The sequence below is a fragment of the Gobio gobio genome (genome assembly GCF_949357685.1).
Source record: "Gobio gobio genome assembly, chromosome: 3".
NCBI classification, from domain to species: Eukaryota; Metazoa; Chordata; class Actinopteri; order Cypriniformes; family Gobionidae; genus Gobio; species Gobio gobio.
The window spans coordinates 58,803,517-58,875,605 of NC_137099.1; the positions used below are offsets into that span (position 1 = coordinate 58,803,517).

Below are 72,089 nucleotides of genomic sequence, written 5' to 3' on the forward strand. Positions count from 1 at the left end.
TACTTTAACACTCTGTAGAGTGGGACCATCTGTGCTCTGAGCAGTGTTAATTTAACACTGGGGATTTTACTGTGTATCTATTAATATAGTTTAACACAGTGATTTCTTACTGATATTTTTATGAGTTCTGCTCCTAATGGATCAACATCATAACAGTGTTCAAAATTAATAAAACAGTATAAAAGTATATGAGGACTTTATGAGGTTATTTTCCAAAGTTTTGTCTGATCCTGATGAATTTTCATTCGCAGCTGTATTGTATTATTGACTTCATGTTGATTTCTGTCATTGCAGGTATAAATATAACACTGCTGGAAAGATGCACCGTGAGTTGAGTGTCTGAAACTGAAGTTTTAGAGTTTTAGGGTTGGACTCACAGCTCAATAGCCATGTTTCCATCCACATATTTTATGCACATTTTGAGATATTGCATTGTGAGATTGGATAACTGGACTAATCAATCTCATCATACCATCTAAAATTTTGTTTTAGTTATTCCGAAATCAAATCAAAATCAAAATGATTTGGTATAATAATCTCCCAGACTCACTGGAATGGAAATTGTGATATTTTATGCAATATTCCACCCCATTATTTTTGTCTTTTTTTGTTGCTCAAGTTAAATTCACAACTTTAGATTGTAAACAGCTAATTATTCCGGCTGGTCTGGTACAATTCCAAAGAGAAGTGCAATAAAAGTAGCAACTGTTATGTGAAATATGACTGTGCTTTCCTAGATTTTTGTTGTGTGTATAACATCACTGAACCTTCACAGTGGCCTTCAGTGCAGTATCAATACATGTTTGGTTCTCTGTTAATATTGAAAACATGATCAAAATCAACAAATACTGCTTTCACAATTGTGATTTCAGGATCATAGCTGCTTCCAAAATCTTCTTGAGCAGATAGAGAACATCACATCTCAAGTGCTCTCTGTGACTGTAAGTCTTCAAGAGAAAAATGATAATCAAATATTTGTCAGTTCCATAATGTAGATAATAGGTGATTGACATTATTACCAGTGCTGTCTTACTGGCTCTGTTGATATTTACTCTGACTCTGTTTATCTGATCATTAAACCAGAATGTGACCAACATTTTGACTATGGCCTTCAAAGCTTCAGAGAAGATTTTCGAGTCATCATCATCATTCAGCCCAGCTGAACTCGCCTCCTATGGAAACCTTGTGTTGAAAATCAGCGAGAAACTCATTTCTACATTGGTGAAGCCGACAGACACGAGAGACAATGTCAGTTTTAATCTTTCCGCTGTAGGTGAGTGGAGAAACTATTATTATTGATGATGAAGAATATATATGATATCAGGGAGTTTATATAGTCTAGAGAGCAGCGGTGGATCACAGGTGACAGACGGAAACAATAATTAATGCAGCTACAGCAAAATATTATTGTGGAGAGTTATAAATGTTTTAAAAGAGAGCACAAAACACTGTCATTAACCTTTTGTTGTTGATGTCAATAGTCAGTATTTTGGTGCAAATTAATTCATAATTTGGTAGAAGCTCGTCAAATTAGACAGAAGCCAGATGGGCAGGATGTGTCCTGAAAAACATAAAAAAAATTACATTTAAAGACATTTTGGACATTTGGATTTGGAAACAAAACCAGTTGGGAACTGAAGTACTTGAGTACTGTAAGATCTAACCTTTGACCTCCTGACCTAACAGTTAATAGTGTGTTCAGATGATGATTGAATGATTTTAAAGGGTAACTAAATCCTAAACCAACTTTTTTTTGTTAATAATCTGCAAGACTGGGGCTTTATTAATGCTGTTCATTGATTCAAGTAAATGTTTTGACATTTGGGTATAAAGTGTTGTAATTCTACAATATATGGTGTAAAAATATCTGAGTGCTGCCCTCTTAAGGTTGAACGGTGGCTACTGCAGTTGAATTTTCCTATTGGACGTTGTAGGTCATCGTGATGTATGATGGTTCTTCCAACAGCTCACTACCCACCCCCTGGCACAAGCTCACCATGCCCGCATTGGTCACATGAGAACGGCTTCACTCCAGTGTGAACTCTCATGTTACATGAAGTAGAAACATTATGAATGAAACTTATTTGACACTTTATCGACATTCTAAAGAAGAAAATGTGGTTAAATAATGCAGTTGTCAGTACACGTCAGGCTTTTCTTGCAATATTTTTGCTGCTCGTCATTTGTACAGATAATTTTCATAAATGAGACGCGCTTTCAAACCCTGACAGTACGCAAGTGCACAGTAAATTCCCTGGTGTTGAATTAACACCGCTCTGTGTTCATATGGGAACCACCAGCAGGTGTTAAAGTAACACTGAAGCAGTGTTAGAGTTAATAAGATACTTAAGTGATTAATTGAGTGATGATTGTTTGATTATTGAAGACACCTGATGATAATGAGCAGAATCACTGAAGGAAAGAGAAACACAAGGCATATATAGTCTAACTTTTATTTGAGGAAATCTGTTTATTATAAGCTATTAGGTTTAAACTTATTTTCCTGCACTGCCTATTGATTAAGTTAATTTGAATGAAAATACATTGCATGTATCTGATCTATTTTTAGTGGCATTCAGTATAAGGATTTTACCATTCTCTCTTGCGCTGCTGTTTTGCTAGCATCGTCAGAATCAGGAGTTAATGCAGTTTTCGTCAGTGGCTTGAATTGATAAGGCTTTGGCCCTGTGTGTTCAGGTGAAGGTTGGGGAGAAAAGTCTTCTACTTCAAATGACAGCTTTGTTGCAAAGCTTCAATCATTCACTCCAATCAATCTTCATCTTTGTGAGTCAGACAGATGTCAATCAATCCATCACTGTGGGTGTCAGAAGGTGTACGCCCCCCACTCAGCCCTTCTGTCGCCGCTGGGCTCTGCCCACTTTTCCAGCATTTATCAAATACTGCCAGTGGGTGGAGTTAGGCTCTGAGCTGGGGTTAAGTTATCTTTTAAATGCATGATGAGACCAAAACATTTTTATTTAGTGTGTTATTTAGACACAAATAGACATCAAGAATCAGTGTATGAATCTCAGCAATGGTGACAATCAAAAGCTTCATGCTGCAGTGCATGCTGGGTACCTAGTCTTTGTGCAGTGAATGCACCTTGACCTAACATTGTGGCCATAGTTTGAGCACACAGTGAGGGCACTGTGAGGTTACACTTTTAACTGTGACCTTGGCCCTCATTTATCAATCTTGCGTAGAAACGGGTGTATATGTTGGCGTAAGATTATGCTTACACTCCTCTCACCGCCTGATTTATGAAGCTGTGCGCACCTCTGAAATCCAGGTGTACGCAAAACCTGCCCTTGATAAATGCCGCGGCTGAAAACGATCGTCATTAGAATAACACGCCCCTATATATTCAAGTCTCTGCCTCCCCCACGCCCTCATTTTACGCCATGGACACACGGAAGACAGCAAAGAAGCGGAACTTCGAGAAGGGGCTCGCTGCAGCCTGCGGTGGATGTCCAACCCGGCCCACATCCAAGTGTGACGTCAGAGGCCAGGCCAATGCCGCCCTGCAGCCGATTTTTAAGATTTTATTGGTCATATCAATCACAGTAGAGACTGCCTCTACACCAAACACTGATCCCTAAACCTAACCGTCACTGTAACGAATTAAGTACTGATTGCCTACACCAAACTCTTTTCCCTAAACCTAACCGTCACTGTAACGAATTAAGTACTGATTGCCTACACCAAACTCTTTTCCCTAAACCTAACCGTCACTGTAACGAATTAAGTACTGATTGCCTACACCAAACTCTTTTCCCTAAACCTACCCGTCACTGTAACGAATTAAGTACTGATTGCCTACACCAAACACTGATCTCTAATGCTGCGTTCACACCAAACGCGAATTGAGCGTCAAAATCGCGTCTACCGCGTCTAGTTTCACGCGCGTACATTTTGAATGCATTCGCGCGTCAGCAGAGAATTGGACGCGCGTAGAAATCGAGCGCTGGAAGCGAAATTGACGCGCGTTCAAGGCACTCCAGGAGAAATATGTCATAAAACACCACTCTGCCTCTTTTCATTTTCATTAAACATATATATTAAGCATTAATAGCCACACAAATGTGGTCCAGGCAACTCCTACATCATCTTCAGTACATGTATATTTAAATATCCTTAAAATATAAAGTTATTAAACTTCTCTTTGCCCTCAGTCAAAACGATTTGGCAGACAACAAATTATAGATTCATGAGAGCAAAGCTCGGCCGTAAGATCTACACAAAACGAACCACTACAGGACATCAGAGCCAGCGGCAGACGCCAGAAGGACTGGCCGAGGAAAGGCTGCCTTCGCCGGGGTTATGAGCAGTGATTGCCCGGTGATCGCCTGGATCTCACAACTCCAAAAACACAAGATTATTTTTTTTAAATAGGCGCTCTCTTTATAAATAAACCACAGATTTGAGCTTTAAACAACTACATTCCCACCTGAAAACGTCTTAAAACTACATTTTGTGACACAATACTACTGTTTTTAATTTATGCAGGGTTTCTCATACACGTCACTTTACCACGTGACAGCAGCGAGCAGGCTCCTGATTGGTTAACGCGGCGCGAATTGACGCCAAAGTTCAAATTTTTCAACTCGGGCGTCAGACGCGAATTCGCTTCAAACGCGTGAATGCACAAAAGCACCATTCGCGTGTAACGCGCGTATCGCGCAAGACGCTCAATTCGCGTCCAATTCGCGCCATTCGCGCGAACTGGACGCGCGAATGAAGCGGATTCGCGTCCTTCGCGCCGCGCGTAACGCGCCTTCCGCGCCGCGGGACCTCCAGACGCGCGTCAACGCGCCTTTCCATTGACTTAACATTGAAATCACTCGCGCCTGACGCTCAATTCGCGTTTGGTGTGAACGCAGCATAAACCTACCCGTAACTGTAACCAATGAAATTAGCTGCAGGGCGGGAGTTCTGACGTCACACTTGGATGTGGGCAGAGTTGGATATCCACCGCAGGCTGCAGCGAGCCCTACTTGGAAACTTCAGCGACGTGGAGATTGAGACCATCACCAGGGAAGTGGAAAAAACCCCAAATTGTTTTATTTGGGAGTTTAAAGAGTGGGATTAAAGGCGCCCACAAAAAGGTGTACGGTGGAAATCCAGTTTAAATAGCTGTTTGGATGAGAAACCTATCACAATTCATTATTTTACAGCACGTTTTTTGAAATAATTTGCATTTAATTTCGTATCACGTCACATGTATTGGGGTGTACAATAGTGATGATGATGTGATGTGGAGTACCATACATTCACATTAATAATCGCATGACAATTTGTAAGATTCTTATTATTATTATTATGATTTGTATTATTAATGACGCTTATTGTTATTTAGAAGAAGAATGTCGTTATTATTATTATTTATTTTATTATTATTTAAAAGAAGAAGAATGTCATTTTTATTATTTTGTCAGTCTGAATTATTTTCAGTCCCAGTCCGTGCGCAGCTGCCAGGCCTGAAACGTCAGGTAAAGCGCACAGGCTCGCAACTGGAGGAATACATATGCCTACAAATCAAATGCTTTGGTAAAGTCACACAAATTAAACATTGAAGTCCATGTTGCACACAAATAAACACTGAAGTTTATAATTACTATATCCCTATTCGCACGGGATTAGTAGCCTATTATGTGGGGATCTCTGGTGATTTGTAATAATTGCAGAGAATGTCTGTGATCTTAATCCCGTGCGAATCGGCCATGTCTGTAATATGTAAAGTAAATATTCCCCCGCAAATTACCTACCATATTTCGCCAAACACCGCTCCCGTGATAACAGTCCCGTGCGCATCGGCATCTCTGGGATTTGGCCGGGATTAGGTGGATCGTATATAATTTTTACAAGGTTTTTGTGTCCTGTGCGCATTTCTATCTTTATCTTTCACGAAGAATGTAGCTAGGCTGCATATAATGCGTACCATTATGAATTCCGTGCGGCCGCGCGGATTACTTTCACTTTAGAATGAGCACCAATTTGGGAGTAAATTGCTTGAATGGTGTGTTTAATATTATTCTTAATGAAAAACACAAAAACAGAACAGTACAATGACAACTCGCTTAAATGGATACTTTTACATTTAGCTTTGAAACTGAATCTTCCGTCGTATATTGTTATTGTATTAATTGCTCAGTTACGTTTTTAATTGCGTCTGTTCTCTAACTGAACGAAATTGTATTACTATAAAACAATCAAAATGATATCAAAACGACTGTTTATAATTTCATACAGCTATATCTATAACGAAAAAACATTTTCAAGTCTTTACATCATATCCGGGAGATTAGTCAGTAAATTCGAGTAAAATCACAGCTTATCCCGTGCGAATGCGCCACGCAAAACTCAGATGTGGGGGAGTAATTTCTAAATCACACGAGGTCCCCAGATAATAGCGTACTTATCCCGTGTGAATAGGGCTTTAGTTGTTGTTGTTGTTTTTTTACAGTGGGTCATAATATAGCATTTCGTTTTCAGTGCGTTTTGTGGTGTAAGGAATTGTTTTTCTGCGCATTTTCGCACTAACTCAAAAGGTCGTGCGTACACCACCTCCTGAGCTGGCGTAGGATTTGAGCATGCCGTACGCCAACGTCCATGTTGATAAATCTCAAAGTCACCGTGGTTTTGGGTGTACGCCAGGTGTACGCTGGAAATTTTGTGTACGCACTTTTGATAAATGAGGGCCATTGTGACCACATCACGGGTATCCTGGGAGGATGTTGAGATCACTGGGAGATCAAATTGTTGACTGGGACATATACACATACATACATTATTCCGAGATACATAGATTAATCAGCTATTGGCCTCAGAATGATCAGTTATTTAGGTAATTAAATGATTGTCACTATTAAAACATAACCAACACCTGAGTTTATGCATTCGAAAGTCTACTAGATGATTTGTCCGGACTGTGAGACCACACACCTGTCGATTGTAGTAACATTTTCACAGTGAGATGAGATCCCACATCGACTTACAAGATCAAATGTGACGAGAAGAAAAACAAATGGAGGACGATTGATGTTGTCAGCTGGTTCTCCTGGCATGAGTTTTGTAAGCAAAAAGCAAAAAGAACATGGGTGATCTTGTTTGATATTTATGGTTTGGGATCATGTGTGGCTCTGACGTGATTGGGAGCAGTAAAATAACCCTAATGACACCTCAAAAATGAGGATAAATTTTTGGACAAAAAGTCATTTGTGACAAGCCTCAAATCGGGCCATACCCCCGATCACTTAGAGGTGCAAATCAGGCATAAAATCTTCAAGTGTGTGGTCAGCCTAAGATTGTAACTGAAGTCAGTTAGGAATGGTTAGGGGCAGAGGTGGAAAGTCCAGGGGTCAGAAAGGACAAGTCCTGCCATATTTGTATTCCACTCATGAACTCAGTCAGCTGATTTCACTAATTAATTCTACCTCCTGGCTGAAAAACTGTGCTATTAGCAAATCCAGGTGTTTGGAACAAAATAGAGAGCATGACTTTCTATTTTCTGAACCTGGACTTTCCACCTCTGGTCACAATTCAAAGTCTCTGCTGCCCTGTGGTGGACAACTTGAGACACTGACAATCAGGTCATGTTGTGACTCGGGACTGCCCAGCCAGCACAGTCATGTGTGGCCCAGATGGGTTGACCTTGGCTGTCTAATTGGGGCCCAGACAGTTTTGTCCTCAGTTTCCATGGAGGTCCCACATGGGTTAGCCCAGAGGAAATACAACCCCAAATCAGATAAAGTTGGGACAGTATGGAAAACGCAAAAAAAAAAAAAAGATAAGTGATTTCTAAATTTACTTTGACTTGTATTTCATTGCAGACAATGTGAACACAAAATATTTCATGTTTTGTCTGGTCAACTTCATGTAATTTGTAAATATGCATCCTTTCCTGTCAATCAGACCTGCAACACATTTCAAAAAAAGTTGGGACAGTAAAGCATTTACCACTTTGTAATGTTGCCATTCCTTTTCACAACACTTAAAAGACGTTTAGGGACTGAAGACACCAAGTGATGAAGTGTTTCAGGTGTAATTTTGTCCCATTCTTCCTGCAAACAAGTCTTAAGGTGGGCAACAGTACGGGGTCTTCGTTGTCACATTTTGCGCTTCAAAATGCGCCACACATTCTCTATTGGAGACAGGTCGGGACTGCAGGCAGGCCAGTCAAGTACCCGTACCCTTTTCCTCCGCAGCCAGGACTTTGTAATGTGTGCAGGATGTGGTTTTGCATTGTGTTGTTGAATTATGCATGGACGTCCCTGGAAAAGATGTCTTCTTGAAGGCAGCATATTATGCTCCAAAATCTCTATGTACTTTTCAGCATTAATGGTGCCTTCACAGAAGTGCAAGTTACCTTTGCCAAAGGCCCTGACACAACCCCATACCATGACAGACCCTGGCTTTTGGACTTGTTGCTGGTAACAGTCTGGATGATCCTTTTCTTCTTTGGTCCGGAGCACACAGCGTCCATTCCTCCCAAAAAATACCTCAAATACTGATTCATCTGACCACAGTACATGTTTCCACTGTGTGATGGTCCATCCCAGATGCCTCCGAGCCCATTTGTGGATGTAACTACGTATTGTGGTACTTGACAAAGGTTTGCCAAAGTAGTCCTGAGCCCATGTGGTGATATCGCTTATAGATGAATGACGATTCTGGATGCAGTGCCGCCTGAGGGATCGGAGATCACGGTTGTTCAGCTTAGGCTTGCGCCCTTGTCCTTTACACACTGAAAGTCCTCCAGATTCCTTGAATCTTTTAATTATGTTATGCACTGTTGAATGTGAAATGTCCAAATCTCTTCCTATCTTTCTTTGAGGAACATTGTTTTTAAACATTTCAATAATTTTCTCACGTATTTGTTGGCAAACTGGCGATCCTCGGCCCATCTTTGCTCCTAAAGGATTAGACCTTTCTTGGATGCTGCTTTTGTACCAAATCATAATTACAATCACCTGTTGACATCACCTGTTTCAAATCACATCATTATTTAACCATTTTACCTCATTACTAGCCCTAAATTGCTCCTGTCCCAACTTTTTTTAAAATGTGTTGCAGGTCTGATTGACAGGAAAGGATGCATATTTACAAATGACATGAAGTTGACCAGACAAAACATGAAATATTTTGTGTTCATATTGTCTGCAATGAAATACAAGTCAAAGTAAATGTAGAAATCACTTCTTTTTTTTATTTGCGTTTTCCATACTGTCCCAACTTTTTCTGATTACTGATACTTTTGATAACACTGAATCAGTGTTGGAGTTAATGAGACAATTAAGTGATTAATTGAGTGATGATTTAGCATTTGTGATGAACACCTGATGATAACAAGCAAAATCACTGGAGGACAGAGAAACAAGAACTACAACTGACTTCAGCCACAGCCTTAGATTAAATCAACTGAAGATAAAAGAAGACATTACATCTCTGAAGATCTCAGCGGAGGAGGATTAAACAACTCCACAAACAGCATTACCAGCTTCACACATTACACACCAGACTGACTTTATTTCTGTTAGACGTCTACAGACGCTCTTATTGAGAATCAACAAAAGTTTCGATTTTGATGATTTATTGAAAAAATAAGTTTAGTTTAGATCATTATGGTGATCAGTGTTTTCTTTAGTTGGGCTCTTGACCCTTGACTTTTTAAGATCATTTTTTGTCTGGATGTTTATGACGTGAACAGCAAGAGAAAATATGATCAGTTGAAGTTGGCTCATTGATAAGAATATAATCATGTTGTGGCTTAATTCACTGATCTTATGTCTGACTTTTATATGGGTGATGTTTGTTATTAATTTCTGTTTGATTATTGTTGTGATTCTACAGCAAGAGAAATGATCAGAATGCATTGTACACTAAACATTTTGAACGCTTGATGTCTGTGTGTTTAATCCCTTAACTGATGTACGTGAGGATTACATCTGAATCATCAACAAATAGCCAAAATCATCCGATCATCTCTTGCTGTTCTCGCCATAACAAACACACTTACAGCAACTAGAGGAAATCTGATCAAGTCAAGGGTCAAGAGCCCAACTAAATCAAACACAAAACTACTATTTTCAATAAAACATCAACATCTAAACATCTGTTCATTCTCAATAAGAGCTTCTGTAGACGTGTAAGAGAAATAAAGCCAATCTTGTTAGTAATGTGTGAAGCTGGTGATGCTGTTTGTGGAGTTGTTTAATCCTCTTCTGCTGAGATCTTCAGAGATTTAATAATACAAATATAAATATTGTCAATTATTTAATATGACACATAACTAAATGTTTGTTTTTAATCAGAGGGTCAAGTCTTCATGGTTGGACGAAAGATCACCTTAGATAAAATCCCTCGACTTGACACAACAAATTCTTCTGTGGACATTGATCTCATTGGGATCGCCAAGAACAACAATGAAACAAGTATGTGAAATATTTTAGTTTGATTTAATTAAAAAAGAAGTCAAAGAAAGAGACATCATACCACAAAACGTCTCGGTTACATATGTAACCCTCGTTCCCTGAAGGAGGGAACGGAGACGTACGTCGGAACTCACCGACGAATTGGGATCTGTTTTCAGAGACCAATCTACTTCGAGTGATTAACCCTTAATCGTCCCTTGGGGTCCAGCTGACCCCAATGGACTTTCCCTCCATTTCGTAAGTTTTCCCTTCATCTCAGGGCCATGAGACTCTGTGACTTTTCCTACATAATCTATCTAAACATGCACAAAATATGGGCTTGATTTGGTTGTTCTAAAGGTGTGTAAAAAAAATTGACTGTTTAAGTCCCTCGGGGTCAGATTGACCCCACATTGAAAATGAATGGGAAAGTGTAAAAAATACAAAAAAAATCACTTTTTTTGTCAAAAAAAATTAACTAAATCCAGTATAAATCTGAAAATTTCCACATTTATATCAAGGTCTGGTCCTAGAGCATAAACACAAAGTAGAACGAACTTTCTATCTCATACACACACACGTTCACACACACGTTCACACACACACAAACACACACGTGTGTGACTGCAACAGAGTATTTTTATTGAAATTGGCAAATAAAATCAACAAAACTGGCATAAATCTGAAAGATTTTCATACATAAATGAAGTACTAATACTAGAGCACAAATGCAACATGGAACAAGCATGTTCACTCACACACACACACACACACACACACACACACACAAACACAAACACAGGTGTCTGGAGCATTTTTTTGGATTTTGACAATGAATGGGAAAATGTAAAAAATGCTTTTTTTTCACTTTGTTTGTAAAAAAAAAAAAAACTAAATCCAGTATAAATCTGAAAATGTCTACATTTATATCAAGATCTGGTCCTAGAGCATAAACACAAAGTGGAACGAACTTTCTGTCTCATGCAAACATGCACAAACACACACACACACACACACAAACACACACACACACACACACATGTGTATGACTGCAACAGAGAGCATTTTTATAGAAACTGGCAAATAAAATCAACAAAACTGGCATAAATCTGAAAAAATTCCATACATAAATGAAGGACAAATACTAGAGCACAAATGCAACATGGAACAATCATGAGAAAGAGAGGGAAAAGGGCAAATAAAAGAAAGATGAAAGGAAGCTTAACTTTTGCATAACTTCCCTATGGACCTCTAGTGGATAATGTGGTCATTGCACTCTCTTTCTCTTTAACTATAATTCCTAAAGTTTTTCCACAAACCTACAGATGGCGGTATTCTATCCCTAACACATAGAGCAATGTCCAAAAACGATTTATATTTATTTAAGATCATCATTCAAGTGATTTTTTCATAAAAAAATTAATTTTAATGAGCCAATTTAAGACATAGTTAAGTATTTTTGCAGTATATAGGTAAAAAACTACCAAATACCCACAAAAACACAGCTTAAATGTATAGTTGAGAAGTAAATAAAAAAAATGATATATAGTTTTCCATGTAAAAAAATTATATTTCCTTATGCAATCGCTCTGTAAAGGTCTGGGGTCTATCTGACCCCAAGGGACTCAAACGTAAACCCTACTTGAGGGACGATTAAGGGTTAAAAACAAGCCAATGGACATTGGCATGCGGTTCACTCATTCCACATACCCGCCCGCTGCGCGGGTATAAATACGGAAGTGGAATACCGCATCATTACTTTTCAACTAAGGAGCCGAGATAAGTGACTCGGGCCTTCAGCTGAAACACAGCACCTGGCGACGGGACGTACGGCTCCGTTCCCTCCTTCAGGGAATGAGGGTTACATACGTAACCGAGACGTTCCCTTTCAGTCGGTCACGTTCGACGTACGTCGGAACTGACCAACGAATTGGGATCCCTACCAACACACCAGGGATACTGGCCCTTCCAGCGCCCTGCCTGAGCTCGCTGGACCACTCCTATGTTGGAGTGGGAGTCAAGGCTCCCGGCAGGGAAGGACAGTCCCTGCTGTTCCTGTAAGACCCACTCAGCGTGACTTCTGGATAATGCTGGGAAAGCATGCCCGTCTCGAGGAGATGGCACGCTGCGGAGCCACATCCTTCAATGGAAGGAGAGGTGGCGAAATACACATAAGGACTAACCTATCAAGGTAGTGCTACCTACGGCAGTCTCTGGGGTGGATCCAACCTGGTCTCAGGGGGGAAGAACACGCCCAGAGATGACAGAGCGAACTCTGTCAAGGGAAAGACACGGGGCTAGCCAAGTAGGGTAGCTGATACCGTGGAGAATACACATATGGGGTAGCCATTAGGGGACCGCTACATATGGAACCCAGCCTACACACACGTTCCACAAGCATACTGGTGCAGGCCTGGTGTCAGACGGCCGCAACGTCTGACACCGAAGGGGTGGCGGAGGAACTCACAGGGTTAGCCGTTTCCGGGGAACTCAACTGGAGCAAAATAGACGCACGTATCCGGCCCAGAGGGTGGGAGTGGGATTGCAAGCCGACACTAGAAAGGGTACTTAGCGCTACTGGCCACTGGGGGCGAGGATGCGGGAAGATACCGGCTCTACACAGAGGCTATAAAATCTAGCGAAAGTGTTAGGTGTCGCCCAGCCCGCAGCTCTACAATATCCTTCAGCGAGGCGCCTCAAGCCAATGCCCAGGAGGAAGCTACACTCCTTGTGGAGTGCGCTCGCAACCCGAACGGGCCAGGCATGACTTGGGACTGGTAAGCCAAGACAATAGCATCCACTATCCAGTGGGCTAACCTCTGCTTGGAGACAGCCTTTCCCTTCTGCTGGCCTCCGTAACAGATGAAGAGCTGCTGTGAGGTTCTGAAGCTTTGAGTCCGGTCAAGGTAAGCGCGAAGAGCGCGGACGGGACATAAAGCTAGGGCTGGGTCTGCCTCCTCCAAAGGCAGCGCTTGCAGGTTCGCCACCTGGTTCCGGAAGGGAGTGGTGGGAACCTTGGGCACGTATCCAGGCCGGGGTCTCAGGACAACATGAGAGTTGGCCGGCACGAATTCCAGGCACGATTCGTTGACCGAAAGTGCATGCAGGTCCCCTACCCTCTTGATTGAGGCCAATGCCGTCAGGAGAACTGTCTTCATGGACAGGATTTTTAGCTCAACAGACTGCAAAGGCTCAAATGAAGGACCCTGCAGTGCTCTGAGCACCAGGGCTAAGTCCCAAGAGGGTAACGAGGTTGAACTAGGAGGACTCAGTTTCCTCGCACCTCTGAGGAACCTGACGATTAAGTCGTGCTTTAGGTTTTTTGGTATATTTAAGGCTATTGCTTTGATGTACACTTTGAGGGTTGTGGGAAACAGCCTTTGCTCCAACCCATCCTGCAGAAAGGAAACCACAACATTAATCGAACACCTTCGGGGGTCTTCCCGGAGGGAAGAGCACCACTCGCCGAACAGGTTCCACTTCAGCGCGTAGAGGCGCCTCATAGAGGGGGCTCTAGCCGAAGTGACGGTGTCTACCACTGCTTGTGGCAGGCCACCTAGAACCTCCGCATCCCATCCAGGGACCAGAGATGGAGATTCCAGAGGTCTGGATGCGGGTGCCATAGAGTGCCCCGCCCCTGAGAAAGCAGGTCCTTCCTTAGGGGGATCGGCCATGGAGGGGCTGTCGCGAGGAGTGTGAGTTCAGGGAACCAGGTCCGGCTGGGCCAGTAGGGCGCAACTAACAAGACCTGCTCCTCGTCCTCCCTGAGAATGCTCACAGGGGGAAACGCACACTTGCGTAGATCCTGGGGCCAGCTGTGCGCCAGTGCATCTGTGCCTAAGGTACCCCCGGTCAGGGAATGGTACCACTGGCAATGGGTCGACTGGTCTGAAGAGGCGAACAGGTCTACCTGCGTGGCTCTGAAGTGGTCCCATATCAGCTGGACACTCCGGGGGTGGAGTCGCCACTCGCCCGGAGGTGTCGTCTGACGAGAGAGCTCGTTGGCTGTCTGGTTCAGCGCACCTGGGATGTGAATGGCACGAAGTGACCTCACAAACTTCCGACTCCACAGGAGGAGATGGGGACGAGCCGGAGCATGCAACGGAAGCGTAGACCAGCCTGTTGGTTGGTGTACGCAACGGCCACAGTGCTGTCCGAATGGACCAGTACGTGTTTGCCCCAAAGCTGCTTCTTGAACCGGGCCAGGGCAAGACATACCGCCAGAACTCCAGGCAATTGATATGCCAACGCAGTTGAGGCCCTGTCCACAGACCCAAAACTGCGTGCCCGTTGTACGTGGCCCCCCAGCCCATGGATGAGGCATCCATGAAGACCACAGCATGCCTGGACACCTGTTCTAAGGACACTCTGGCCCGGAGAAACGAGGGGTCCACCCACGGGTTGAAGGTTTGGCGACAGTAAGGAGTAATTGAGACCCGGTTCTTGACACTCTGCCAAGGCCATCTTGGGACTCGGTCGTGTAACCAGCGTTGAAGCAGTCTCATATGAAGCAATCTGAGCGGTGATACCACGGCTGCAGATGTCATACGCCCCAGGAGCCTCTGAAAGAATTTCAGTGGGACCGCTGTCCTGCCCTTGAACGTATTCAAGCAGTTCAACACTGACCGGACTCGCTCTGGTGTGAGGCAAGGAGTCCGGTAGACCGAATCCAGCTAAATACCGAGATAAGAGATCCTCTACGCGGGGCAGAGTTTGCTCTTCTCTCGGTTGACCCGAAGGCCCAACTGGCTGAGGTGACGGAGCACCATGTCCCTGTGTTCACACAACTTCATGGAGCCGTGAGGCGACAGGGACAGCCTGAAGGGCTTCAGGTTGATCGCTGCAAACCAATCTCGGGGACGGATGCATTCGAGAATGCGTTTCTGTGTTAACATTCTGAACGGGAGCTTGTGCAGGGCCTGATTCAGAATGCGCAGGTCCAAGAATGGCCTTAACCCACCACCTTTCTTGGGTACAATGAAGTGGGGCCTGTAGAACCCTGACTTGATATCGGCTGGAGGAACCGGCTCGACCGCGTCCTTCGCCAGCAGGACATCGATCTCTGACCGCAAGACATGGGCATCGCTGCTCCACACGGTGGTGAAGAGGATGCCCCTGTACTTGGGAGGCTGGCGAGCGAACTGAATCGTGTAGCCGAGTCTGATGGTACGGATTAGACAGCGAGGCCGTCCGGGGACACCTAGCCAGGATCCCAGGGACCGAACAAGCGGGACCAACGGCACCACAGACGTACCCGGGGTGGGGCAGCGAGGTGGAGTATGCAGACCCAACTTGGGAGGCCCGGAGTGTTGCCTGATTACTCATGGTGGGGCAGAGTATGGGGGAGAAGGCCCGGGGGCGTCCTCAGTGCCCACACTGCTGCATTTGACCCCAAATAGTTCCACACTGCTAAATATTTACGATGCACATCCAGGCAGCCACCCAGGAAAGCATGGCTGTCAACTCTGAATCTGATTCAGCATGAGCACACACTATTATAGTGGAAAACTCAGCATCATCATCTCCAGCGCATAACAGCCCTCTCTCCGATGCAGCAATTGACATCTGTCCTCTGCCAGAGCCACAAATTAAACGCTAGGTCCCCCCTTTTTTCAAAAAAGAACCAGCAATCCCATCTGGGCTACCAGCAGGCATGAGAGACAATGGGCATGGCCACCAGACTCGACGGCACACGGCGCGCTGAACGCTCAAGCCCCTATGAAAGGGGCAGGATGAACAACACGCCGACGTGGCCATGTTCTCATGAGAGAACATGAACCACCCACGAACAAAGTCTCAGCATGCTCATGATGCGATAGAGGAGTGGGGGCCTGAAGAGATGTAAACGGCGGGGATGCCCCACTGTAATCCTCAGGTCACCAAGGCTTATTAGCCAAAGTAGCCCTTTTCTGGTGCACCAGAAAAGAAACTAGATCAGGGAATAAGCAAAGGGACTCAACCCCGTTTGAGGTTTCATAGTCTGGACCGCGCATCTAGGGAGTGCCGAGTGACACGCTGGGTTGCCGTGGCAACCCCCGCTGTCAGCCGGCGCTCAACGGCACACGGCGCGCTGAACGCTCAAGCCCTTACGAGAAAGGTGAGACGAACAACGCGCCGACGTGAACATTCTCTCCTAAGAGAGCATGGATCACCCATGCAAGCAATCTCACATGTTTATTTGTGAGAGAGATCGTGGCCGTCAAATGAGGACAGGAAACAACCGCATCCAGAAACACACAGTTTGAATGACATCTTGAAAAAGACGCAGGGTCAAAACGTGTTGCTCTTTTAGAAGGAAATGCTCTTTTAGAAGTGCTGAAGCACTCAGGGAGATGACCACGGCTCACAGCAGTCCGATAGCAAGCCTGCGTGTGAGCACTCAAGAACGGAAACACCCAGCCAACCAACACAGGAACAAGTGTATGTTGCAGCGGCCACTCGCTGACTCGCGCCATCACACCAGCACCCAGGTAAGAGAGCAATCCTCCTCGAGACTTGTCTAAAAACTCTTAGTAGAAACAGCTTGATACAGCAAACCATGCGGCTCCGAAGTTAAAAGCAATGATGCGGTATTCCACTTCCATATTTATACCCGCGCAGCAGGGCGGTGCGTGGAATGCTTGAACCTCATGCCAATGTCCATTGGCTCGTTTTTAATCACTTGAAGTAGATTGGTCTCTGAAAACACATCCCAATTTTTTGGTAATTTCTGACGTACGTCGAACGTGACAGACTGAAAGGGAACTACATTTACTTGTAATTTTTGATTTCATTGTTGTTTTTCTGTCACACAGCATCAGCTGCTGTGGCTTTCATGAGTTATAACACAATGGAGAATCTACTGAAGCCCGACTTCTTCAACACACCAAATGACACGATTAAAACCATGATGTCCACTGTGATCTCAGCTACTCTTCCCAAAACCACCAACACTAAACTCACCAAACCAGTCAACTTCACCCTCAAACACATCAGAGTGAGAGACTGAAATATGCTTTAGTCCAACCTGAGAACTGATGAACATCTGAAAACATTTAATATTCAGTGTTGTAATATTTTCTGCATGTTCTTTCTTCTTTTTGCAGGAGTTCGACCCCAACGGTTCTCTGTCCTGTGTGTACTGGAATATCAGCGAGTGGATTGTAGATGGTTGTTCTGTTTTAGAGACCAACAGCAGCTTCACTGTGTGTTCCTGTGTTCATCTGTCCACATTCGCTCTCATCATGCAAACCAGCCGCCCATCAGAGGTACGAGAAGATTTATAGAGAGCATTGAAGAACAGCACAGATTTGGCACTCATGTACTCTGACATGTTTTCTCAGAGCAACTCACTGATGGAGCTGTTGAATTTGGTGTGTGTGATCGTGGGGCTGGTGTTCTTCAGTTTGGCCCTGTTGACCTTTGCCCTTTGTCAGTGGAGTCCTGGAGTGAATAATGTGGCTCGAATCAACCTCTGTGTGAGTCTGCTGTTGGCTCACCTTCTGTTCCTGCTCACACAACAGTTCCTGATCCGCATACAACGCCATCAGAAGGTGAGAATGATGAAGGAGCCCTACAGCTCAGCACAGCCTCACTGAGAATCATCATAACCGTCTCTCATGCTCTACAGGTGTTGTGTGACGTGATATCAGGTGTGCTGCACTTCCTCTTTCTCTCCGGCTTTGTGTGGATGTTCATTGAAGCTGTGCTGCTCTTCATCTGTGTGAAGAACCTATCACAGATCAGCTCCAAAAAGAGGGAGGTGCTTAGCAGTGGATTCCTGTGTGTGATTGGATATTCGGTTGCTCTGGTTGTGGTGGGCGTGTCTGTCGGGCTGTTTCCTGATGGCTACGGCAGTGAACAGTGAGTTATTGTTGTTGTTGTTTAAATTTAATTTGATTAGAAGCAAATAAAGTTATTGTGACATTTCTGTCATCTGATTAAAGTAAATTTTACACACACTGAATAAACACATACACGATTAAAAAGATAAGTGAACTCCAGAAATTGCATTTTTGACATTTGTCTAGTTCATATATTGTGTTTTCCTCTAAACAGCTGCTGGATTAAACTGGATAAAGGTTTTATCTGGAGTTTTCTGGGTCCTGTTTGTGTCATACTAGCAGTAAGAACATTTATTATTTATCATGATTTTAATTTATATTAAAAGGAAAACAAGGTGATTTAATTATAATTTTTCTACTTTTCAGTTAAACACGATTCTCTTCATCAACATCATCATCAATCTGAACTCAACTCTCAAAAATCTGAACGCTGAAGTTTCACAGATGAAACAAACCAAGTAACAAAAATTTTGATTTCAACACTCCATAATATAATATAATATTGTAACATGTTCAAATGTTATTGTGTTGCAGATGACAAGGAGTTTAATGTTTATATGTTGCACTTTATTAATTTTTGTGTTGTGGACTGTTATCATTAACTGCATTACCTGTTATTGGATGATCAGGTTAAATATGCGTAGAGGCTCCACCCCTGGGGTTGTTTTGGGGGAAAGCGGGGAGAAGGGGGCAGAAGAGTGCCTCGCTGTTTCAAGTGGGGTTCTCTGTTCAAGTTGGGGTGTGTACGGCGTGGGTTGTGGCCTACAACAGCCCAAATAAACACCCCTTTTGACTAGCACGTCGCTTTATTGTCTGAGAACGTTATAATCAGGTGTTATCAGGTGTCAGAAGTAAAAACGATTGCAGACAGCTGGAGGTAAAGTGTCTGATTTGAGTCCTGACTGTGCGTGCATTAGCCAAGCAGCTGATCTTCCGCTGATGAGAATAGATAATCCCATTCATATTAAGATGGAGGAAGATGATGGTTATGCTAGGGCAGCAAATATGTTTGGTGTGCACACCGCGTCTATAAACAGTCACTTTAAGACAAATTCTGTGAAGAAAGACCTGTGTAAAGCCACTGTTGCGGGTCTAAATATAAATTTTATGTATTTGAATTACATTACAATTTTCCATCCATTTGGATTACATTAACATAAACAAACTAATAAACTTAATGTGATTCATATTTGTCAGTCATGTGTAAATGAAATAGGTAACTTTTATGTAATAGTACACAGCAAAATGCCCATGATAAATTAACACAGCCTAGTGCATACTACTGAGTAGGGATGCACCGAATATTCAGCCACCGAAAATGGCCCAAAAGTGCATTTTCGGTTTTCGGCCGAAAGACTTTTATCACGAAACTATACGACCAAAATGTTGTGATGACGCAAACAGAAACCGCGACCTGCACATTCTTGTCTGAAGCAACATGTCTGCGGTGTGTACGTATTTCAGTATCTGAGAGACACTCACGTCTGCATGCACAAGCACTGACAGCCAGAGCTAGTGTTCACGATGAGAAGAGGAACAGACTGCACTGTGAAACCGAACGGTTTCCGAATGCAATCTTTAACAGTGGGCATGTTTTAAGCGCGGAACACACTTCAATCCGAGTTCCCACACCAACCTCGATCAACATGTATCACGAAATTCAAATGATCAATGCCGTTTTGACGCTTTAATGTGGCATCACTGATCACATCACAGTTCAAGCGGCGGCGCGCGTGAACACGATTATCTGTGAGCACGATCGATCATCTCTTCCTATCGTTGAGGATAGGCTACATTACAACTTACTGTCACGTATCATATGTGGTGTAATCGCTCAATCAGTGTTTCAATGGCGAAAAGACGTCAATATAACTGCTTGTAAACTAAACAATGTCATGTAACTTTAGCATCACATTTACCTCAGGCAGTCATTCAGTGTCCACAGAATTTTATTCACTTATTAGCCATATTAATTATATTCTACTTAACCTGTTAATGATATCTTGATTATTTCATGTATGTTTAAATAAACCTGTCATGGAAATGACAGAGACTGTGTATAAATGATTATATTTCAACAACGAATTGGATAAAAAACTATTTTATAATTACATTTAGAAGTTATTGCAAAAACTGCCTTATGTGAAGTTTACATGTTTGCATACTGTTATTTGAGTGTTGATTATTAGACCTAAAAATAAATAGCAACTGAATTTAGGTTAATAGTTTGGGCTCTGTTGTTAACCTTTAATATTAATGTGCAAGTAAGGGCTCCCTACACAGCAAAATCCCCAGTGTTAAATTAACACTCCTCAGTGTACATATGTGTCCACACTACAGGGTGTTAAAAGTAACACTTGAGAAGTGTTAAAGTTAATGAGATAATTAAGTGATTGATTAAGTCATGATTGACCATTAGTGATGAGAAACACAAGAACTACAATTGACTTCAGCCACAGCTTTAGATGAAATCAACTGAAGATAAAAGAAGACATTAAATCTCTGAAGATCTCAGCAGAGGAGGATTAAACAACTCCACAAACAGCATTACCAGCTTGACACATTACTAACCAGACTGACTTTATTTCTGTCAGACGTCTACAGAAGCTCTTATTGAGAATTACTTTTTTGTTTATTTTGTGTTGAAACTTTTTTAATGTCACCATCATGGTGATCAGTGTTTCTTTAGTTGGGGAGTTTGATGACATTTTAATGTTAGTGTTTCTCTGACTGCTGTAACTGAGTTTGCAATGGCAAGAAAAGTAAGAGTAAACACAATCAGATGTTGTTGACTGCTTAGTGATAAGAATATGATCATTGTATAGTGATTTAAATCACAGATAACTTTGTTTTTACTGTGATTCCAGGAAAGATCCAGATTGGTTTTAATCAATAAAGCCGAATATGTTTTAAAGCAGATTGTACACTAATCACTTCTACACTAATCACTTCTAACTCCTGCGAGAGTAACTCACACACAGACATAAAGAATCAGCCTATGAATCTCAACAATGGTGACATGCTTCATGCCGCAATGCATTCTGGGAGCCATGGAGGAGTTTTGCATGATGCACCCAGAATGCATTGAAGCATGAAGCATGTCACCATTGTTGAGATTCATAGGCTGATTCTTGATGTCTGTGTGTGAGTTAATCTCGCAGGAGATAGAAGTGCTTATTGTGTGATGTGTTATTAAACCGGAAAACAAGACTTATGTACATGTTTTAAACATTGATCAGTTTATCTGATGAAAACGCAGCTGGATCTCCTGCTGTAAAGTCACAAGGCTACTATAACCAATGACTCTCGCGAGATCAGCAAATAAGGCACCATATGATGATAACAACTGCATCACCAACAACAAGCCAACAACAAGTCAATATCATCTGTCATCAACTTGTCATCATCAATTTTCTCTTGCTCTTCTCACTGTAACAAATAGTTACAACAGACAGAGAGAAAAATGCTGACAAGTCAAGGGTCAAGAACCCAACTAAAGCAACACTGATCACCATAATGGTGGCGTCAAACAAAACTATTATTTTCAATAAATCATCAACATCTAAACCTCAGTAAGAGCTTCTGTAGTCGTCTGACAGAAATAAAGTCAGTCTGGTTAGTAATGTGTGAAGCTGGTAATGCTGTTTGTGGAGTTGTTTAATCCTCCTCTGCTGAGATCTTCAGAGATTTAATGTCTTCTTTTATCTTCAGTTGATTTCATCTAAAGCTCTGGCTGAAGTCAGTTGTAGTTCTTGTGTTTCTCATCACTAATGGTCAATCATAACTTAATTAATCACTTAATTATCTCATTAACTTTAACACTTCTTAAGTGTTACTTTTAACACCCTGTAGTGTGGACACATATGTACACTGAGGAGTGTTAATTTAACACTGGGGATTTTGCTGTGTAGTTTACAGCAATATCTTCAATAAACTTTTAGTTATAATTTACTTCATTTAAGGACAGATAATTTTTTTCTTCAGTAAACCTATAAAAATAATTAAAAAGCCATTTTGTAAAACTGCTGTACCGAACCCGTACCGAACCGTCAGTTTTGTGTACCGTTACACCCCTATTCTACAGTTAACATATGGGCTATGGCAGTCTTTGTTTTGATACACTATTATGTTGACGGCCTATAGAGAAAATAGTTGTATCTTTTTAAGCAGTTGCACTTGTTCTGAATGCACTTTCTTGTAGTAGTCCTACAGAGAAAATTTTTAAATGCACTTGACCTAAATGCACTTTGTTTTTATGATAGAACATTTAATTTTAAAACCTTTCTGTAGGCTTGTACATTATTATTTAATGTACAAATGAGTGGGGTCAAGTTAAACATTTTAGTTTGAATTTTATTTTATACTCTGCATTGTTGCAATGTGCTAAATAAATATTGGCATAATTTGTAATTGATTTATTCTTTGAAACTTTAATATTAATTTATGCAATTGCAATGCCTTGATTTTAGTAAAGTTAGTACACAGTCATAGCCATAAATGCAATGGTACTAATAATTGGCATAATTTATTTCGGTGTTTCGGTTTTCGGCCTTGGTTTCCTCTTTTCCGGTTTTCGGTTTCGGCCAAGAATTTTCTTTTCGATGCATCCCTACTACTGAGATAAAGTACCATTGAAGCAGTATTCAAGTTAATATATACGAAATATGCATGGTTTTTAAAATCTTGTTTGGCCCAAACAGGCATTGTTAGGCGGAGCTAGTGCGAGCAAGGCACGCTATTTGCACTTGGTGTGAATGGACACTCCAATAAGTTTGGACCACAATATAAACATGAAATTAGTCTAATGTCAAACGTTAAATTACCGCAGTACCACATTTAACAAAGATTTGTCAAAAGCCTAAAATTCAGTCATATGATGAGCTGTTTGGCATCAATGACACAGTACAAAACATAATGTGCATGACAAATTAACACTAGTGTTCATGTATGTGCTCACTACTGAGTTAAAGTCTACCGCAGTCACACCATCAACGGTGACGTCACATGCATATATTGCAAAGCTCTCAGCCAATCAGATTCGAGAACCAGAAAGAACTAAAGATATAGTACTACTGTTTATTTTATTTATTTTTCTCCCAGGACAATGACATTCAAAACACTGGCTCAGTTTGTGGTTCTTGGTTGCTCCTGGATTCTGGGTTTCTTCACTAAAGACAGTAAGACGCTGGAGATCCTCTTCCTGATCTTGAACTCCCAGCAGGGAACCTTCATCTTCCTGATCTATTGTGTCCTCAATGATGAGGTCAGACATCCCTCAATGTACCACCATATTCCATGTCAAAACTGAATATGAAAAACTGTTATAGTTGTTTTCTTGCAGGTCCTGTTCTTATTTTGGCAATCTGTGTCTTTTAGAGGGAAATGTCAGAGGTAGTTGTTTAATCTGTTACTATTCTTCCATTTCCTTCCTGTGAAGGAACGTTCAAACAAGCCAAAACTATTCAATCTCCAACTGTCAGAACTTCTAATTTATACAGACACTGTCTGATCTGATCTGTCTGACTGCATTGCATTAAAGGGTTAGTTCATCCCAAAATGAAAATGATGTCATTAATTACTCGCCCTCGTGTCATTCCAAACCCATAAGACCTTTGTTCATCTTTGAAACACAAATGAAGATATTTTTCTTGCGTTCACAAGTGCGTTAAGATTTGCACAAGCCGTTCCTATGCCACGCTGATGATAAAATGTGTGACCCATTTGAATTCTGTTGAGAATGTAGTAAAACACTATGGAGAAGTCGAACATGATCTAAAACAGCAACTAAAATGACTGATGAAAAGAGGGGAAAACATCATCCTGCAAGCTTTTTAAACTCATGATGACCACATTTACTAGAATTTATCACGTTCTATTGTTTTTATTGTGGTAAATTTTGACTAGCTGTAGATTTTATAGTAGATAATCAGTTAAGGGAATAGATTTTTCACTAAAGATGTATATTACACCTGTGGCATGTTTTAGCTATAGTTTCTAACTGTGTTGCTATTTTTCATATTAAAAAAAATATGTGTATACACAGTAAAATCCCCAGAGTTAAATTAACACTGCTCAGAGAACATATGGTCCCACTCTACAGAGTGTTAAAGTAACACTGAATCAGTGTTAAAGTTAATGAGATAATTAAGAGATTAATTAAGTGATAATTGACCATTAGTGGTGAACACCTGATGATAATGAGTAGAATCACTGAAGGAAAGAGAAAAAGAAAAACACAAGAACTACGACTGACTATTAAAAAGACATTCAATCTCTGAAGATCTCAGCAGAGGAGGATTAAACAACTCCACAAACAGCATTACCAGCTTCACACATTACTAACCAGACAGACTTTATTTCTATCAGACGACTACAGAAGCTCTTATTGAGGTTTAGATGTTGATGTTTTATTGAAAATTAAAGTTGTTTGAAGTTACCATTATTGTGATTAGTGTTTGCTTTAATTGGGCTCTTGACCCTTGACTTGTTAACATAAGTTTTTCTCTGGCTGCTGTAACTGTTCGTTACAGTGAAAATGGCAAGAAAATCTTGACGCTTGTTGTTTATGATACAGTTGTTATCATCATATAATGGCCTTATTTGCTGATCCCCTGAAAGTCATTGATTATAGTAGACTTGTGATTCTAGGGTAGAAGATCCAGCAATGTTATCATCAGAGAAACTAAACAATTATCAAAAAAATTTTACATAAGATTTGTACTGCGGTTTACTAACACATCACACAATAAGCACTTCTAACTCCTGCGAGTTTTACTCACACATAGACATCAAAAATCAGCCTATGAATCTTAACAATGGTGACATGCCACAATGCATTCTGGGTGCATCACGCAAAACTCATCTATGGCTTTCAGAATGCATTGTGGCATGAAGCATGTCACCATTGTTGAGATTCATAGGCAGATTCTTGATGTCTGTGTGTGAGTTCATTTTGCAGGAGTTAGAAGTGATTAGTGAACAATCGGTTGCAAAACTTATTCAGTTTTTCTGATTAAAACAGTGTTGGATCTTCTCGAAAATCACAATAAAAAAAGTTAATAGGATATTGCTCATACTCAGTCGTAAAATCAATGAATTAAATCATTATACAATGATCATATTCTCAACATCGAGCAGCCGACAGCATCTGATTGTGTTTACTCTTGCTTTTCTTGCCATAACAAACTCAGTTACAGCAGCCAGAGAAACACTAACATTAAAACGTCATCAAACTGCCCAACTAAAGAAAACACTGATCACCATGATGGTCACATTAAAAACTAACAATTTTCACAACAGAATCAAACAAAAAATCTGTTAATTCTCAATAAGAGACGTCTGACAGAAATAAAGTCAGTCTGGTTAGTAATGTGTGAAGCTGGTAATGCTGTTTGTGGAGTTGTTTAATCCTCCTCTGCTGAGATCTTCAGAGATTTAATGTCTTTTTTATAGTCAGTCGTAGTCCTTCAGTGATTCTACTCATTATCATCAGGTGTTCATCACTAATGGCCAATCATCACTTAATTAAATTCTCAATTATCTCATTAACTTTAACACTGATTCAGTGTTACTTTAACACTCTGTAGAGTGGGACCAAATGTTCTCTGAGCAGTGTCAATTTAACTCTGGGGATTTTACTGTGTAGTTAAACAATTGCAAGTATTATGTTAGTTTTAAGGCTGAGTACAAGCTAGAAAGAGCTTTAAAATATGGACCTTCTTGAACTATTGACTAAACAATCCCCCATAACCACGCCGCATCAGATTCGTAACTGTGCCAGTTAGTAACTGCGACGTTCGTGGATCAATAGTTCTGTATTGGTGATTTTTACATTTATTTATTTTTCTGCAGGGGGACATGCAGTACTTCAACCTAATTTATGTCCTAACTAATACAATAGTTATGTCAACATCTGTGAATGATGAATGCGGACTCAAAATGAATTAAATTCATTTATTTTTAAAAATACACTTCACACTCGGCCGCAAACCGCCCCAGTGCACGCTGAAGGTCCTGGCTCGAGGAGGCCAACACAACAACATCATCCGCAAAAAGCAGTGACGAAATCGCGTGGTCCCCAAACCGGACACTCTCCGGCCCTTGGCTGCGCCTAGAAATTCTGTCCATAAAAATTATGAACAGAACCGGTGACAAAGGGCAGCCCTGCCGGAGTCCAACATGCACCGGGAACAAGTCTGACTTACTGCCGGCAATGCGGACCAAGCTCCTGCTCTGGTAGTACAGGGACTGAACAGCCCTAAGCAGGGGGCCGCCGACCCCATATTCCCAGAGCACCCTCCACAGGATGCCACGAGGAACACAGTCGAATGCCTTCTCCAAATCCACAAAACACATGTGGACTGGTTGGGCAAACTCCCATGAACCCCCCAGCACCCTGGAAACGGTATACAGCTGGTCCAGTGTTCCACGACCGGGACGAAAACCACACTGTTCCTCCTGAATCCGAGGTTCCACTATCGGCCGAATTCTCCTCTCCAGTACCCTGGCATAGACTTTCCCGGGGAGGCTGAGAAGTGTGATCCCCCTATAGTTGGAACACACTCTCCGGTCCCCCTTCTTGAAAAGAGGGACCACCACCCCGGTCTGCCAGTCCAGAGGTACTGTCCCCGACCGCCATGCAATGTTGCAGAGGCGTGTCAGCCAAGACAGCCCCACAACATCCAGAGACTTGAGGTACTCAGGGCGGATCTCATCCAACCCCGGTGCCTTGCCACCGAGGTGCTTTTTAACCACCTCGATGACTTCAGCCCGGGTGATGGACGAGTCCACCTCTGAGTCCCCACTCACTGCTTCCTCAACGGAAGACATGTCGGTGGGATTGAGGAGATCCTCGAAGTATTCCTTCCACCGCCCGATGATATCCCCAGTTGAGGTCAACAGGTGCCCATCTCCACTGTAAACAGTGTTGATAGGGCACTGCTTCCCCCTCCTGAGGCGTCGAACGGTTTGCCAGAATCTCTTCGAGGCCGACCGATAGTCTTTCTCCATGGCCTCACCAAACTCCTCCCAGGCCCGATTTTTTGCCTCCACGACTACCCGGGCTGCAGTCCGCTTGGCCTGCCGGTACCAGTCAGCTGCCTCCGGAGTCCCACAAGCCATCCAGGCCCGATAGGACTCCTTCTTCAGCTTGACGGCATCCCTTACTTCCGGTGTCCACCACCGGGTTCGGGGATTGCCGCCTCGACAGGCACCGGAGACCTTACGGCCACAGCTCCGAGCGGCCGCAGAGACAATGGAGGTGGAGAACATGGTCCACTCGGACTCAATATCTCCTGACTCCCTCGGGATCCGGTTGAAGCTCTGCCGGAGGTGGGAGTTGAAGATTTCTCTGACAGGGGGCTCGGCCGAACGTTCCCAACAGACCCTCACAGTACGTTTGGGTCTGTTGGGTCTGTCCAGCTTCCTCCCCCGCCATCGGATCCAACTCACCACCAGGTGGTGATCAGTTGACAGCTCCGCCCCTCTCTTCACCCGAGTGTCCAAGACATATGGCCGAAGGTCTGATGACACGACCACAAAGTCGATCATCGACCTCCGGCCTAGGGTGTCCTGGTGCCACGTGCACTGATGGACACCCTTATGCTTGAACATGGTGTTCGTTATGGACAAGCCGAGCACAGAAGTCCAATAACAGAACACCGCTCAGGTTCAGATCAGGGGGGCCGTTCCTCCCAATCACGCCCCTTCAGGTGTCACTGTCACTGCCCACGTGGGCGTTGAAGTCCCCCAGTAGAACGACGGAGTCTCCAGTCGGAGCACTTTCCAGCACCCCTCCCAGAGACTCCAAGAGGGCCGGGTACTCCGCACTGCCATTTGGGCCGTTGGCACAAACGACAGTGAGAGACCTATCCCCGACTCGAAGGCGCAGGGAAGCGACCCTCTCGTTCACCGGGGTGAACTCCAACACATGGTGGCTGAGCTGGGGGGCTATAAGCAAACCCACTCCAGCCCTCCGCCTCTCACCATGGGCAACTCCAGAGTTGCAGAGAGTCCAGCCTCTCTCGAGAAGTGTGGTTCCAGAGCCCAAGCTGTGCGTGGAGGTGAGCCCGACTATCTCTAGTCGGTACCTCTTGACCTCCCGCACAAGCTCAGGCTCCTTCCCCGCCAACGAGGTGACATTCCGCGTCCCTAAAGCCAGATTCCGTGTCCAGAGATCGGGTCGTCGGGGGCCTCGCCTTCGCTATGCACCGGCCCCTTGCGCTCCCTCCTGCAGGTGGTAAAACCACAGGAGGGCGGCCCCACGTCACTCCTTCGGGCTGAGCCCGGCCGGACCCCATGGGGGGAGGCCCGGCCACCAGGCGCTCGCATACAAGCCCCAACCTCGGGCCTGGCTCCAGGGTGGGGCCCCGGCTGCGCCATGCCGGGCGACGTCACGGTCCTTGATATATTTGTGAGCATAAGGGTTTGTGAACTGTTCTTAGTCTGGCCCGTCACCAAGGACCTGTTTGCCTTGGGAGACCCTACCAGGGGCATATAGCCCCAGACAACATAGCTCCCAGGATTATTCGGGTACTCAAACCTCTTCACCACGATAAGGTGATAGTTCAAGGAGAGGAGCAGTTGTTTAAAATAAATAAATAAATACATTTAAAAAAAATAAGTTGTTTAAACTTTTTTAAATAACTGACAGAGAGAATGTTGACGCTGTCCTCTCCTTGAATTTGAATGTGTTCCCGGTTGCCAAGGCAACACTCAACGGCAACCAGGACTTACGTACACCAACGGACACCAGTTTATAAAAGCTATTTATTTGTTGTAAAGTGTAAGAATCACCTCAGTAAAATGTATTCTTCTGTCAGGTGCAGTTGAAGTAAAAAGTGCCTGGGACAAACACTGTCGGATGAGATGACGTAGCCAGGCTATGTCTGTCTCATTATTCCAACATTATCTTCATAACTTGTTACGAAATCAAAAGTTTAGCACCTCAGAAAAATGTACTTTCCTCTCTTGTCAACATTATAGCCTACTGTGAGAAAGCACGGAGGTATATCAGTCTCAGAAGGATGTACACTCACAGTAATCGGATCAGCTTGTTTACATGGTGGAATTTTTCGTTTGATCGTTTCATGAAAAGGTTTATCCCACCTCTCTCAAATCAATTACAATTTCATTTTGTTTGGGCATTTTTTATTCTGATTGAGGTGTTTATATATGGAGCATTTTCATTCAGATTGGACTTTTAAACCGATTAAAGTGCTCCATGTAAACACACCTACTGACAGCAACACAACGACCCATTTTAGGCAGTAAAGACATCGTTAAAATAGTCCATGTGACTCCAGTGTTTCAACCTTAATGTTATGAAGCGACCAGAATACTTTTTATGTGCAAAAAACAAACAAAAATAACAGCATTTTTGAACAATTTCTTCTTGTCTGTGTCAGACTCCTACTCTGTCGATGATGTGAATAGACTGAAGTGCTTCCAAGCTCCAAGTCAGAGCGCTGATGCCAATTGGCCGACGCTCTTCACATGAGCACCACGATACAATACGAAGCCGACATTCTGACATAGAACTCGGAAGCACTTCAGGAGACTGACATTTGTAATGACATGTAATAGTGAGTAATTAATGCATAATCTTCATTTTGGGTGAACTAACCCTTTAATGCTTTCAAACGCCAAGCTTTTAAAACTACTAGACCCGGCTTTCTCAAGCTTTTTTTCTATTTTGTCCTCAGTAATTAGTTCAGCCATTTTATGATCCCGCTCCATAGGAAACCGTTTCATTCTCTCCAGAGACAGTATATGGAAGAAAATTACCAGTTTACTTCAGAAAGTCTCAACAGATTTTTAGTATACATTTATTATAACTCCACTGTGGTTCATGAGTTTCAGAGGTTAAATTGTTGTCATGAAGTCACTCAGCTCCTCTCGTCTCATTCTCCTCCAGGTCAGACAGCAGTACAGGAAGTGCCTCAGATGTCTTTTCTGTGGACGCAAACAACACTGAGGACAACAGCCTCTTTTTCAGGAAATAAAAAGGGCCATTATTATACAAGTATATATAATATAATCAATGTTTTTGGATGTTAAATGCCATAGTCTGAGCTTCTTTCTGCAAATGATAGAAAAAAAGTTAATATTATAAGTTAATATTACAGCTGTCAATAATATTGTGTGAATCTTATCTATTTTTTTATTTAAGTTTAAGCTCTCAAGATTTTTTTGGTGGAGGGCAAATATAAGTGTAAAAAGATTTCAAAAAATCTAATTTAATATCTAACATTATAATTGTTTTATTTAATATAAAATCTGAATATGGAAAAATGCTTTCAAAGAAATAAAAATGCCTATGTAGATTATTGAACTGCTTCTTTTGATTTGAACAAATTATGTGTTTTGTTAACACTGTAACAAAAACCATAAACTCAGGTACAAATCTAAGAGTCAAACTGTCCAACAAAAGGAAACACTGACCCCCATAGTGGTGATGAAACATTTTCAATAAATCATCAACATCTAAACCTCTGTTAATTCTCAATAAGAGCTTCTATAGATGTCTTTCAGGGTTGGAGCCAAACTCAGCAGGACAGTGACTCTCTAGGACTGAACTTGCCTACCCCTGCTCTAAGTAGAGGAACACAATGGTATAATTGTACCCAAAGGACCAATTGTGTACCTTTAAAGGTACAGTTTTGTTTCCCAAGGAACAAAAGTGTACCTCCACTGTACCTTTCTTTCTGAGATAGCACTTTTTACAATGCTGATTGCTTCAAAGCAGCTTCACAGTGTTAAACAGGAAAATAATGCAACAGTATTTGATTCGGCTGCTGCTCTGGAGAAAACAGTAATGTCATCGTCCAGCTCGGTTCAGATCTCATATAGTGTCAATGCGGGAAGATCAGCAATATAGTTAAATATTTAGTGTCACCAACTAAGCAAGCCAAAAGCCAAAGGCAACAGAGGCGACGGTGGCAAGGAACCAAAACTCCATCAGGTGACAGAATGGAGAAAAAAAACCTTGGGAGAAACCAGGCTCAGTCGGGGTGCCAGTTCTCCTCTGGCCAATGAACAAACAGTGTATGATTATGATTCAGGCAACATTACAAGTCAGGAGTCATATTAGATCGAAATATTCAGAATATTTGTCCAGTTCCATCTGATCGGAGTCATCACGCTGGAGACGGTTTATTGAGGATGCCGTGTCGATGAGGCCGTCACAGGGGGAGTCTAGTTGACACGGTCTCTGCTGACACTTCAGGGATGTGTTGGTCATGTCTGGGCGCAGGTCCACCATCTGATCTGTGTGGGATTACAAATTTATACATGTTATATCTAGGTTCCAATGTAATAGAATATAACTGAAAACATTATCTATATTTGTGTTTTACATTTTGAAGTAAACTTGAGGAAATTCTACACAGTAAAATCCCCAGTGTTAAATTAACACTGCTCAGAGCACATATGGTCCCACTCTACAGAGTGTCAAAGTAACACTGAATCAGTGTTAAAGTTAATGAGATAATTGAGAGATTAATTAAGTGATGATTGGTCATTAGTGATGAACACCTGATGATAATGAGTAGAATCACTGAAGGAAAGAGAAAAAAAAAACACAAGAACTACGACTGACTATAAAAAAAGACATTACATCTCTGAATATATCAGCAGAGGAGGATTAAACAACTCCACAAACAGCATTACCAGCTTCACACATTACTAACCTGGGGTGTGTTTCCCAAAACCATAGTTGCTAACCTGTTAGCAACTTAGGTCGTTGGCAATGGGAAATTGCATTGCAACCACCAAAGTTGCTAACTTAGTTAGCAACTATGGTTTTGGGAAACGCACCCCAGACTGACTTTATTTCTGTCAGACGTCTACAGAAGCTCTTATTGAGAATTAACAGACTTTTTGTTTGATTTTGTTGTGAAAATTGTTAGTTTTTAAGTTGACCATCATGGTGATCAGTGTTTTCTTTAGTTGGGCAGTTTGATGACTTTTTAACATTAGTGTTTCTCTGGCTGCTGTAACTGAGTTTGCTATGGCAAGAAAAGCAAGAGTAAACACAATCAGATGCTGTCGGCTGATCGATGATGAGAATATGCTCATTGTATAGTGATTTAATTCATCGATTTTATGACTGAGTATGAGCAATATACTATAAACTTTTTTTTTATTGTGATTCTAGAAAAGATCCAACAAAATTTTAATCAGAAAAGCTGAATTAGTTTTGAAACTGATTGTACACTAATAACTTTTAAATCCTGCGAGATAAACTCACACACAGACATCAAGAATCTGCCTATGAATCTCAACAATGGTGATATGCTTCATGCCACAATGCATTCTGGGAGCCATAGATGAGTTTTGCGTGATGCACCCAGAATGCATTGCGGCATGTCACCATTGTTGAGATTCATAGGCTGATTCTTGATGTCTATGTGTGAGTAAAACTTGCAGGAGTTAGAAATGCTTATTGTGTGACGTGTTATTAAACCGCAGAACAAAACTTATGTGAATATTTTTTGATAATCGTTAAGTTTATCTGATGAAGACACTGCTGGATCTTCTGCCCTCGACTCACAAGGATACTATAATCAATGACTCTCAGGAGATCAGCAAATAAGGCACTATATAATAATAACAACTGAATCATCGATAAGCATCAAGTTTCTCTTGCCGTTTTCACTGTAACAAACAGTTACAGCAGCCAGAGAAAATGTAATGTTAACAAGTCAAGGGTCAAGAGCCCAACTAACACAAACACTGATCGCCATAATGGTGACCCCAAACTACTTTTATTTTCAATAAATCATCAACATCTAAACCTCTGTTAATTCTCAATAAGAGCTTCTGTAGACGTCTGACAGAAATAAAGTCAGTCTGGTTAGTAATGTGTGAAGCTGGTAATGCTGTTTGTGGAGTTGTTTAATCCTCCTCTGCTTAGATCTTCAGAGATTTAATGTCTTTTTTTATAGTCAGTCGTAGTTCTTGTGTTTTCCTTTTTTCTCTTTTCTTCAGTGATTTTGCTCATTATCATCAGGTGTCACCACTAATGGTCAATCATCACTTAATTACTCTCTTAATTATCTCATTAACTTTAACACTGATTCAGTGTTAATTTAACACTGTAGAGTGGGACCAAATGTGCTCTGAGCAGTGTTAATTTAACACTGCGGAATTTTACTGTGTAACCGGTCCTTCCCAGATAGCAAGCCACCATCAAAACAACGTTAAATCAATGTTAATGTGTCAATATTAACTGCACTGAACCAACATCAATTTTGCACACGCAATTAATGTTCGAACTTTTTGTGAAATTGTCAAAAAAAAAACACAGTTAAAAAAAAAACTATGGAAATGGCATTGAATCAATGTTACAATGTGATGTTGTAACATTCATGCTTGCACTCTCAAAAAAAATAAAAATAAAATGAAACTCAACAACTACAAAGGATTGTAACAACAACTACATTGATTTAGCATTGTTCCGATGCTTGCTATCTGGGTTATCAGTGTGAAGCCACAAAAGCAAAACAAAAAAACAGTTACTTACATGGCATAATAGAGATGATAGTCAGGGCTCTTTGAGGACTTGTAGTGAAATATGAAGAAAAAAATAAGAAAACAAACGAAAATATATGCAGTACTGTAATTTAGAGTTTGAGAAAACTACGTTCATCATCTGACCACAGTTAATAAAGGAGTTTGGAGCAGCATTAACTCTTTACATGCTAATCATTACAAGAAAAATCACTTTCATGAAGAGAGGAATTTTCACTGGGGATTTTACTGTGTAGAAGGTCACTGACACTGTATGGGAACTAGACATGTGAGCTATGTATTTGTATTTAAATTTGAATATGACGAGGTAACAGTGGACTTATGAGAATGATGTACAGATAACTTATCTATAAACATCTCAACACACAAATATCTTGTTCAGTCAGTCTTGTTGGTGAGGATCACTGTATATCAGCTTACATCAGGTAAGATCTTCTTTCTCCTCATAATGATTCTCATAAGACTCTTTAAATCAAACACACTCACAGCATGTGTTGATGTGTGATCATGGGCTGACGTGTGATTTGTGTGGAGTTTTAATGGAGTAATTATATTTCTGTTCTGACAAGGGCTGACCTCTTAAATCTTTTACGCCTTTAGACATTTACACATTTTGACAACTGGTACTAATACTCAATTTACATAATGTGATTTTAATATTAGGACAATACACTGACTAATCTTGCAAAGTTAAAAAAAATAGCACAAAGGTCATTGGAGGACGTTTTATGAAAAACTAAAAAAAAAGTATAAAGCTAAAGTATTTCTGCTTAAAAATCTCAGTTTAATTAATTGGTTACTTGCAGATTTTTTTAACTTTACTAGCAATTTATGAGTGAAAAATGTTTACACCGTTCCTCCCCCCCCCTCCAGTGCACTTGTTTTAAGTATTTCATTTTTGAGTCACCGTTTGTGATTATTTGATGATTCGTATACAATCATTTCTGCGATCGGTTTAGGCTTACTGTTTTAGGAAATGTTCATTCATTATTCAATTGCTTACCTTAATTGCTTAATTGAATTGCTTAACTTAATAGGAACTTTGGACCCACTTTATATTAGGTGGCCTTAACTATGTACTAATATTTAAATTAACCATTTGATACAATGCACTTATTGTGTACATGTTTTTACATTGTACTTACATTTAAAAAAAAATACCTGCATGTAATTACATCTCTAATTAATTTACATTTATAATTACACTGTTAACACTTCCCTTACACCTAACCCTACTCTCTCTCAAAAAAAGGTACAAAATTGGTACAAAATTTAGGTACAAGTAGCTGTCCCTGGGCTGTGTGCGTCTAAACTTTTTTCCCCTATATTGCATTTTAAAAGAGAATTCAGAATGTCTGATCGGTGGCAAGAAAGTATTGATGGTGAATATTATTTATTAAAATTTTTAGTCAGTGATGAGATTACTCAAAACATTTTCTTTATGACAATTTTGGTTTATGGCTTCTTTTGATTTGAACAGGTTATGTGTTTTGTTAACACTGTATCCAAAGCCACAAACATAAAAAGCCAAGAGTCAAACTGCCCAACTAAAGGAAACACTGATCCACATAATGGTGATCAAACATTTTCAATAAATCATCAACATCTAAACCTCTGTTAATTCTCAATAAGAGCTTCTTTAGATGTATTTCAGGGCTGGAGCCAAACTCTGCAGGACAGCGACTCACTAGGACCAAACTTGTTTACCCCTGCTCTAAGTAGAGGAAAACAATGGTATAATTGTACCCTAAGGACCCATTGTGTACCTTTTAAAGGTACGGTTATACGTTTTGTTCCCCAAGGAAAATAATTGTACCTTCACTGTACCCTTTTTTTTCTGAGAGTGCACCCTTAAACCTACCCATACCACCAATGCAATATAAAACAATATAAAAACATGTATGTACACAATAAGTGCATTGTATCAAATTATTAATTTAACTGTTAGTAGTTAAGGCCACCTAATATAAAGTGGGACCGGAACTTTTCATTCATTTTAAATTATAAATGTTTAAAATTGTCCTCACTTTCAACATGTAAATCCATAAATTCAGTGGAATTTTCCACATGTTAGAAACAGAGGGAACACAAACAGAAGTCATGCATCAGTGCCAAAGCTCATTTGTTTGTTTCCTCTGAAATGTAAAGGAAACTCATCCTCTGTTCTGGCCTTTGGAGAAAGAAATATTAACCGTCAGAGTTGTCAATGGATTCCTCTCTTCATGAAAGTGATTTTTCTTGTAATGATTAGCATGTAAAGAGTTAATGCTGCTCCAAACTCCTTTATTAACTGTGGTCAGATGATGAACGTAGTTTTCTCAAACTCTAAATTACAGTACTGCATATATTTTCGTTTGTTTTCTTATTTTTTTCTTCATATTTCACTACAAGTCCTCAAAGAGCCCTGACTATCATCTCTATTATGCCATGTAAGTAACTGTTTTTTTGTTTTGCTTTTGTGGCTTCACACTGATAACCCAGATAGCAAGCATCGGAAAAATGCTAAATCAATGTAGTTGTTGTTACAATCCCTTAGTTGTTGAGTTTCATTTTATTTTTATTTTTTTTGAGAGTGCAAGCATGAATGTTACAACATCACATTGTAACATTGATTCAATGCCATTTCCATAGTTTTTTTTTTTACTTTGTTTTTTTTTGACAATTTCACAAAAAGTTTGAACATTAATTGCGTGTGCAAAATTGATGTTGGTTCAGTGCAGTTAATATTGACACATTAACATTGATTTAACGTTGTTTTGATGGTGGCTTGCTATCTGGGAATGACCGGTTACACAGTAAAATTCCGCAGTGTTAAATGAACACTGCTCAGAGCACATTTGGTCCCACTCTACAGAGTGTTAAATTAACACTGAATCAGTGTTAAAATTAATGAGATAATTAAGAGATTAATTAAGTGATGATTGACCATTAGTGGTGACACCTGATGATAATGAGCAAAATCACTGAAGAAAAGAGAAAAAAGAAAAACACAAGAACTACGACTGACTATAAAAAAAGACATTAAATCTCTGAAGATCTAAGCAGAGGAGGATTAAACAACTCCACAAACAGCATTACCAGCTTCACACATTACTAACCAGACTGACTTTATTTCTGTCAGACGTCTACAGAAGCTCTTATTGAGAATTAACAGAGGTTTAGATGTTGATGATTTATTGAAAATAAAAGTTGTTTGAAGTCACCATTATGGTGATCTGTGTTTGCTTTAGTTGGGCTCTTGACCCTTGAATTGTTAACATTATATTTTCTCTGGCTGCTGTAACTGAAAGTTACAGTGAAAATGGCAAGAGAAACTTGATGCTTGTAAATGATTCAGTTGTTATCATTATATAGTGCCTTATTTGCTGATCTCCTGAGAGTCATTGATTATAGTAGCCTTGTAAGTCGAGGTCAGAAGATCTAGCAGTGTCTTCATCAGATATACTAAACAATTATCAAAAAATGTTTACATAAGTTTTGTTCTGCGGTTTAATAACACATCACACAATAAGCATTTTCAACTCCGGCAAATTTTACTCACACAGACATCAAGAATCAGCCTATGAATCTCAACAATGGTGACATGCCGCAATGCATTCTGGGTGCATCACGCAAAACTCGTCTATGGCTCCCAGAATGCATTGTGGCATGAAGCATATCACCATTGTTGAGATTCATAGGCAGATTCTTGATGTCTGTGTGTGAGTTTATCTCGCAGGAATTAGAAGTTATTAGTGTACAATCAGTTTCAAAACTAATTCAGCTTTTCTGATTAAAACGTTGTTGGATCTTTTCTAGAATCACAATAAAAAAAAGTTTAGAGTATATTGCTCATATTCAGTCATAAAATCGATTAATTAAATCACTATACAATGAGTATATTCTCATCATCGATCAGCCGATAGCATCTGATTGTGTTTACTCTTGCTTTTCTTGCCATAACAAACTCAGTTACAGCAGCCAGAGAAACACTAACGTTAAAAAGTCATCAAACTGCCCAACTAAAGAAAACACTGATCACCATGATGGTCAACTTAAAAACGAACAATTTTCACAACAAAATTAAACAAAAAGTCTGTTAATTCTCAATAAGAGCTTCTGTAGACGTCTGACAGAAATAAAGTCAGTCTGGTTAGTAATGTGTAAAGCTGGTAATGCTGTTTGTGGAGTTGTTTAATCCTCCTCTGCTGATATCTTCAGAGATGTAATGTCTTTTTTATAGTCAGTCGTAGTTCTTGTGTTTTTCTTTTTCTCTTTCCTTCAGTGATTCTACTCATTATCATCAGGTGTTCATCACTAATGACAAATCATCACTTAAGTAATCTCTCAATTATCTTATTAACTTTAACACTGATTCAGTGTTACTTTAACACTCTGTAGAGTGGGACCATATGTGCTCTGAGCAGTGTTAATTTAACACTGGGGATTTTACTGTGTATACTTCACATCCGTATGCTGACATAGCCCTGTTTAGAAGGAGTAAAGCTGCATTTGTGACACATAAATGATGGCGTTTGGTTTGCATGTTTATTAGAGCATCTGAAGGTGTTCGGTCTTCAGATTTCAGATGGACCGTTATTTCATTGTGTATTTTGTCATTTGTTAATTCATTTGTATAATTATTTTTCAGATGTCTTAACACTTAATTTGGCCTTTACAAGTAACACACCAGAGATGACTACAATTGGTAAGTATTGTGCTTTAAACAAATATGTATAAATAAAGACTTTCATTCAAAAATAAGATAACACGTGATACTTACACTTGAACATTTATGTCATAACATTGTTAAAAACACAACAGAAAAACCTGCATTAATTACAAAGCATAAACAGCTGGAAAAATATTGACCAGTTTTTAATGGGTCATTAGACAATCGAAAGTGGCCCTCTTATGCCTAATTCTTTTCAGAAGAGTGATAACATTCTTTGTACATAACTTTTTTTCCCACATGACTTGTTTTAAAAATTACATGTATAAAAAATAAACTGGATAAACATTGCTCTTTTAATGCACCGTCAACTGCTATTTTCAAAGCAAACACTGCACAACACTGCATCACATAATCAAATTCAGTCGGCTAATAAAGCTTGATCATTTAATGCAATATAACATTGTAAAACTACAACAAAATTTATACCATTTAATATGAAGCATCTACAGTCCATACCGAAAACATTGACCTGTCCTGTATTGGCTACCTGAAAGACTAGAAAAATGTGCGATAGTTGCTAGTACTTGGATAGGCTTAAACGAAATCCATAAACTAGCCTAAATCAGTCTATTTGAGCTTAAAGTCTGTATGACTTGTTTAAATGTACGAAAATAATGTCCTCCAATACCTGCGTATTCATTGAAGACCTCATTGGGGAAAGAATATACTTGAGGCATGAAAATGCGTGCTCTAATGACTTGCGTTACCGGTAGATTCATAGATGACTGCTGCGCGGGCATTTCACTCACGCTTGATCCGTTAACGTTACATGCTGTACTGCTTAATTCATAATTGGTCACTGCCAAATTAAAATATTAAAGAGAACGATGAAATAACATTATTAACCAGTTAATGGTCATTTCAAATAAACGTTTCTGTTCAGAACGATTGAAATTTATTTTGTTTTTGTATTGTTAAAATATAATTTGTTTCCGGTTTTCAGTTTCCTTGAACTGTTTCAGAGCCCTGGTTTCAAGGCACTTCAGTGGGCCTTTAAGCAGTTGAAAGACTAGTGAGTAGACTGCAAGAAGGGGAGCGCAGGGCACAACCTAACATGGGGTTAGTTGTCACACGCATGGTTTAAAGCTTTCCACACATGCCATATTAAAGGTCCCATGGCATGAAATTTTCATTTTATGAGGTATTTCAACATTAATATGAGTTCCCCTAGCCTGAATATTGTCCCCAAGTGGATAGAAATGTTGATCGGTGTAAACCCGAGTTCTGGCTGTCTTTCTCTGCCTTTGAGAAAATGACAGGCCAGACGAGCCAATCCAAGTCTCCTGGTTTGACGTCCAAGCAGGAACGGTTACCTCCCTTTCCTCCGCCCAGAGAATCTGGCACGCCCATGCAAACGCTCGAGAGATCATGGGTTGTGAACGAGTGAATGCTGGCAGTTTCTCAGTGATTGGATGTACAAATGAAAACAGAAGTCTTTTTTCAGTTCCTTCTGATCTGTGATCAGTAATTTCTGATGTGTAGCTAATTATTTATTATTCGTGCACACAATGTGGCTTCTCTCTCTCCCGACAGAACGGTGTTTTCGTGTTTTCTATCTTGTGAGTCAGTGTTTTTGTACGTCCTCGTCGCGTCTATCGGTTCTAAAATGTGCATACAGTCATGAGTTTCTGCTCAACATCGGCCTCACACACGCCGAAGCTCGGGCTGCACTGGCCGTTGGCCTTCAACATCCCCGACCCCCAGTACTGCATCTGGCCCACAGCGGAGGCACCAAACGCGGTGTGAGATTAAGCAGAAGGGGGTAGGGCTGGGCGATATATATCGTGAGATTGTTATGCGCATCTCATCAGTAAATCAGTAAAGCCGGTTAATTGATTATATCCACTTATTTTTTTTTTTTTTATATTTTTATATTTTAATTTTTATATTTTAATTTTTATCTTATTTCCTATTTTTATCTTTTACTTGATTTATTTATAATTCTACTTATGTTAATACTTTTTATTCTAATTTTATTCTATTTCTATTTTAATTTCTTGTAACTGTTATTTGCACTGTCCATGGAGCGGACCTGTTTACATTTCACTGCCAGTTGTATATTGTGTATATAACTGTGTATGTGACAAATAAAACTCTTGAATCTTGAATCTAGTAAATCGGCTTCACCTGCTTTCAGATGGCGCGGCATTTACTACAAAGAGCTGTAGTTAACTGACAAGCTAAGCCATATCGCATTAATATCGTGGACGTATCGCCAGCGATAATTAATGCAATATGGCTCAGCTTGTCAGTTAACTACGGCTCTTTGTACACAGCAAAAACTCCAGTGTTAAATTAACACTCCTGGGAGTGTATATGAGTCCACTCAAGAGTGTTGAAGGTAATGAGATAATTAAGTGATTAATTTAGTGATGATTGATCATTATTGAAGACACCTGATGATAACAAGCAGAATCTCTGAAGGAGAAAATCTCAAATTGTAAGCCACCGTTATGGGGATGGGTGTTTGCTTTAGTTGGGCTCTTGACCCTTATGTTATTAACTTTAGATTTTGTCTGGTTGCTGTATCGGAGTTCAAACTGCCAGAAGAACAAAGATAAAAAGTGATCTGTTGGTTATATTATGACAATCATCATTTGAACTATATTTTTGATTTATGTTGTGGTTTACAGCATAACTGTGATTCTGCATACATATACAAAGTTTTAGATATAATATAAAGGATTTCTTAAAAGTTTTTTTTTTTTTTTTAAATAAAAAGTCTTTCTGTTAGCCACACACAGACGTCAAGATTCAGTCTATGCATCGCAACAATGGTGACGAGCAGAATATTAAATTAGGAAAAGAAAATGACAGACAATTCAGATCATAATTTATTCATACCGCAATGCATGATGGGAGCTATTAATGAGTTGTGATTGGTGGTAGCCACTGCAACATGCTTTATTATTGTCACCATTGTTGAGACTCACAGGCTGATTATTGATGTCTGTGTTTCTAAATAAATTAATTTGAAAGTCTTTTGATCAGAACAAAGTTTATTAAATACTTTGGATTATAAGAAAAAAATGATAATCACACACTGTAAAACCACAAAGCTGCTGTTAACAAGTTACACCAAGCTATCTAAAAAGGTTTCATTTTTCCAATCATAGCATGATTATGTCAAAACATAGTCATCACCATCAGATCACACTTTTCTTTGTTAATTTGACTGTTAATAACAGCAGACAAATAAAATCTAAAGTTAAGAATATAAGGGTCAAGAGCCCAACCAATGCACACACCCATCCCCATAATGGTGGCTTACATTTTATGATTTTCTCCTTCAGTGATTCTGCTTGTTAACATCAGGTGTCTTCAATAATGCTCAATCATCACTAAATTAATCACTTAATTATCTCATTAACTTCTCTAACTTCTTTCTTAATTTAACACTGGAGTTTTAGCTTTGTAGTAAATGCCGCGCCATCTGAAAGCAGGTGAAGGCGATTTACTACTAATCAATTAACCGGCTTTACTGATGAGAAGCGCATTTACTGATTGGATTAGCTTAACCAAGATGGCGGCGCGAGTAGATCGCGAGGCTCTGGTTCTCTCCAGATTCTGCAATTTTGCGGTATTTTTCCTGTTCTTCTCGGGTCTGTTCGCACAGAACAGTTGTGCCTTTACATCGTACACCCACGCTGAGCTTTTGGATATTGGTTTGCGAATTTCCGACAGTTTTATGGACAATCTACAACTCCTTCCTGAGATCGCTAAGACACCGGTGACTCTGCACTCTACCCGGCCGGGCGGAAGTGCACGCAGAAGGCGGCGTGATCGTAAACAAAGGCGGGGGAGGCGTGGAGGATCGCGTGCTAAGCTAACGCTTACTCCTCATCGGCTCTCTTTACCCAGCATTTTCCTTGCCAATGTACGGTCGCTAGTGAACAAAATGGAGGAGATTCGACTCAGCATCACACACAGTAAGAAACTTTTGAACTGTAACGTCCTAATATTCACGGAAACCTGGTTAAACAGCGGAATACCGGACACCGCTATCGAGCTAGCGGGACGCCACACACTCCGGGCGGATAGAACATTAGATGGCTCCGGGAAGAGCAGAGGGGGCGGATTGTGCATTTATATTAACAAAGCTTGGTGCACAAACTCTGCTATTGTTGGGAGTCATTGTTCAGCTAACCTGGAGTTTCTCATGGTTAAATGTAGACCGTTTTATCTACCCCGGGAGTTCACCTCCACCATTATCACAGCAGCCTATATTCCACCCGATGCTGATGCCAAGCTTGCTATGAAAGAACTTCACGCAGCCATCAGTAAACAACAGACTTATCACCCGGAAGCTGCGTTTATTGTTGCAGGTGACTTTAATCACTCAAACTTAAAGTCAGTGCTACCCAAGTTTCACCAGCATGTTTCCTGCCACACCAGAGGAAACAAAACCTTAGACCATGTTTACACAAACATGGCCGGAGCTTACGTTGCAACACCCCTCCCCCACCTGGGACAGTCAGACCACCTCTCTTTGTTTCTCAGACCCAAATATTCACCCCTCATCAACCGCGTGAAGCCATCAATGAAAACCATCAAGGTGTGGCCTGCGGGGGCAGACTCCACACTCCAGGAAAGGTTTCTAAACACAGACTGGAGTATGTTTGCTTCTCAAGCCACCAGTGGCGCTCACACGGACATTGACTCCTACACCTCCTCAGTATTGGATCATATCAATACCACCATCGACAGTGTTACAACCCAGAAACAGATCACCACATACCCAAATCAGAAGCCTTGGATGAACAGGGAAGTACAACTCCTGTTGAAGTCACGCAACACTGCCTTCAGATCAGGAGATGCACAAGCCTACAGCGCATCCAGGGCAAACCTGAAGAGGGGCATCAAAAAAGCCAAGCACTGCTACAAGCTTAAGATTGAGGGTCACTTTTCCAACTCTGACCCTCGACGCATGTGGCAGGGCATCCAGGCCATCAGTGACTACAAACCCCCCCACTCCACCCCCGCAGCCACTGATGTCAACTTCCTGAATGAGCTAAATTACTTTTATGCTCGTTTTGAAAGAGACAACAGAGAAACTGCCACCAAGCTCAAACCCTCAGCTGACCACCCACCAATCACACTCTCCTCCACAGATGTCTGCAAGGCACTGAGCCGGATCAGCGCGCACAAGGCTGCTGGACCAGACAACATCCCTGGACGTGTGCTCAGGGCATGTGCGGAGCAGCTCGCTGGGGTTTTTACAGACATTTTCAACCTGTCTCTCGCCCAAGCAGCTGTACCATCATGCTTTAAACGCACTTCCATTGTGCCAGTGCCGAAACACTCCAGCCCGAGGTGCCCTAATGACTACCGCCCTGTAGCACTCACACCCATCATTATGAAGTGCTTTGAGCGGCTGGTCCTGGAACACCTAAAAGACTCTATACCATCCACATTGGACTCACACCAGTTTGCCTACCTCAGCAATAGGAGCACAGAGGATGCCGTTTCCATGGCACTGCACTCTGTGCTCACCCATCTGGACAGTAAAAACACTTATGCACGCATGCTGTTTGTTGACTTCAGCTCAGCATTCAACACTGTCATCCCATCCAAGTTAATTGCCAAACTTGGAGACCTGGGCATCAACACTTCAATGTGTAACTGGATTTTGGACTTCCTAACTGACAGACCCCAGAATGTTCGATCAGGATCCACCTGCTCCACGTCCATCACACTCAACACTGGTGTACCACAGGGCTGTGTGCTAAGTCCGTTTCTCTACTCCCTCTTCACCTCCGACTGCAAGCCTGTGTATGGAACTAATTCCATCGTCAAGTTTGCGGACGACACTACGGTGATTGGTCTCATCAGCAACAACGATGAGACTGCCTACAGGGAGGAGATCCAGCACCTGGCCACATGGTGCGCTGATAATAACCTGCTCCTCAACACCACCAAAACGAAGGAGCTCATCGTGGACTTCAGGAAGGAGTCAAGAGGCACACACGACACCATCCACATCAATGGAATGGCTGTTGAGCGTGTCTCCAGTTTCAAGTTCCTGGGGACCCACATCTCGGCGGACATGTCGTGGACGACCAACACCTCCAGCCTGGTCAAGAAGGCTCACCAGCGCCTCTTCTTCCTGAGGACACTGAGGAAGAATCAGCTCTCCTCGGCTATCCTGGTGAACTTCTACCGCTGCGCAATAGAGAGCATCCTGACCAACTGTGCAGCAGTGTGGTATGGGAGCTGCTCTGTTGCGGAGCGCAAGGCACTGCAGCGGGTGGTGAAAACTGCCCAGCGCATCACAGGGACTCCACTGCCTGCCATCGAACACATCCAGAGGAAACGCTGCCTGCATCGAGCTCGCAGCATCCTCAAGGACTCCTCTCACCCAGCCCACAGACTGTTTTCTCTCCTGCCCTCCGGCAGGCGTTTCAGGATCCACCGGACCAGGACCAGCAGACTTAAGAACAGTTTTTTCCCCAGAGCTGTCTCTTTACTGAACTCAAACCCCCGTTGATCCACTTCCCTCATAAACTGCGAACTCTCCTACCTCACATCTGCCTTCACTTTGTTATTTGCACTACTGACTGTTTATTACAGTAACAACTGTTTACTTTGCATTCTGCACCACCATACCGTAACTGGATTATGCTCATCTGCACTGCCGACTGTATTTACAGTAACAATGTTTACATTTGCATTTTGCACCGTACTTCTAACTGTAATATGCAACCACTTTCCACTGCACTTTTACACTTTCTTTCGGATAGCTCTGTCCATAATTTATTGTACTAACTTAATCCACTGCTATATTCCTCATATTAGCCTAACATATTATTGTATACCTCTAACTGTAAAATTCTGTTCAAAGTAATAGCCGTCTGTATACTTATTCATAGTACATAGTCACCTGTAAATTCTGTTTATAGTAATAGCCATCTGTATATTATATTCATAGTACATATTCACCTGTAAATTCTGTTTATAGTAATAGCCATCTGTATATTATATTCTAGTACATATTCACCTGTAAATTCTGTTTATAGTAATAGCCATCTGTATATTTATTCACTGTATATATTCATCTGTAAATTCAGTTCTGCTTATAGTAATAACCATCTCTCTACTTATACATATTTATATATATTCAGAACATTTTTATGTCCTGCACTTACGCAACCATTGTATATCCTGCACTTGCTGCTATTGCACTTCTGGTTAGACCTAAACTGCATTTCGTTGCCTTGTACTTGTACTTGTGTAATGACAATAAAGTTGAATCTAATCTAATCTAATAACAATCTCACGATATATATCGCCCAGCCCTACTCAGGGTTAAAAACTAGTTCAAATTGTGGACATATTTTCCATTTGTAATTGCCAAGCAACTCACAGACAGTGTGTGTTTGTCCAGAAATCATGAAAATAAAAGAAACTTAGCTCACACCTTTGGACACTTTAGACAACTTAGCATCTGTAATTCACACATCTTTGGATCGTGAGAGAATCGTGGGATTCAATCCAGGATCTTCTTGCTGTGAGGAGACAGTGTTTCCCACTGAGACACTGGTGCTGCCCTTAATCACAGACATAAGACACACTTTGACTATTTCTGTCAGACGTCTACAGAAGCTCTTACTGAGAATTAACAGAGCTTTAGATGTTGATATTTATGGTTAATTTGAAGTCACCATTGTGGTGGGAAGTGTTTGCTTTAGTTGGGCTCTTGGTCCCTGTACTTGAGTTAGCTTTTCTTTGGATGTTATAATTGTGTGTGTGAAACACAATACTTATGGCTGAGAAAGCAAAGATAAAGTGTCTTCAGGTGTTGTCAGCTCCTTGTTGATGACTAAATCATCCAAAGTCTAGAATCTGATGTTGTGCTTTTGAGGTTTAGGTTCTTGTTTGGCAAATAATAATTTGTTTATATACTATAACCTTGTGAAACTGCTGTATTGACACCAAAAGCAATGAACAAATCATTCATCCTGAAAGATGATAAAACAGAATGTGCACATTGTTTTGAGAAAATATTTCACATAGTCACACACAGACATCAAGATTTTGCATATGATTCACAACAACAGTGACAATCATAACAAAAAAACTTCATGCTGCAATGCATGATGGGTAGCTTCAAAGTACAAAACTCATGCTTGATTGTCACCGTTGTTGGTGATCCTTTTCGATACTTTTTAATAATTAAGGTGGATGCGTCTTAATTTTCATGACTTTTAATTTGTTTTTGTGATTTGCATTTTGGGTTATTAATCAGTACTACAAAAGCTTTTGTTCAGAAACAACTTTGGGTAACTTCTGTTTTATTTAAATAAACAAAGTTACAAAATGATTACTTCACAAATATAAAAAATGTAAAAACAAAATCTCTTTTCAAGTAGCATGTTAACAAAAAATGTTTCTCCTCTTTAGTGCACTTCTTTTCAGGATTTTTTTCTTAAATAAACAAAGTCACAAAGTTTTACATACAACGCTCCTCTTTCTCTCTGCTGCCATTCTCCGCCTCTGACTGACTGCTGTTAGAAATGCGCGGCTGAGCGAGAAGGGGCTCGCTGCAGCCTGCGGTGGATGTCCAACCCGGCCCACATCCAAGTGTGACGTCAGAGGCCAGGCCATTGCCGCCCTGCAGCCGATTTTTAAGATTTTATTGGTCATATCAATCACAGTAGAGACTGCCTCTACACCAAACACTGATCCCTAAACCTACCCGTCACTGTAACGAATTAAGTACTGATTGCCTACACCAAACTCTTGTCCCTTGACCTAACCGTCACTGTAACGAATTAAGATTGCCTACACCAATCTCTTGTTCCTTAACCTACCCGTCGTCACTGTAACGAATTAAGTACTGATTGACTACACCAAACTCTTTTCCCTAAACCTAACCGTCACTGTAACTAATTAAGTACTGATTCCCTAAACCTAACCGTCACTGTAACGAATTAAGATTGCCTACACCAAACTCTTGTCCCTTAAACTACCCGTCGTCACTGTAACGAATTAAGTACTGATTGCCTACACCAAACACTGATCTCTAAACCTACCCGTAACTGTAACCAATGAAATTAGCTGCAGGGCGGGAGTTCTGACGTCACACTTGGATGTGGGCGGAGTTGGATATCCACCGCAGGCTGCAGCGAGCCCTACTTGGGCTGAGCGGCGCGCGCGCCTGACTGCTGGTGGTAGCGCTAGTGGTGAGTCACGTGACGGTACAACACAGGAGAGGGGGAGGAGAGCGGGAGGAGAGCAGTGTCGAGCACGAGCAACTCTTGAGAGCTTCCTCTGCTCTGTGACAGCAGCAGCATTTTGACAAACACGGCCAGGTCACAAAACGAGAGAAACTGAAACTTAAGTATCGATATTTTCACGTTGGTATCGATCAATACCGATACCAACATTGGTATTGGTGCCAATACAGTAGTTTCACAAGCTTATAGTGGATATAATAAATTATTATTTGCCAAAAAAGAACACAGAAATTAAAATACAACATCAGATGCTCACTTTCTGATGATTTAGTCATCAACAAGGACTGGACAACACCTAACGTCGCTTTGTCTTTGCTTTCTCAGCCACAACTATTGTGTTTCACACACACAGTTACAGCAGCCAAAGAAAAGCTAAATGAAGTACAGGGACCAACTACAGCAAACGCTTCCCACCACAATGGTGACTTCAAATGAAACATAAATATCAACATCTAAAGCTCTGTTAATTCTCAGTAAGAGCTTCTGTAGACGTCTGACAGAAATAGTCAAAGTGTGTCTTATGTCTGTGATTAAGGGCAGCTCCAGTGTCTCAGTGGGAAACACTGTCTCCTCACAGCAAGAAGATCCTGGATTGAATCCCACGATTCTCTCACGATCCAAAGATGTGTGAATTACAGATGCTAAGTTGTCTAAAGTGTCTAAAGGTGTGAGCTAAGTTTCTTTTATTTTCATGATTTCTGCACAAACACACACTGTCTGTGAGTTGCTTTGCAATTACAAATGGAAAATATGTCCACAATTTGAACTAGTTTTTAACCTTGAGGTTCCATGAGCGTCTATATCGGACGTGCAGAACACGTCAAAAACAGACGTCATAAAAACTTTCATTCTGGCTCCTCAGTGGACGTCTTTTCAACGTACGCCTCTAGGGGCAAAGACATTGAAAAGACATCTTTTGGACTTAACTTTGCTCAGTGGGAGTTATCATCATAAAGATTTTTTTTTGGACCAAATTAATCTTTGAGAAAAGTGGATAATAAAAATGTTAATAAAATTTGTTTTAGTAGATTTTCACCATAAATGCTTTACTGCCACAGATCAGTCATCCTAAATTTTGATTTTTAGATACATTAAAGGGGGAAAAATTGTTTGCGCACATAGACATCAAGAATCATCATATAAATCTCAACAATGGTGACAAGCTGCAATGCATGTTGGGAGTCATGAGTGTTATACTTTGATGATTATATATCCCAGCATGCATTGCAGCATGAAGCATGTCACCGTCATTGAGATTAATATGCGGATTATTGATGTTTGTGTGGGTGTGCTTAAAGTGTTTTTCTTCACAATGTATTTTAGATAACAAATAATTGACAATTTTATGTCAGTTGTCCATCTCCTCAATGATGTTGTGTTAACATACTACCATCTTTGTTTACGGCTTCTTTTACAACAAATTATATGTTTGTGTTTGAGTAAACACTGTTACAAAGACCACAAACTGACATCAAAAGCCAAGAGTCAAACTGACCAACTAAATGAAACACCGATCACCATAATGGTGACCAAATGTTTTCAATACAACATCAACCTCTAAACCTCTGTTAATTCTCAATAAGAACGTCTGTAGATGTCAGAAATAAAGTCAGTCTGGTTTGTAATAAGAGAGATTTAATGTCTTCAGTTGATTTCATCTAAAGCTGTGGTTGTAGTCAGTTGTAGTTCTTGTGTTTCTCTTTCCTTCAGTGATTCTGCTCATTATCACCAGGTGTCTTCAATAATCAAACAATCATCACTCAATTAATCACTTAAGTATCTTATTAACTCTAACACTGCTTCAGTGTTACTTTAACACCCTGTGGGTGGTTCCCATATGAACACCAAGCGGTGTTAATTAAACCGGGGAATTTACTGTGTACCCTGCTGTTTCGGCTCTTGTATATTATATCTGTCGAAGTATGCTATCTTCTACTCAACTCTGGATCTGCTGAACTCTTCATATCGTCTTCCTGTGGACATATACTATAATCACTGTGCTCATTTGTAAATTATGCAGCGTCCTCGATATGTCCAATGAGAATTTCAAGAAACACACAGAAATCAAGATTTTGCATATGATTCACAACAACGGTGACAATCAAGCATGAGTTTTGTACTTTGAAGCTACCCATCATGCATTGCAGCATGAAGTTTTTTTTGTTATGATTGTCACCGTTGTTGTGAATCATATGCAAAATCTTGATGTCTGTGTGTGACTATGTGAAGTTCTTTCTCAAAACAATGTGCACATGCTGTTTTATCATCTTTCAGGATAAGTGATTATTTTATTGCTATTAGTCCCGATAAAGTGAATTCACAAGGTTATAGCATATAAACAAATGATTATTTGCCAAACAAGAACACAAAACTCAAATGCACAACATTAGATTCTAGACTTCTGATGATTTAGTCATCAACAAGGAGCTGACAACACCTGAAGTCACTTTATTGTTGCTTTCTCAGCCATAACTATTGTTTTTCATACATACAGTTACAGCTGCCAAAGAAAAGCTAACACAGATACGAGGACCAAGAGCCCAACTAAAGCAAACGCTTCCCACCACAATGGTGACTTCAAATGAAACATAAACATCAACATCTAAAGCTCTGTTAATTCTCAGTAAGAGCTTCTGTAGACGTCTGACAGAAATAGTCAAAGTGTGTCTTATGTCTGTGATTAAGGGCAGCTCCAGTGTCTCAGTGGGAAACACTGTCTCCTCACAGCAAGAAGATCCTGGATTGAATCCCACGATTCTCTCACGATCCAAAGATGTGTGAATTACAGATGCTAAGTTGTCTAAAGTGTCTAAAGGTGTGAGCTAAGTTTATTTTATTTTCATGATTTCTGGACAAACACACACTGTCTGTGAGTTGCTTTGCAATTACAAATGGAAAATATGTCCACAATGAGCACATTACAAGTTTTTAACCTTGAGGTTCCATGTACGTCTATATCGGACGTGCAGAACACGTCTAAAACAGACGTCATAAAAACTTTCATTCTGGCTCCTCAGTGGACGTCTTTTCAACGTACGCCTCTAGGGGCAAAGACATTGAAAAGACATCTTTTGGACATAACTTTGCTCAGTGGGTAGTTGTAATTGTTGTGTTTTTTTTGTTTGTTTTTTTGCCTGTCTTTTTGTTCCTCTTTCCTGCAGTGATTCTGCTTGTTATCACTTGATTATCTCATTAGTTCCAAATTCGAATCACATTAGAATCACAAAGCATATTTACTGTCAGTTATTGCTCCATTATTTGAAGCCCTTTTTTGTTGAATCTATTAATCAGAGTTTTAGGGATGGATAAGACTTGAAATGTTCATCTAAACGCACTTGGGTTGAATTTGTTCTAATCCTAAACTGAGAACTTGTTCGTATATGCATTCAGCTTTACTATTTCTCTCAGAAATGATGATCGTGTTGGTAAGTACTCTGTGTATCCTTAAAGGGTTAGTTCACCCAAAAATGAAAATTCTGTCATTAATTACTTACCCTCATGTTGTTCGACACCCGTAATGCTGCGTTCACACCAAACGCGAATTGAGCGTCAGGCGCGAGTGATTTCAATGTTAAGTCAATGGAAAGGCGCGTTGACGCGCGTCTGGAGGTCCCGCGGCGCGGAAGGCGCGTTACGCGCGGCGCGAAGGACGCGAATCCGCTTCATTCGCGCGTCCAGTTCGCGCGAATGGCGCGAATTGGACGCGAATTGAGCGTCTTGCGCGATACGCGCGTTACACGCGAATGGTGCTTTTGTGCATTCACGCGTTTGAAGCGAATTCGCGTCTGACGCCCGAGTTGAAAAATTTGAACTTTGGCGTCAATTCGCGCCGCGTTAACCAATCAGGAGCCTGCTCGCTGCTGTCACGTGGTAAAGTGACGTGTATGAGAAATCCTGCATAAATTAAAAACAGTACTATTGTGTCACAAAATGTAGTTTTAAGACGTTTTCAGGTGGGAATGTAGTTGTTTAAAGCTCAAATCTGTGGTTTATTTATAAAGAGAGCGCCTATTTAAAAAAAAATAATCTTGTGTTTTTGGAGTTGTGAGATCCAGGCTATCACCGGGCAATCACTGCTCATAACCCCGGCGAGGGCAGCCTTTCCTCGGCTAGTCCTTCTGGCGTCTGCCGCTGGCTCTGATGTCCTGTAGTGGTTCGTTTTGTGTAGATCTAACGGCCGAGCTTTGCTGTCATGAATCTATAATTTGTTGTCTGCCAAATCGTTTTGACTGAGGGCAAAGAGAAGTTTAATAACTTTATATTTTTAGGATATTTAAATATACATGTACTGAAGATGATGTAGGAGTTGCCTGGACCACATTTGTGTGGCTATTAATGCTTAATATATATGTTTAATGAAAATGAAAAGAGGCAGAGTGGTGTTTTATGACATATTTCTCCTGGAGTGCCTTGAACGCGCGTCAATTTCGCTTCAAACGCTCGATTTCTACGCGCGTCCAATTCTCTGCTGACGCGCGAATGCATTCAAAATGTACGCGCGTGAAACTAGACGCGGTAGACGCGATTTTGACGCTCAATTCGCGTTTGGTGTGAACGCAGCATAAGACCTCCTTTCATCTTCGGAACACAAATGAAGATATTTTAGTTGAAATCTGATGGCTCAAAAGGTCTCCATTGGCACAATGCACAGTACACTCTCAAGACCCATAGAAGGTACTTAAGACGTCGTTACAAAGTCCATAGAAAATCAACAGTAGGTTGTAGGTGAAGCTGCTGCCAGTTAATTACTACACATTTAAACTGCAAAGTTTTACAGTGTATCAGCTCATAAACTGGCTAAATGAGTAGTGTTTTCTGCAAACTTTTTCTCTCGTCTTCATTAACAGTAGGGGAGAGCGGGGGCAAAACCTAACGCTTTTTCACTTTCTCAGTTTGTGTAAATCCACTTGTGGTTCAGAGTATTTATTTTTCCCACATTCATTTCACACATGTCAACAATTATGTTTTTTTTTTTTCATTAATACAGTGTATACTGTTTTCTTGATATACCCAGAAAGAATGGAAGTGAAATGTGACAACATGCCCCATAGGTGGGGTCCATTATAACGACCAAATGACAGTTTAAAATGTTATCTGATATATTCAAAGAAAATATCCACGACACTAAACTAAACTATTTTCAATAAAATACAATTATTATCTTTTTTACACCACATAAAATAATGGCATTTTTTAATAATTAAAAATATACACATTTTTCAGTTTGACAACAAACACACCTCAAAACACAGCTATTTTCCATATTGTGCATCGGTGCCAAAGCTCATTTGTTTGTTTCCTCTGAACTGTAAAGGAAACTCATCCTCTGTTCTGGCCTTTGGATAAAGAGAAATTAACAGCACTGTCAGAATTGTCAATGCACTCTAAAAAGAGATGTGTTAAAAAACAACACACTGAGTGTGTTGATGGTATTTTGACACATGTTGTGTAGATATAACACACAATGTGTGTTAAATGTTACTCTGGATCAGGGGTGGGCAACTCCAGTCCTCGAGGGCCACTGTCCTGCAGAGTTTAGCTCCAACCCTGAGAAAACTCACCTGTCTGTAGCCTTCTACACAGTAAAATCCCCAGTTGTTAAATTAACACTGCTCAGAGCACATATGGTCCCACTCTACAGAGTGTTAAAGCAACACTGAATCAGTGTTAAAGTTAATGAGATAATTGAGAGATTAATTAAGTGATGATTGGCTATTAGTGATGAACACCTGATGATAATGAGCAAAATCACTGAAGAAAAGAGAAAAAAAGAAAAACACAAGAACTACGACTGACTATAAAAAAGACATTAAATCTCTGAAGATCTCAGCAGAGGAGGATTAAACAACTCCACAATCAGCATTACCAGCTTCACACATTACAAACCAGACTGACTTTATTTCTGTCAGATGTCTACAGAAGCTCTTATTGAGGTTTAGATGTTGATGTTTTATTGAAAATAAAAGTTGTTAGAAGTTACCATTATGGTGATTAGTGTTGCTTTAGTTGGGCTCTTGACCCTTGACTTGTCAGCATTTTTTTTTCTCTGGCTGCTGTAACTGTTTATTACGGTGAGAACAGCAAGAGAAAATTCATGATGACAAGTTGATGACAGATGATGTTGGCTTGTTGTTGATGATGCAGTTGTTATCATCATATAGTGCCTTATTTGCTGTTCTCCTGAGAGTCATTGATTATAGTAGCCTTGTGACTCTACAGCAGAAGATCCAGCAGTGTTTACTTCACATAAACTAAATGGTTATCAAAACATGTGTACATAAGTTTTGTACTCCAGTTTAATAACACATCACATAATAAGCACTTCTAACTCCTGCGAGTTATACTCACACATAGACATCAAGAATCAGCCTATGAATCTCAACAATGGTGACATGCTTCATGTCGCAATTAATTCTGGGTACGTCACGCAAAACTCATCTATGGCTCCCAGAATGCATTGTGGCATGAAGCATGTCACCATTGTTGAGATTCATAGGCTTATTCTTGATGTGTGTGTGTGAGTTATACTCGCAGGAGTTAGAAGTGATTAGTGTACAATCTATTTCAAAACGAATTCAGCTCTTCTGATTAAAACGCTGCTGGATCTTTTCTAGAACCACAATAAAAAAAAGTTAATGGTATATTGCTCATACTAAAATAAAATCATGGAAACCCATATAAAATCGTTTAATTGAATTACTGCACAATGATCATATTTTCATCATATTTTCAGCCGACAGCATCTGATTGTGTTTACTCTTGCTTTTCTTGCCATAACAAACTCAGTTACAGCAGCCAGAGAAACACGAATATTAAAAAGTCACCAAACTGCCCAACTAAAGAAAACACTATTCACCATGATGGTCACATTAAGAACTAACAATTTTCTAAACAAAATCAAACAAAAAATCTGTTAATTCTCAGTAAGAGCTTCTGTAGACGTCTGACAGAAATAAAGTCAGTCTGGTTTGTAATGTGTGAAGCTGGTAATGCTGTTGTTTAATTCTCCTCTTCTGAGATCCTCAGAGATTTAATGTCTTTTTTTATAGTCAGTCGTAGTTTTTGTGTTTTTCTTTTTTCTCTTTTCTTCTGTGATTCTGCTCATTATCATCAGGTGTTCACCACTAATGGTCAATCATCACTTAATTAATCTCTTAATTATCTCATTAACTTTAACACTGATTCAGTGTTACTTTAACACTCTGTAGAGTGGGACCATATGTGCTCTGAGCAGTGTTAATTTAACACTGGGGATTTTATTGTGTAGTAATCCAGGAGACACTGATTAACTGGTTCAGGTGTGTTTGATTAGGGTTGGAGCTAAACTCTGCAGGACAGTGGCCCCCGAGGACTGAAGTTGCCCATGCCTGCTCTGGATGAACAGCAGTGGGTGTTTTGGCAGCCAATCACATCATGCCTCTTTTTCAATGTCTTTTTCAAATGTTTTCTCCGCTTTTCACTTGTTATCACTGACCAGACTGACTTTATTTCTGTCAGACAGAAGCTCTTATTGAGATGAACAGGATTTGTGTTGATGATTCAGTGACTGTTTCATCTGAAGTCACCAGAATCGTGATTAGTGGCTCCTTTATTTGAGCTCTTGACCCTTGACTCTTTCACATCAGTTTTTCTCTGTTTGCTGAGACTGTGTGTTTATTAAACACATTTGAAGCAGCAGAACTAACCTTGAGAAAACTATGAGCAGATGATAATGTTATCATCGCATACATTTGCTGAGCATTTGCTGCTGAGTGTTTGATATCTGAAACTTTACTGTAAAAAATATTTTGCGCTGTTAATAATTATTTTATAATATTGTTGTCATTATCTGCTCATTTGTTTTTAGATATAGGATGTTCTAGTCTATGGTGTCACACAGGCACACACACATATCAAGAATCAGCTCATGAATCTCAATAATGGTAACAAACCAAAAGCTTCATCCCGCAATGCATTCTGGGAGTCACCATAGTACAAAACTCATCCATGACTCCCAGCATGCACTGCAGGATGAAGCGTTTGTCACCATTGTTGCGATTCATGATCTGATTCTTGATGTGTGTGTTTGACGAGTATCTGGTGCAGCTCTAAACTTTCTGAAAACATTGAATTTGTATTTTTTTAAGAATTCATTCTGCACTGCTGGACATCATGGACTAACTTCACAAAACTTTTATAGCTAACAGCACACAAATAAAGTAAATGTGTACCATCCATTAATCATAAACTGGATCAGATCTTGAGAATATGACTTGATCAAGAAACTTCTGATCGTGTTTTCTTTCATGCCATAACAAACATATTTGATTAAAAGGCAGTTACAGCAGAAAGAGGAGAATTAAAAGACAAGTAAAGGGTCAAGAGCTCAAATAAAGGAGCCACTGATCACGATTCTGGTGACTTCAGATGAAACATTCAATGAACCATCAACATCTAAACCTCTGTTCATCTCAATAAGAGCTTGTGTGTGTAGATTCATGATGTCTAAAACATCCAGGTAATACAATAAATAGTCAAACACTCTTTATTAAACGTCAATGGACTAAACACAAGTTAACAATACGTGTCAGTGTTCATCCAAACACGAAGTAACATGTAACACACATCTGACACACGTTGTGTAACTCTAACACATTATTGTGTAAAAGGTTTCAACACACTTCTGTGTAAGAGGAATAACACATTAGTTGAGTTACAGGTAACACAGAGATGTGTTAAAGAAAACGACAGGTTGTGTGTTAAATTTTACGCAACATGTGTTGTCCCTGAGCACACACACTACATGTGTTAACATCTACACAACATGTGTTGTCCCTGAGCACACACACTACATGTGTTAAAATCTACACAACATGTGTTAAAATCTACACAACATGTGTTGTCCCTGAGCACACACACTACATGTGTTAAAATCTACACAACATGTATTAAAATCTACACAACATGTGTTGTCCCTGAGCACACACACTACATGTGTTAAAATCCACACAACATGTGTTGTCCCTGAGAACACACACACACAATATGTGTTAAAATCTACACAACTTGTGTTGTCCCTGAGCACACACACTACATGTGTTAAAATCTACACAAAATGTGTTGTCCCTGAGCACACACACTACATGTGTTAAAACTGACACAACATGAGTCAATTTTTAACACATCTGGTTGCGTTGTTCTCAACACATCATGTTATAAAGCGCGACACACACCATCATTGTGCATTGTATGCAGTGTTTATGTTCTCAAACAAACAGGCCTGAGTAAATAAAAGTTATTTATATAGAATATTTTATCAGTTGCTACATTTTAATTTAATTCAAAGCGCAAACTCTGTCAACTCTTAATCTCTTCATGATCTTTTCTCAAAAGCGGCATCGATGTGGTGTTGAAGTGTGAATAATTGAATTTATAGAGTCATAGAGTTTGAAACATTGTACTTTGTGTGCACATGCGTTCTGTACTCGACTATTGATTAAATGCTTAATAATTTAGTTTCACTTTATTTTTAAAATTACATCTGAGTATGTGATTACCTGACACAATTAGTGTGTTAAAATGACTTACACATTTATCGTGTTAAATTTGACACAACATGTGTTGTCCCTGAGCACACTCACTACATGTGTTAAAACTAACACAATATGTGTCATTTTTAACACATCTCTTTTTAGAGTGTGGATTCCTCTCTTCATGAAGGTGTTTTTTTTTTTTTTTTTTTCACATTAGAATCACAAAGCATATTTACTGTCAGTTATTGCTCCATTATTTGAAGCCCTTTTTTGTTGCATCTATTAATCAAAGTTTTAGGGATGGATGAGACTTGAAATGTTCATCTAAATGAGGAAGTTGAGAAGGGACTGTTGGGAAGCTGAGAAAAAAAAATACCAGCAACTACCAACACAACATCACAGTCCACTTAGGGTCCTTATATTAAAACTGATAAAAACCTTTTATTGAATTACACATATGATGCTAATTTAGAAGATCACTGACAATACACTGAATGGAACTAGACATGTGAGTTATTGTTATGTATATATTTGCATTTAAATTTGAATATGATGAGGTAACAGTGGACTTATGAGAATGATGGAAAGATAACTTATCTATAAACATCTCAACACACAAATATCTTGTTGAGTCAGTCGTGTCGGTGAGGATCACTGTATATCAGCTTACATCAGGTAAGATCTTCTTTCTCCTCATAATGATTCTCATAAATCTCTTTAAATCAAACATACTCGCAGCATGTGTTGATGTGTGACATGGACTAATGTGTGTAGATGAAGAATCAGTGAGAATCAAAGTAATAACGTAAATGAAAACTCTGTGTGCTCTAAATATTTTTAAAATCCTTTGTATTATTTCAGCGTCTAATGCTCTGATCATATAGGCGATATGTTGTTAAATTGCTTTTAATCATAATAGTAGCTGTGATTCTACAGCATGAGATCCAGCGCTGTTGTGGTAATGTTGTGTGTTGTGTTTAATCCTCCTCTGCTGAGATCTAGAGAGATTTAATGTCTTCTTTTATCTTCAGTTGATTTCATCTAAGGCTGTGGCTGAAGTCAGTTATAGTTGTTTTGTATCTGTCCTTCTGTGATTCTGCTCATTATCATCAGGTGTTTAAGTGTGTAACCAGCTTTAGATTAAATCAACTTAAGATAAAAGAAGACATTAAATCTCTGAAGATCTCATCAGAGGAGGATTAAACAACTCCACAAACAGCACTACCTGCTTCACACATTACTAACCAGACTGACTTTATTAATGTTCAGTAAGAACTTCTGTAGACGTCTGACAGAAATAGAGGTTTAGATGGACGTTTTGTTGAAACCATTATGTAGAGTATAGTGTTTTATTTAGTTGGACAGTTTGACTTGACTTTTGTTATGTGAGTTTGTGGTTACAAAGAATGCCTGGAACAAAGATTATCAGGTGATATAGTTTTCATATATAATAGAATGATATAGTAGAATGATTTACCCAGCCAGCAGAGCCATGTGGGGCCCAAATGGGTTTGACCTGGGATATCTAACTGGGACCCAGCCAGTTTTGCACCCAGTTTCCATGTAGGCCCCACATGGATTTGCCCAGATGAAATGAACACTGCTTAGTGTGCACACTACAGGCTGTTTAATGTAACACTTAATCAGTGTTGGAGGTAATGAGATAATTAAGTGATTGAATAATGATTTTGTATTAGTGAAGAACACCTGCTGTTAACAAGCATAATCACTGAATGAAAGAGAAACACATGAACTACTTCCAGCCACAGCCTTGGATGAAATCAACTGAAGATAAAATACATTACATCTCTCAAGATCTGATTAAACAACTCCACAAACAACATTAGCTTCACTTATTACTAACCAGACTGACTTTATTTCTGTCAGACATCTACAGAAGTTCGTATTAAGAATTAAGAAGAGGCTTAGATGTTGATTACTTATTTGAAAGTAATAGTTTGATTTGATGTTACCATTGTGGCGATCAGTGTGTGCTTTAGTCCGGCTCTTGACTTTTTAATATTAGTTTTTCTCTTGACAGCTGTGTCTGTTTGTTATGGCGAGAAAAGCAAGAGAAAATATAATCAGATGCTGTAAGCTGATTGATGATAAGAATATAATGATCACATATTGTCTTAACTCATTGATATTGTGTGGGAAGTATGTTATTAATTCTGTTTTATTGTTATGATTCTACAGCAAGAGAATAATAGAATTTAATCAGAACATCAAACGATTTATAACACAGCATTTACATATTTAGGGTCCTGTGACTTTTTCGCACACACAGACATCAAGAATCAGCATATGAATCTCAACAATGGTGACATGCTTCAATGGTGCAATGCATTCTGGGAGCCATGGATAAGTTTCGTATGATGCACTCAGAATGCATTGCACCATGAAGCATGTCACCATTGTTGAGATTCATATGCTGATTCTTCATGTCTGTGTGCGAGTAAAACACACAGTACCTCAAATATGTAAATACTGTGTTTAAAATTGTTTGAATTTCTGATTAAATTCTATTATTCTCTAGCTGTAGAATCATAACAATAAAACAGAATAAATAACATACTACCAATATAATCCTCCCACATAATATCAATGAGCTAAGCCAATATCTGATGATTATATTTTTATCATCAATCAGCTTACAGCATCTGATTATATATTCTCTTGCTGTTCTCACCATAACAAACAGACACAGCTGTGAAGAGGGAAAACGAAAGCTAAAAGCATTCTCTGTTCAAGAGCAAGACTAAAGCACACACTGATCGCCACAATGGTAACATCAAATCAAACTATTACTTTCAAATAAGTAATCAACATCTAAGCCTCTTCTTAATTCTTAATACGAACGTCTGTAGATGTCTGACAGAAATAAAGTCAGTCTGGTTAGTAATAAGTGAAGCTAATGTTGTTTGTGGAGTTGATTAATCAGATCTTGAGAGATGTAATGTATTTCATCCAAGGCTGTGGCTGGAAGTAGTTCTTGTGTTTCTCTTTCCTTCAGTGATTATGCTTGTTAACAGCAGGTGTTCTTCACTAATACAAAATCATTATTCAATCACTTAATTATCTCATTACCTCCAACACTGATTAAGTGTTCCATTAAACAGCCTGTAGTGTGCACACTAAACAGTGTTCATTTCATCTGGGCAAATCCATGTGGGGCCTACATGGAAACTGGGTGCAAAACTGGCTGGGTCCCAGTTAGATAGCCCAGGTCAAACCCATTTGGGCCCCACATGGCTCTGCTGGCTGGGTAGCTTCATCACTGACCAAACGGGGTAATTTATTATTAATAAATGATTTTCACCTTTCTTGCCTTAGATCAGAAATTTTGATGTTTAACCCCTTAAGCAGAGGTGGGTAGTCCAGGGGTCAGAAAGTAAAAGTCCTGCCATATTTGTATTCCACCCATGAACTCAGTCACCTTCTGGCTGAAAAACTGTGCTATTAGCAAATCCAAGTGTTTGGGACAAAATACAGAGCAGGGCTTTTTATCTTATGCACCTGGACTTTCCACATCTGTTCACATTTCAAAGTGGAAGACAGACCCTGTGGTGGACAATTTGAGACACTGAAAATCACAAGATCTCATCAGAGGAGGATTAAACAACTCCACAAACAGCATTACCAACTTCACACATTACTGACCAGATTTACTTTATTTCTGTCAGACGTCTACAGAAGCTCTTATAGAGAATTAACAGAGGTTTAGATGTTGATGATTTGTTTAAAAATATTAAAGCCATTAAGGAGATCAGTGTTTGCTTTAGTTGGGCTCTTGACCCTTGACTTTAATATCAGATTTTCTCTGGTTGCTGTAGCTGTGTTTGTTATGGTGAGAACTGCAAGATAAAACATGATCAGATGATTTTGGCTGCTGATGATATTGTTTAAGCAGTGTTTGCTTATGTTGTTAGAAGCAATGATTATAGTAGCCTTGTGACTTTCAGCATGATATCCAGCAGTGTTTTAATCAGATAATCTGAATGGTTAATAAAGTTATGTTATGTAATTTTTTTTGCACCCCTGTTTATAAACACTTTCAAACTCCAGAGTTTTAGACACACAGACATCAAGAATCAGGGTATGAATGTCATCAATGGTGACGTACTTCCTGCCGTAATACATTCTGGGTCCATCATACAAAACTCATCCATGGCTCCCAGAATGCATTGTGGCATAGAAACCTGTCACCTTTGTTGAGATTCATAGGCTGATTATTGGTGTTTGAGTGTGAGTTGATCTCCTGAAGTTTACAATGTTTGGTATTCAATGCATTCTGATAATTTTTGATTAATCTGAGTCTCTCACTGTAGAATCACAACAAAAAACAAACAGAAATTAATAACATATATCAACCATATAAAAGTCAGACATAAGATCAGTGAATTAAGTCATAATATGATGATTATATTCTCATCATCAATGAGCCAATGTCAACTGATCACACTTTCTCTTGCTGTTCATGTCATAAACAGCCAGACACAATATATTGTTATAAAGTCAAGGATCAAGAGCCCAACTAAATCAAACACCGATCACCATAATAGTGAATGGTGACTATTAATTTCAATAAAGCATCAACCTCTAAACCTCTGTTGATTCTCAGTAAGAGCTTCTATAGACGTCTGACAGAAATAAAGTAAATCTGGTTAGTAATGTGTGAAGCTTGTAATGCTGTTTGTGGAGTTGTTTAATCCTCCTCTGCTGAGATCTTGTGATTGTCAGTGTCTCAAGTTGTCCACCACAGGGCAGCAGGGAGTTTGAAATAAGAACAAAGCTGGAGAGTCCAGGCTCAGAAGATAAAAAGTCCTGCTCTGTATTTTGTTCTGAACACTTGGATTTGCTAATAGCACAGTTTTTCAGCCAGGAGGTAGAATTAATTAGTGAAATCAGCTGACTGAGTTCATGAGTGTAATACAAATATGGCAGGACTTTTACTTTTTACTAGCCTGGATGCCAGGCAAACTTAGCCCTGCCCACAACATTTGAACTCGGGTAGCCCAATGAAATTGTCAGGGCGGGCTTTAGACAATGATGGACAGATGATCAACAGTAACGTAATCATCCACGTCATCAAAGGCGCTTGGGTTGAATTTGTTCTAATCCTAAACGGAGAACTTATTCGTATATGCATTCACCTTTACTATTTCTCTCAGAAATGATGATCGTGTTGGTAAGTAGGCCTACTCTGTGTATCCTTAAAGGGTTAGTTCACCCAAAAATGAAAATTCTGTCATTAATTACTTACCCTCATGTTGTTCGACACCCGTAAGACCTCCGTTCATCTTCGGAACACAAATGAAGATACTTTAGTTGAAATCTGATGGCTCAAAAGGCCTCCATTGGCACTGTAAAAGAGGTAATCTAATAGGGCTAGTTCATCTAGGGTTTCAGGCAATAAACAGGATGGTGTATCGGTCAGAATACAGGAATAAAGACGAGGAGATATTCTTTCTTCTTTAGATTGTATTGGACTTCAGCAGTGCTCATCAGAACATTCCAATATCCAGTATTGTCATTATAGTCTGATAATAAAACAAATAAATCACCATTAGGTACTGCCATCTAAACAGTTACAGTACATACATTTCTATGCAACGTAAAGAATATATCCACACATATAATACAAATCAGGTTCATCTAACATAAATATCTCAATAAACATTACTATGCCCCTTAGAACATAATCTACAATTACATAAACATGAATGTTACTACTTGGAGAAATATAAAGCGCTTCACCTATTTCACTGACCAGTTCACATTAAACTGTATTAGAAAAGGTTAACAAAAGGAGCAATGGCGACATCTTCTGGCCAGACAAAGCTACTACTCAAACAGCGTCTGCACATGGTCTCGTGAGCACGATATTAATTCCCTTAACTCAATATTATAAACGTAACGATGAAACTTATATATCAGAACGCTCACACTAGTTAACTTATTATTTCCTACAGTGTTTTACAGCATAAACATTGTTCTATCACTATAAATCTCACTCATCACGCTGGCACATGATAATGCATAATAATTCTACAATAGAAACATTAACACAGCAAAGTAACAGTCCCTTACTTTCAGTCATTAACTCAACGCATGAATATTGGAAGCTGGATTGTTCAGAAGGGACTAAGGAAGCTGCACAGCACAGATACGTAGGCTAAATGATGTTGTTAAACTTGAACTTGTTTCCATACCCGCTATATCTAACACTAACCACACATTTTCTCTTCCGTAACCACAGAATAAGAGTCATAAAGGGGCAGGCACACTGAAATGTCAGAGCCTTTTATACAGCCGCCCCCAAATGTGCAAGCACATTTGCTCCCTTATCAGTCAGACTGTGAGGGGCTCACAGAGGCATCGTCCATCCCCGACGGGAGAGCTGGCAACATCACCAACCGAGCTACCGGTCGGGTGTACACATGTCCTTTGATGTCCACATCAGCAGATCTAATGCGTCCATCGTCGCTGCGGTGACTCTTGATTACATGCCCAATGGGCCACAAGGCTCGAGGTAGCTGCGGGTCCACCAGCATGACAACAGCCTTTTCCAGTAGTTCAGGGAAAGAGGAGTGCCATTTCTGTCTAGTTTGCAGCCCAGGGAGATATTCCCTGATGAATCTGGACCAGAACTGATCAGCGAGAACCTGTGAATGCCTCCAGCGTCTACGGCTCAGGAGCTCCGTCTCAGGATAAACCACTTGGGGAAGAGATCCATCAGGCCGCCCCATAAGCAGACTATTGGGTGTCACGGGGTCGATATCCATGATGTCGGCAGATACGTAACCCAATGGTTTGGAATTGAGAATTGCCTCAACTTCCAGGAGAACGGTGAGCAGGACGTCCTCATGAACAGGTTGGGCCCCCACACAGGTGTAAAGTGCAGACTTGACAGAGCAGACCTCTCTTTCCCACACTCCACCGAAGTGTGGAGCTGCGGGACGGTTGAACTGGAACTTAATCCTTTGTCGCGCGAGTTGTTTCTGCAAGGTTGGCTCCATACTGGCAAAAGCCTCTCTTATTTCCCGTTCTCCTCCTTTCAAATTGGTTCCCTGATCTGACAACAACTCTGCAGGTGTCCCCCTTCTGGCGATGAACCGTCTCAGGGCCATCAAATAAGCATCTGCATCCATATTTCTGAGGAGATCCAAGTGTACCGCCCTGGTTGTTAAACACTTAAATATTATCCCCCAGCGTTTCTCCTGACGTCTGCCTATATTCACTAACATGGGCCCAAAACAATCCACGCCAGTGGAGTGGAAGGCTGGTTTGTGTAATTGGAGACGATCAACGGGAAGGTCCGCCATTCGGGGAATGGAGGGTTGAGCTCTCCAACGCTGACAATCGGCACAAGAATGCTGGTGTCTGTGAATTGCCTCCCTCCCACGGATTATCCAGAATGACCGCCGCATCTCCGCAAAGACTCGCTCTGCTTTATCCTCAAATGGTTCGGTGCTGGGTTTTTCTGGCCAAGTGGCTGGGTTCTGGAGAAGGAAGGGAGGTCCTTGAGACCATCGTTTGGGATCTATTAAGGCCTCCAGGGTCTTCCCTCTCGTCAGATCGTCAGCAGGATTATTTGCAGGGTCCACGTAGCGCCAAGTGCACTTCTCCGTTAACTCCTGGATCTCAGCTATTCTGGCGCCCACGAAGACCTTGTATCGACAAGACTGAGAGTGTAGCCAGGTCAGTACTGTAGTGGAGTCGGACCACATCACAGTTCGAGCCACTGTCAAAGTAAGTTCCCTTTCGAGAACGCGAGCCAGCTGTGCTGCAACCAGAGCTCCACAAAGCTCCAGGCGTGGGATAGAATGCAGACGTCTTGGAGCTACTCGTGAAAAAGCAAGGATAAAAGACAGGTGGACCTGTCCTTCCTTGTCTTCGGTTCTCATGTAGGCTACGGCTCCATATGCTTGCTCAGAGGCATCTGTAAAGATGTGCACCTCACGTGTGGCACCTGCAAGTTTGACGTCCGCCGGAACATATGTACGTGGGAATGTAAGTAGAGGTAAGGACTCAAGTTCAGCCTCCCAGCTGAACCAGGCCTGCAGGAGGTCGGCGGGTAAGTTCGAGTCATCCCATCCTCGCTTCTTATCCCACAGCAGCCTGATGATGAGCTTTGCTCGGGTGGAGAAAGGTAACAGATAACCCAGGGGATCCTATTGTGTAGCTAGAACTCTGTAGATGTTCCTCAAGGTTGGTTCCTTGTAGGACACAGGCCTATGTTTGTAGCCCAAGGAGTCGTTTGCCCAATTCCAGCTGAGACCAAGTGTTGACTCGAGAGGGTTGGACTTATCCTGTGCCAGCCACAGGTCCAGGCTTTCCGATCTGGCCTCTTGAGGCAAGTGACGCAGGACGCTTGGATCGTTGCAAGCCCATTGACGCAACTCAAAACCTGCAGATATCAGAAGATCCCTGAGTCGATCAACTAGCAGTTTGGCCTCACCCGATGTACCCATGCTCTGCAGGCAATTATCAACATAAAAGCAGTTCTCAACCGAGAATTTCAGGTCATCGTCAGGCCCGCAGTGGTCAACAACATGGTGCTTTAAGGCATATGTCGCACAGCACGGGCTACAGGTTGCGCCGAAAGGCAAAACTTGCCACTCAAATGTTCTTGGGGGCTCTTCCACCTTTAGGTCCCGCCACAGGAACCTAAGAAGGCGGTGATCTTCAGGGATGAGGCGGACTTGATGGAACATCCCCTTGATGTCTCCACTAACCGCGATGTGGTGTTCACGAAATCTCAGTAAAACTCCCAGCAAAGGGTTACCAAGAGTAGGGCCCGGTAACAGGTACTGGTTCAGGGTCTGCCCAAGGTACTGGTGAGAGCAGTTAAAGACCAGGCGGGTTTTCCCGTTCTGGCTGACGAGATGATGTGAGATGTACCATCCTTCTTTGGTTGAGGTATTCTCAGTGATTTCCCTCACAGCACCTGCTTCAATGAGCTTCTGCATTTCCTTCATGTATGCATCCGCCAGCCTGGGGTCCTTTAAGAGTCTCTTCTCAGTACTACGTAACATGGGCATAACTGCCTCCTTTGGTGAGTGCAATGGTGGCATGCTTGCCTGTCGCAGCAATGGTGTGGCGTACCTAAGAATTCCATCTACATTAGTACGGACAGTCTTGGATTCAAGAAATGCTACAGCCTGTTGATCCTGCTTTGACCGAGTCACCTCTCTTTCTGGTCGGTAAGGTACAGTGTCTACTTGCCAGAGCCTCTCAACATGCTTGTAAAGCTCATCCATTGATGGCGCATATGAAGTATACAGGCACTGTGCAGGTTGGATAGGCCGCCCCATGAATGTGGTGGGGCCCTGAAGAGTCCATCCAAGCCGGGTGCGGATTGCGGCTGGGCCACCTGATGGACCAAGTCTGACTGGCTCGACAGGTGTTATCAGCTGAGGGTTATCGGAGCCTACAAGGAGTGTTGGCTGAGCATCTCTTAAGGCAGGTAGGGGAATACCACTTAGGTATTTGTATTTTCTCTTCAGGCGGTCAATAGGGTAAGTATGCTGTGCTAAGCTGAGGCGACCAGCTGTGAAGGCCCCATTGATCTTATAGCTGATGTGAGGGTTCGCCGTTGGTGAGACGCTGAAAGACACTGTGTGGCCATGGAGGATCTGGATGTCCTGTCGGACTGAACGCAAAGGAAGCGCTTCGGGTTTGCCCTTTAGGCCAAGAAACTTAGCTGCTGCTGGCAACAACATGGTCCTCTCTGACCCATCATCGAGGATCGCAAAGGTGTCCAGCGTCCGATCTCCATAATGTACAAGCACAGGGACGACCTTCAACATGACTCGATTCCCGGCTCCAGGTCTGTCCAGGTAGAGTGAATCAGCCAGAGAGCTAGTTAAGCAGCTCTCTTCTTTAGCAACTACATCTTTATTGCCCCTCTCTGCTCTTGTATTTATCTCGTGAAGAGCCAGGAGGTGTTTTCCCTGACAGATGTTGCAAGGTTTCTTCAATGTGCACTGAGCAGCTTGATGAGTTCGTGCGCAGCGCCAGCACCGTTTGTTAACCCGGGTCCATTCCCTGAGCTGGTCTCTAGAGAGTTTGGTGACAGCACTGCATTGACTAAGATAATGTTCAGTACTCTCACAGTAGGCACAGTAGGCTTTACTCTCGGCTCCTCGGTTAGTTGAACTCTCTTTAAGGTACGAAGAAGCTGTCTCTGCCGACTCACCAGCTCCATGAAGGACAGTCACAGTCTGTCCACCAGGACGACCATCAGTCTTCACGTTCTGCCTTTCCTTTATGCTGCGTCCAGTAGCCTGACTGTCGAAGCCCTGACACCATAATTCATAGCGGAGACATTCTGACAAATCATGTAAAGTGTGGGTCGCCCCTAACTGCTTGAACTGATGTCGACTGAAATCAGCTCGCTGCTCCGGAGGGAGCTTATTCAGCAGACGAGCAACATGTGATCCGCAGTTGAGTTCGATTTCCCCTTCAGGACCCAGAGTCTGCAATAAACCCACTAAAGATTGTATCTGGAGAGAGAACTTCTGGAATGCCATAGTATCACCACGCCTCACCTCGGGAGTCTCCAGGACGTTCGCTATCTTCTTTAAGGCAAGTTGATGAGGCTGCCCGAATTTGTCATGGAGGGCTGACATAGTGTCACTATAAGGGGTGGGTGAGTTTAGATAAGCATCAGCTATCAGCTTGGCTTTCTCCAGCTTTAAATTATCTACAAGTATCTGATACTTGAAGAGTTCTGTAGCCGTGGATGGGAGTAGGTTTTCTAAAGCTATGCGAAGCCGTGCAAACTCACTGGGATCCGGGTGAATTAACCTTGGGATTGTGGGTTGAGGCCCTCGATACACTTGTTCATTCCCCAGCGGCTGCATAAACGGGTTAGATGGTGGCATACCATGTACTGCTCCGTATCTGGCCTCTAAGGGATGGTAGGCACGGGCAGGTGCTGATTTCATTACAGGTGCATGAGCTGGGGCAGGGTGTGTGAGCAACTGAGAGGGCCGTTTAGAGAGGTATGATGATATCCCTCTATCAGAAGCAAGAGCGGGGTACTGAGGATGCACTGGAGGCTTACAAGGCATACATACTCTACCTCCGGGGGAAAAGTTGAACTGGTTACTGTCTAGCCCTTGTTCTTCGACCCTGAGATTGCGCATGCCTCCCGTCAGGTTCTCATCAGGTTCAGGCCAGGGTGGAGGATCAGGCCAGTCCTCTTCCTCCATTTCCTTCGAGTGTACTGCATCAGTGAAACTTCTTGAGGCCACAGCACCGGCCTGTGGAGATGTGGGGTTGCTGTAGTTTGCGGCTGGACTATTAACTTGGGCCAGGTTTTCCCTCAGCAAGCGGGCTACCTCCAGCAGCTCTTTCATCTCATGCCGTGCTTCATTGAGTTCCTTTATGCCAGTCTGGAAAGCCTGTTGTGTTTGGAGCAGCTTATGGTTCTCCTCCCGAATAGCTCTAATTTCCTCCGAGATACGAGAATCCAGATATGGGCTCTGATGGGATGAGGGTGTTCGCGCAGGCTGAATAAACCCATCCAAATCTCTCCTCTGGCCGTGGTCTGGGACTAACTGATAAATCTCAGGGTGAGCAGCATTCCCAGGGAAACCCCCAGAGTGAGAGTGAGCTGTCTGGAAAGGGGTCATCTGGTCTGGACCCTCCCGAGTGGGGAACACCATCCTATCCAATGCAGGGGATGACAGATCCCATTTTAACTGATCTCGTTGACTATATCCCAAATAGTCCACTTCGAAGTCCTGAAGTCTGACAGGTCGACGTATTTGACGATTAGGTCTCACATCAGGATACATCTCTTCATCTGCCTCCATCTTGAATACTGTATCTGGCTCGAAGGACCAATGTAAAAGAGGTAATCTAATAGGGATAGTTCATCTAGGGTTTCAGGCAATAAACAGGATGGTGTATCTGTCAGAATACAGGAATAAAGACGAGGAGATATTCTTTCTTCTTTAGATTGTATTGGACTTCAGCAGTGCTCATCAGAACATTCCAATATCCAGTATTGTCATTAGAGTCTGATAATAAAACAAATAAATCCCCATTAGGTACTGCCATCTAAACAGTTACAGTACATACATTTCTATGCAACGTAAAGAATATATCCACACATATAATACAAATCAGGTTCATCTAACATAAATACCTCAATAAACATTACTATGCCCCTTAGAACATAATCTACAATTACATAAACATGAATATTACTACTTGGAGAAATATAAAGCGCTTCACCTATTTCACTGACCAGTTCAAATTAAACTGTATTAGAAAAGGTTAACAAAAGGAGCAATGGCGACATCTTCTGGCCAGACAAAGCTACTACTCAAACAGCGTCTGCACATGGTCTCGTGAGCACGATATTAATTCCCTTAACTCAATATTATAAACGTAACGATGAAACTTATATATCAGAACGCTCACACTAGTTAACTTATTATTTCCTACAGTGTTTTACAGCATAAACATTGTTCTATCACTATAAATCTCACTCATCACGCTGGCACATGATAATGCATAATAATTCTACAATAGAAACATTAACACAGCAAAGTAACAGTCCCTTACTTTCAGTCATTAACTCAACGCATGAACATTGGAAGCTGGATTGTTCAGAAGGGACTAAGGAAGCTGCACAGCACAGATACGTAGGCTAAATGATGTTGTTAAACTTGAACTTGTTTCCATACCCACTATATCTAACGCTAACCACACATTTTCTCTTCCGTAACCACAGAATAAGAGTCTTAAAGGGGCAGGCACACTGAAATGTCAGAGCCTTTTATACAGGCACAATGCACAGAACACTCTCAAGGCCCATAGAAGGTACTAAAGACGTTGTTACAAAGTCCATAGAAAATCAACAGTAGGTTGTAGGTGAAGCTGCTGCCAGTTAATTACTCATAGCTGTCAACATTGAACATTGAAAATAAGGGAGATTTCCCGGAATCCATCCACAAAATAAGGGATTTTTTTTTTTACACGATTCTTACCCACAAACTTAAAAAAAAGAGTCTAAAGAGTTTATAACTACACAAAATATTTAGATTTTGGCCGTCAGCGTCCTGATCCATCATTGCACATCACACTCATCTACCTACTCTCCTTGAAGTTTACTTCCCGCTACTTTTTCCCTCTTCCTCCCGCCCGCGGCTGCAACTGTCTTCTTCTTCTTCGATAGTAGCCTAAGCCAGTGTTTCCCAACCTTTTTTCAGTCATTTTATCATACGTTACGCTAGGGGTATAACGGTACAGATTGCTCACGGTTCGGTTTGTATAACGGTTTTAGGTTCACCGTTTCGGTACGGTTCAGTATTTGCTATGTTCAGGGAAAAAAGGACTACTGTCAAATAAAAAAAAAGAAAATAATAAGAACAAATCATTTATATACAAGCTGCAGCACAAATAAATACTATCGAGCAAAGATACTAATAAAATAAACTATGCTTTTCAGGTTTTTCAGGTACGTCTAACATTAGTTTTCAGGTACAGAAATTGATCAAATGTAAAATAACATTGCATATTTGACTGTGTAAATTAAAGATTAATCCTATTAAACTTACAAAAGCTATTCAATCAAGAGCAGTGAGTGATGCCCTTGTCTTTTGTTTGACATTAAACAGACAGCTGTAAAGGCTACTGCCCCTTTAAGACCTCGGATATGCGTCGTCTTTTCTGGACTGTATAAAGTTTACTTAAGCCATATACAGACTATGTCTGCTAGAATACTCATCAATATGGACATGTTGACATACTTTTTGCGTGAGTTTGTCCGTTCAAGAGCAAGACTTGAAAGAGAACTCAATATTTGCGCGCTGAGAGACGTGTGCGCGCTCTAGGATAAGTGCACAGACAAATTTTCTCACAGTGCGCGCGACTTCTCATTCGCGTCTTCTGGCACTAAAACAGATAGTTTGCGTGACTAAAACGGGAAGACAGCGGGAAAAGAGCTAAAATACGTGAGAAACCCGGAAAAAACGGGAGGGTTGACAGCTATGTAGTGTTTTCTGCAAACTTTTTCTCTCGTCTTCATTAACAGTAGGGGAGAGCGGGGGCACAACCTAACGCTTTTTCACTTTCTCAGTTTGTGTAAATCCACTTGTGGATCAGAGTATTTATTTTTCCCACATTCATTTCACACATGTCAACAATTATGTTTTTTTTTTTTTTCATTAATACAGTGTATACTTTTTTCTTGATATACCCAGAAAGAATGGAAGTGAAATGTGACAACATGCCCCATAGGTGGGGTCCGTTATAACGACCAAATGACAGTTTAAAATGTTATCTGATATAATCAAAGAAAATATCCACGACACTAAACTAAACTATTTTGTCAATAAAATACAATTATTATCTTTTTTACACCACATAAAATAATGGCATTTTTTAATAATTAAAAATATACAAATTTTTCAGTTTGACAACAAACACACCTCAAAACACAGCTATTTTCCATATTGTGCATCAGTGCCAAAGCTCATTTGTTTGTTTCCTCTGAACTGTAAAGGAAACTCATCCTCTGTTCTGGCCTTTGGATAAAGAGAAATTAACAGCACTGTCAGAAATGTCAATGGATTCCTCTCTTCATGAAGGTGATTTTTCTTGTTATAATTAGCATGTAAAGAGTACCAATACGATAAATTAACTTTTTCAAACTCAAAATTCCAATAGATTCCGATACATTGCTTGTTTATATGATTTTTTTCTTCATATTTCACGACAGGTTTTAAAAGAGCCCTGACTGTCATCTTTGTTATGCTGTGTAAGTAAATGTTTTTTGCTTTAGTGGCTTCACACTGATAATGATCGGTAACACTTCACATTCAGCCCAGACAGCAAGCTAC

General features: G+C 40.9%; 1 protein-coding gene across 1 annotated transcript; it reads left to right on the top strand.

Moving 5' to 3' along the window:
* The first annotated feature begins 287 nt into the window (after positions 1-287).
* On the top strand, positions 288-30,552 carry LOC307122961 (adhesion G protein-coupled receptor E3-like). The gene is made up of 12 exons (XM_079811309.1): positions 288-326; positions 873-941; positions 1,084-1,273; positions 10,311-10,430; positions 17,204-17,385; positions 17,495-17,656; positions 17,732-17,941; positions 18,019-18,251; positions 18,447-18,513; positions 18,599-18,690; positions 23,333-23,495; positions 30,147-30,552. The coding sequence occupies exons 3-12, from the start codon at positions 1,105-1,107 to the stop codon at positions 30,204-30,206; spliced, it is 1,458 nt and encodes a 485-aa protein (XP_079667435.1). The 5' UTR covers positions 288-326; positions 873-941; positions 1,084-1,104; the 3' UTR covers positions 30,207-30,552.
* The last annotated feature ends 41,537 nt before the right edge of the window (positions 30,553-72,089 follow it).

Bases quoted from the DNA above. Each gene is read 5' to 3' on its own strand.
- LOC307122961 (XM_079811309.1), top strand. From the start codon at position 1,105: ATGGCCTTCAAAGCTTCAGAGAAGATTTTCGAGTCATCATCATCATTC. The intron at 17,386-17,494 runs GTGAGAGACTGA...TTCTTTTTGCAG, and splicing joins TCACCCTCAAACACATCAGA to GAGTTCGACCCCAACGGTTC. The intron at 17,657-17,731 runs GTACGAGAAGAT...ATGTTTTCTCAG, and splicing joins AAACCAGCCGCCCATCAGAG to AGCAACTCACTGATGGAGCT.